The sequence below is a fragment of the Camelus bactrianus genome, chromosome 12 (assembly GCF_048773025.1).
Source record: "Camelus bactrianus isolate YW-2024 breed Bactrian camel chromosome 12, ASM4877302v1, whole genome shotgun sequence".
NCBI lineage: Eukaryota > Metazoa > Chordata > Mammalia > Artiodactyla > Camelidae > Camelus > Camelus bactrianus.
The window spans coordinates 67,210,686-67,267,199 of NC_133550.1; the positions used below are offsets into that span (position 1 = coordinate 67,210,686).

Below are 56,514 nucleotides of genomic sequence, written 5' to 3' on the forward strand. Positions count from 1 at the left end.
CGAGCAAGGCCGCCTGTGTCCAGCTCCTGGAGGGCAGCCCAGCCCTGGCCGCCCTGCCGGCCACCGGCCTCTGCCTGCAGGTGGAGTAAGAGGACTCCTGATCCTGGGCCGGCCTTGCCCGCATCTGGGCGGCTTCCTTGTGAGGCTGCGAGGGCTTTCCATTCTCCAGTGTCCCAGGTGGCCAAGGACGGCAGCTGTGCTCAGAGGGGCATGGAGTCCAGACCAGAAGAGGACAAGCCAGCCAGGGGAACAGGCCACGCCGTTCTGGCCTGAGCACAGCTCACCCCTGACACCCTAGAAGCAGTGTTCCCCCTGGGCAAGCTGCAGGCGGGCCCTGAACCCCCCCTCACCAGGGACTTCGGTGGATCAGCTGCCCACCTCTCAGGCCTCTGCTGGGCACCGCCATGGGTGCCAGGCCTGCGACACCCCAAGACCTATGAGTCCCGGATGCCCAGGCAGGCAGCTCTGAGTCCCCAGGTCCTGCAAGCCCAGGGGCCTGCTGAGCAGGGAGGTGGCATCACAGAGAAGGAAGGTGGGCACAAGGTCAGAGGGAGAGGAGGGAAGGACAGTGCCGGTGGCGGGGGGAGACCCAAGCTGACGTCCAGCTGAGCGTCCTGGCTCCTGGGGGTCTTGCCCCAGGGCTGCCTCCCACGAACGGCACTGGCTGTTCTGCTCAGGGGACCACTTTCCCCGTTTGCCTGGGGGCCAGGAGCGCTAGCACTCACTCGCCTCTCCTCCCCGTCCTGGGCCCCTCAGGCCCCCTGAACCACAGCTCCAGCCGCCCCAGGCCTGATCAAACCAGATCACCGTCCCCTCTTCCCTTCACCAGGCCCACAACCCCGTCCTCCTGACCCCCTCCCCACCTTCGAGCACTGGGAGTCATGAAATTCAGCCAGGTGTCTAACCCAGATCCACCTGCCGATGTTTAACCCCGTCTTCCCTGTTCTGCCTTTGGTAGAAGGTAAGTGTTGCTATCACCCCTCCCCAAGATCCACCTTGGTGGCCTCTGCCCACTCATCTTTGTGCAGCCTCGGACAGACCCCTGGGGCCGTCGTTTCCCCTCGTGGGAGGAGGGCTCTGACTTGGGTAGAAGGAAGACACCAGAAGGCCTGAATTCAAATCCTGGTTCTGCTTCTCACCAGCTGCATGACCTTAAACAGAATCTTTTCTTCTCTGTGCCTGGGTTTTCCCATCTATAAAATAGTGTTAGCACTGACCTATCTGGGGAAGGGGTGTTGTGCAGGTTGTGGGTGCCCGTGGACCGGACCCGGTGAGTGGCGTGGTGGGGGGTGGTGCTCCCTGCTCACCTCCAGGGGCCCTCAGCCTGCTGGAGGCAGGGGCAGGGCAGTCACTGCAGTGGGACCTCTGCACGTGAGGATGAGAGCCAGGACAGAGGGTGAGGGAGGGCAGGAGCCCCGGTGAGCTTGCTGGGGAAGGTGGGCATTAGGGGAAAGAGGGGGGAGGACAGGGCGTCCCAGGCAGAAGGCGCAGCAGGAGCAGAGGCTGGGGGGGGGGGTGTGTGAGATGGGCTGCTCGGGGGAGGGGAGGCTTGCCGACAGGGCTGGGGGCTGAGCGTGGGGGCTCGGTAGAGGTTGGCTGTAGGAGATGAGGCAGAGGGTCAGGAAGAACTTTGAAGGCCACAGCAAGGAGAGAGCATCTGCCCACCACAGCCACAGGGCCACCTGTGAGCTCTGGCCACCAGACAGCAGCTGAGTGGACAGCCTGGGTAGCCCTGTGTGGGGACAGGGTGGGAGCCCCCCGATGCAAAAGCTCAGCCTGAGAGCAGAGTGTGGCCAGATGGAGAAAGAGGGAACCTGGGCCTGGCCGGACAGAGCTTACTCCCCTGTGCCCATTATACAGAGGGGAAGTTGAGGCTCAGAGATGCGGAAGAGCAGGTCCAAAGCATTCTCTTGTCTCCCAGGCTGCCTCAGTCAGCAGCTGCACCCCCAGAAGGGGCTGCCTGCATAGGGCAGGAGTGGGAAGGAGATCTGGAGCCTCTGGAGGGGCCATGAACACCCCCTGTCCCCAGAGGCCAGACCAGGGCCTGGCCTCCAGCGAGGCTGAATGAGTGAATGAACAAGTGAATGAATGAATGGGCTCTCCATGCTAGCATCCCCACATCCTACCAGGGAAGCCTGCGTGACCCCCTCCTGCCTTGGGGATCCTATGCTCTCTTGGAGCGCGGTGGGAAGGCGAGTCTGGAGAAGGTGCATCCTGGGCAAATTCAGAGAGGCAGGAAGGCACCTGGCGTGCCTGGGGCCAGCTGGGAGCCGAGGGGCCCAGGTGACACTCTGGGGGAATGAGCCACCATGTTAGGGGTGCAGGGCCGCCTGGGGAAATGCTTCTGAAATATTAGCCTCAGAGGGCTGGGGGGTCAGGTGGGCCCCCAGGACGGGCCAGGCAGTGTAGACGCAACGTCTCGGGCTGGGCCCCTTGGTGGATGTGCTAGGCAGCCCCAGGAGGCCGGGGCTGGAGTTGAACCGTGGCCAAGAAATAAGTGCAGTCTGGGCACTGGGGCCGGGGCATTCTCGGAGCTCTTTCCTCATTCCTGGCCCTGTGGGAGTAGCCGGACCCTGGCGTTCCGCTGCAGCCACCACCGCGGATTTGCTTACCGTCTCGCGGGGAACAGGGGCCTCCTGCCAAACTACCGCCCCCCGCCTGGCTCAGGCCCCACCAACCCTGTCGACCACCGAGTCCTGGCCCCAGCCACCTCCTGCTCCCAAAAACTGAGGCCACACGTGGGGAGGGCCGCAGCAGAGGCTGTGGTGCCTGGGTGTCAGGGACGGGCAGGACCTGGCCTCCAAGCCCTGGGCTCTCGTCCATCTCCCCCACACCACAGCCTGGAAGGGTGCGTCTTCCTCCAAAAGCCCGCCTGGTGGCCCCTCTGCCGAGACCTGGGTTTGGGGCCAGGCTCCGTGGGTGCCCAGGCAGACAGGGGCTGTTTGATCAGCGGTTCCGCCCGATGCCAGGCAGCCGGGACAGTGGGCAGTGGCCAAACCGGCCCCGCCGCATGCCTTCCGGCCCTCGGCAGGAATGCCATTCATCCTCCCTGCTCACACAGTTACCACAGGCGTAGGCCTGGCCTCTGGGGAGAAGCAGCGAGGCCTGGTGGCCAGTCAGGGGCCTCTGAGCTCCCAGGAGCCTCAGGCTGCCTTCCCATACCTGGAGAGGGCAAGGAGCGCCCCGGGGGGGCACTTGAGTCTAAACCCACCAGCCACACTGGGACAGACCCACAGGGACCCTGAGGCCAGAGCCCAGCTGGGGTCAGAAGGGGAAGGGAGGCACAGAGGGAGACAGCTGGGGCTGGGGCCTCCAGGCTGCGGTTCGCCTACCCCTGGGCTCCCCCTTCTCCTGAGAGCAGCCCCCACTCAGCCCCATGGCACCAGGCCAAGGCCCTCCTGTCCCTGCATCTTGACACAGGCTGTCTAAGGAGGCCTCAGAATCTGGACCCAGCCCCCACGAGTAGCTGGGGGCAGGTGGGACAAGATTCCCCTGTGCCCCCTCCCCCCCACCCATGGGACCTGGGAAAGGGGGGGGGCGGGGTAGAAGGGACCATCAGCACGGCCCAGCCCAGCCCACAGAGAGGGGAGAGGAAGTCGGAAGGGTGGGAGCCACATGAGGGCTGAGGAGGGTGGGGGGCTGTCCTGGAGGGGTAGCTCCTGTGTCCCCCCTCCCAGGGGCAAGCGCTGCAGGGAAATCGCGGGGGCTCCACACACACTCACTCCTCTGGTTCCAGCTTTATTGGAGCTGAGCGCTCCCCTCCCGGGGAGGCCAGACACAGCCCGTCAGAAACCCGCCAGGTCTCCTGGAGTGGGACACTGCAGGGACACTGCAGGGACACGCAGCGCCTCGGCCACCACCATCCCACCTGGGCCACAGTGCCACCCTCACCCCCACCCAAAGGAAGGGCTGCTGCTGGCACACTCTGCAGGGAGGGTGGGGTATTGGCAGGGGCACCTGGTGGCCGAGGGACAGTGGGATGACTTGGTGGCATCAGGGGCCACCAAGGGTCCAAGGGTCTGTTTCAAGCAGAAGGAGGGACCTGGCTCGGGAACAGCTCGGCCATTCCCCCCCGCCCCCAGTACCCAGTGTAGGTCACAATAATTTAAAAGACACTATAGACATTTCGACGCTATATAACAATATAAGTTAACCAGTTTCCTTGGCAGAGGATGCTAGGCAGGGGTGTCCTAGGACCCAAGGTTGGGGGAAAGGGGACCGGGGGGCATTCACAGTGGCCTGGAAGCTCCCAGGACAGCAGCTTGTGGAGTGTCCTGGCATCATCAATGCAGGCAGGATGGACGCCAGGTCCAGGGCCCAGTGTCAGTCACCCAGGCTAACGTCCAGCCCACTTGACTGATCACTAGCTTGAGGACACATTTCCATGGGCTTCTGTGAGAAAATACCCTAAATTCAGGGCGGGGACGAGTGTGTGGGCAGTGCAGGGTGCACCATAAGCCGGCTGCACACCATCGTTTCTGGCCCTGGACATGTCACTCTCTCTGCGCCTCAGTCACCCCAAGGAGAGTGGGAGCATTGGCAGAGACGTCCAGCCCGGAGTTTCCAGGCTCCCAAGCTCTCCCAACCCACACACGGTCTAGAACCAAGCAGGACCTCTTTCCAAGCCTGTCCCCCAGGTTGTGGGGTGATTCAGACTCCAAGGGAGGGTCTGCATGGTATGCGGGCTGTGGTGGTGGGGAAGTCTGGAGGGCAGGTATCTGCTGGGACAGCAAGTGGGACCCCGGCAGAGCAGACACCCTGGATCTGAGTCTCCTCAGCATCTGGATCAGGACGAGAGGACCAGGACTGGGTAAGGAGACCACCAGAGAAACCCTCAAAGGCACCTCGAGGGGGCGTGGACCCCAGTGAGGCTGGCAGCAGAGGGGGCGTGGCCAGATCTTTCAAGGCCTGGGGGCTGCCTCTCACCTGGGCATCCCCAGAGCACATCCTTCAAGATCAGGAGCCCTGGGATAGGGGTCAGTAAGCCTGAGCCAAGGCAGGAGCCTCCACTCACGGCCTTGGGGATCTCTGGCTCGTGCTTGAGCCATTCTGGGCCTCACTGTCTGCATTTGTCAAATAAGGCAAACACCCTGAACTATCCCCCATTCCACCAGCTTGCCTCGGCACAGCACTGTCCTGGGGGTCCGACTGGCTCCAGGGTGGGAGGGGGCTCGTAAACTAGGGGGTGCCAGGCCAGTGAGGGGTTTGGAAGGGCAACAGCATTAGGGAGGGGATGCAGGACCCCTGAAACCTGACGTGGGTGACATTTTGATTTGTTAGATATGAATTTCAAAAAGAAGGGAAGAGAGGGCCAGAGATCCCTGTCCATGGTGCTCCTCAGAGGCTGTCTTGGGTCATGTCGGCCACCAAGCCCCTGCCCAGCTCACCTGGGGACCACATGCACTGCCACCTCCCCCTGGGACAGAGTCATACACAGAGATGCTTCCACGGGTACCCAGAGGCCAGAACAGGAAGCAGAGGGTGGCCAGGGGATGAGCCAACAGAGTACGGAATTAGGACCGGCTACGCCTTAATGCTAAAATCCTCTTCTGATACTAAGAAAACATAAATAATTTTTGTCAACATCTGCCCAGACCACCCCAGAGCCCAGCGACTGATGCAGCCTGGGAAGCAGTTTTTCTGTGTCCATACCACCAGGTGGGGGAGGAGAACACTCAGAGTCTTGTCGCTTTGCTTTCCGGGGTATGTGTGTGTCCTTGAGGTTCACTTTCCCCGAGAAAAGAAAAAAATTCACTGGGCGGGTCCCGGGACACCCATGCCCCCTCTCGGCCAGGTGATGGGCACTGTTCCGCCATGGCAAGGGACAGGAATGGCAGGAGGGAGGCCCTAGAGGGCAGAGAGAGGGTGATCGGCCCGTGGGAGCCCTCCAGCGCTGGGGGCTCCCACCTTCTCCACCCACCTCTGCCCACAGCCCAGTGGCCGGGAGCAGATGTGCAAAGCGCCGCGGGGCGGGGCCGCGGGGGGAGTGGGCGGGGCCGCGGGGCGGGGCGGGGCGGAGGCGCTCACTTGCAGGTGAAGACCTCGGTGCGCTCGCTGCACGTGTTGCACTTGACGAAGCAGCACCAGTGGAACTTGCAGTTGCACTGCCAGACCTTGGTGTACTGGTGGGTGTTGTAGCCGCGGCCGCAGCACATGGTGTCGCAGCCGTCGGCGCCGGGGGAGGTGCGGTTGCAGAGGCGGCCCTGCGTGCCCACGCTGCCGGTGGCCGCGTCCTCCTCGCAGTAGTTGGGCGACTTCTCGATGTACACCAGGTCCGTCTCCATGGGCTTCTGGTAGCTGCGCAGCTGTTTGATGCGCAGGAAGGTGGGCTGCCGCAGGCGGCTGGCCCGCACCACCTCCACCTGCACCGCCACGTTGTACTTCTCCTTCAGCAGGTGGCCCACCTCGCGGAACTTGGGCAGCGTGGTCCAGCAGGTCTTGGTGGTGCAGGAGCCCGACACACCGTGGCACTTACACTCCAGCTTCATGCGCTCCTCCAGGACCTGCGGGCCGCAGGGCAGGCTCAGTCTGGGTGGGGGGCCTGGGGCCTCCCAGCTCCCTCCCGCCCCCATCTCCACCTGACCTGGAGCCCACTCCCCTCTTCCCACTGTGTGACTAGGCATCAGTGTTTCCTCCCCCCTGAGCCTGTATCCTTACCCGTTCAATGGGGCTGCTGACCATAGGTCCCTACACAGAGGGCTTCGTGAGGGTCAGTGAGAAGCCAGTACTTGGCAGAGCATGGTGTACATTTCTCAAATGTGTTTCGCTACATTCCCATCACCCTTCAGGGAGCTGCGGGTCGATGGCCTAATGAGGAAACTGAGGCTCAGAGGGCAGTGGGACTTGCTGCAGCTCACAGAGCAGCAGGTGGCGAAGTCAGTGTGTGCACCCATCCTGGCTCAGGGAGGCACCTCTCCGTGGTACCCAGCCCAGCAACAGCAGGCGCTTAATACGTGCACATCCCCCACCCCCGTCTCTCCCACTCCCCACCCTCATGCCTGGTGTAGGCCCTGGCACGCAGTCGGCACTTAATAAGTGGCCGTTCAGCGGAAGTCCAGCATGCACATGGAGCTCTGTGCACCTTTGCTGAAGGACAGAGAGGGGGCGGGCGGGAGGTGAGGGCATGGGTCAGTGAGGCCCGGGCGTGCCGTCTGCCGGGAAGCCGCCCTCCGACCAGTGTTGTTCTTTCTCCCCGGCTCCCCAAGGGCCAGGGATGGGTGCAGCCGTGTGTTTTCCTTGGGCCTCCCTCCTTGGCCCCGGAAGGCCAATTCCCAGAGCCAGCCCTGACCCCAGGCACTCATTTACCCGGATCGAAAAGGCCCTGCCAGCCAGGGCTGATTAAAGATGGGGAATCATTAGCTGCTGCCCCACGGCTGCACAAGGGCCATTTGTCAGCTGTCGAGGCTCCCGCTGGCCTCACTTTGACAGCCAGCTCTACAGGGGCTTGGACACCCTCTGCCCCTGTGCCCAGAACCCCAGCCCTAACCCTCGGTGAATGAATGAATGAATGAATGAACGAATGAAAGAAAAAGAGAGAGAAACATCCCAGGGGGTCAACTACTCCCCCAATCAATTTCCCAGCCCTGACTGCATGGGCCCCTGGACCAAGGAGAGGATGTCTGGAGCTTACAGTCCAAGTGGGAAACAGAGAAGGAAACTGCCCAAAGTGCAGGGGTTGTGGGAACCCGGGAGAGCCTGATCCTGCCCAGGGGGAGGCTGCCTGGAGGAGGTGGTGCCTGCACTACGTGTTGATGGAGGAGTAGGAGCTCATTAGAGAAAGAGGGGGGGTGTGCCAGAAGGGGTACAGCATGAGCAAGGTCCAGAGAGCTGTCACCATCATCACGAAGGGAAGATTTGGCTCAAATGAGCGTGATGTGGGTGCTGGGCGGGCCCTGAGGCTGGCAGCCTGGAGTTCTGGGGGGGAGGTTCTCTGCACCTGGATGATGTCCTGGGGTGGAGTCTGGAGAAGCTGGGGAGGAGGGAGGACAGAGGAGAGGAAAGGCTGAGGCTTCACCAGTGGAGAGCCAAGGTGTGGTGGGCCCCAATGTCCGGAGGAGGGAAAGGGGGCCAGGTTTGGGGAATATTCAGGGCTTGGTGACTGTGCTGCAGGGTATTTGGGTCGAGGGCCCTGGCCAAGAGCCTGGTCTGTGGGTCAGGGTGAAGGGTAGGACCTCCCACCCTAGAAAAGCATATCTGGGCCCCTTCTCTGCCTCCTGCCCCCGTCCCCATTCCTGTTCATCCCAGTTAGATGTCGCTCTTCTCCCTCAACCCTGTCCCATATTCATCTTTGCTAGGACCATCCTCTCCCCCGAAAGCCCCTCCCTCCCTGAATCTGCCCTTCAAGGCTTGGAAGCTTCCTCTGTTCTGGCCACATCACCTGTCATGGATGTTCCTGGCCAGGAGCTGGCTAGATGGATAACCCTCTCCAAGCCCCTAGCCTGGGGAGCAGTTCACCCCACCCATACCGCTGGCTTAGAAGGTTCCTCCTCAGATGGGCGGTGATGGCCAGAGACCTGGCAGGAGTGTTGTGTTCAGGCTGGCGTCTGTGCAGGCCACGTGGTCCAGGCTTAACTGACATTGGTGTGCGCACTTGGGCCGCCTGAACAGCTGCCCCCACCCCGCTCTGCTCCTGCCCTGAACCCCTTTCCTCCACCCCTTCCCTGCACAGTCAGATCTGTGTGGCCAGGCCAGTGACAGTCAGCAGATGAAGCCAACTGGGCAGCCATTTGCAGAGCAAGGGACTGAATCCTCGCTTGGCTGGGTCCCCCAGGTCTGAGCCTCTCCTGGGAAGTGATCACACGATTCAAGAATGCACTGTTTCCATCTCCGGCCCCCTCATGATCAGAGCAACAGCGCCGGTGGCGCCAGTCCTGCTGCTCCAGGAGACCACCTGGGCGGGTGCAGAGTGACCCACCCTGCCCAGAGGAACTGGTGCCTGAGCAGGGCCCTCCCCTGGGCCTCGCCCCTGCCCCATCGCCCTAGGAAGTGGTGGAGGGGTAGGTGGGGGAGCCCTAGAAAGGGCCGACTGGGGTTCTTTCCAGGATAAGAAATGCCCCCACTCTGGGAACAGTGTTCAGTTATGACCAAGTTAGGGGGAGTCACCAGGTTGCTGGACCACAGTCCCACGGGAGCCCAGAGCTGAGCAGCTCTCCACGCTCAGACTGTCTGCCCCTGGCCCACCAGGTAGGCCGTGTGCCAGTCTGGGGTGGGCTGAAGAGCATTCCCCTGAAAACTCCTGTCCACTCAGAAGCTCAGAACGTGACCTTATTGGGAAGTAGGGACTTTGCAGATGTGATTAAGGTAAGACTCGAGATGAGATCCCCTTGGGTCAGGGTGGGTCCCATATCCAAGGACACATGTCCTTATAAGAGACAGAAGAGGAGGGAACACAGACACAGAGGAGGAGGCCACATGAAGACAGAGATGATGCAGCCACAAGCCAAGGAGTGCCTGCTGTCCCCAGGAGCTAGAAGGGACAAGGAAAGATCCTCCCGCTGAAGCCTTCGGAGGGAGCTCAGCCCTGCTGACACCTTAACTTAGGACTTCCGGCTCTAGGAAAGAATGAATCTATTCCTAGTCTTTTGAGGAATCTCCACACTGTTTTCCATAGTGGCTGCACCAAACTGCATTCCCACCAGCAGTGTAGGAGGGTTCCCCCTAGGAATAGACTTACCATATGACCCAGGAATCCCACTCCTGGGCTTGTATCCAGAAGGAAGTCTACTTCAGGATGACACCTGCACACCAATGTTCATAGCAGCACTATTTACAATAGCCAAAACATGGAAACAGCCTAAGTGTCCATCAACAGGTGACTGGATAAAGAAGATGTGGTATATTTATACAATGGAATACTACTCAGCCATAAAAACCGACAACATAACGCCATTTGCAGCAACATGGATGCTCCCGGAGAATGTCATTCTAAGTGAAGTAAGCCAGAAAGAGAAAGAAAATACCATATGAGATCGCTCATATGTGGAATCTAAAAAAAAAAAAACAAAAACAAAAACAAACAAACAAACAAAAACAAAGAGTAAATACAGGACAGAAATAGACTCACAGACAGAGAATACAGACTTGTGGTTGCCAGGGGGGTGGAGGGTGGGAAGGGATAGACTGGGATTTCAAAATTGTAGAATAGATAAACAAGATTACACTGTATAGCACAGGGAAATATACACAAAATGTTATGATAACTCACGGAGAAAAAAATGTGACAATGAGTGTGTACATGTCCATGAATGACTGAAAAATTGTGCTGAGCACTGGAATTTGACACAACATTGTAAAATGATTATAAATCAATAAAAAATGTTAAAAAAAAAAGAATGAATTTTTCCTGCTTTAAGCCACCTGGTTTGTGGGACTTCATCGTGGCAACATCGGCTTCCTCTCCACCTGACTTGGTAAACTCCGTGGCCCTGAGGATGTGGTGGGGGCGGGGGCAGGCCTGGCCGCGCTGTCACGGGGCCAGGGTGCCCTGGTACTCACTTCTCTAGGAAACCTCAAAAGTCACACCCACCCCATGTCCACCGCCATGACAAAATAAGCACCGTGATTCTGGGAGGACCCTGGCCCCCAGGGTCACTGTGTGGCCACCACCATTGGCATTTTCCAAAAACTCAGACCACACGTGTGCTCCGCAGCTCCATGGGTTTGGGGCTGTCGGAGGGACACTGGGAGAAGGGGCATTACAGCCGCTGTGCAGGTGAGGAGACTGACTCAGGAGAAGGACAGGGCCAGCCAGGGCCCCCCACGGACAGTCGGGGACAGCACTGGCTGCTGTCCACTTTATAGGCCTTTCCTGTGGCTGCCCTGTCCCTGCAGGCCCTCGCACTGCCCAGCGGCTCCCCCACTGCCCCCCGACAGTCTGCTTCTCCTCAGCTCATGGCTTCGCCCCAGTCCAAAACCCCCAACGCGTTGACGCTCCTCCATCCTCGTCCCCCTGAACAGGCCCGGGCCCCAGCACCAGCTGCCTTGTTCTCATGCCTCCTGTCTCCCCAGGGCCCGACCCTGCTTGTCTCCATTTCCCTGTGCCTTTTTACCACCTGTCAACTGCCAGACACTCCCCCCGACCGAGTCCCCACATGTAAAATGGGGTCCGAGAGACCATCCTCCCGGGGCTGTGGGAAAGCCCCTGCTCAGGACCTAAGCCACTGCACAGACTCAAAGCTCCACGGTTGAGCTGAGAGTTTAGACGCACCTCCTCCTCCTCCTCCAGGGAGCCCTCCTGGCGCCTCTGTGTAAGTGAATTTCTCCTTCCTCTGCCCTCTCAGACACAGATGACTATTCGCCTGTGTCTAGAGAAGGAGGCCTACATGCTGTCTGTGAGCTCCTTGCAAGCAAAGACGGTCACCCATTTCTTCATTTGACAATAATTTAATAACCACCTGCTGCAAGGCAAACTCCATATCTATAAGATGAAGCCAAATCCTTGGCCTGGTGTTCAAGGCCCATTCTGGACCGGCCCCTGCTTGCTTCTCAAACCTTGTCACACCCACCCCTCGTGCCCCCCCCACCCCCCACCTCGCAAGTGTCAGCTCTCTCTGCCTCTGCCCTTCACAGCTCTGGTATGTCCTTCACCTGGACATTCACTGCCTCCAGGAAGCTGCTGTTACCCCTCCCTCAGGTCCCTGGGCTCTTGCCGTCCCTGGGTGTGGCCCTGCTCCCCTCATGTGGACCCAGTCGGTGCTGGAGAGCTCCCACGGCCAGGGCTATGTCTTACTCCTCCCTGTCCCCGGTGCCCAGCATAACGCCTGGCACGCAGAAAGAGTAGGGAGCGTTGGCTGAGTAAATGAGCTCAGCTGTGGGCCTGGGGACAGAGGGCACCTTCACCTCCTCTTTGCTCAGAAAGGCAAGTCTGCCCCGTGCCTGCAGGGCCCCTCAGGCCCTGGAGCCCCGGTGCAGCCCCTCAGGCTGGAAAATCAGACCCAGAGGCGTTCCGCTCAGCTGGCTGCCCTATCTCTGGCCATCTTGCCGCCTTGGCGGCCTCTCCTCCCAGCCCAGTATCTGGGGCTCTCATCTCCCTGAGGCGGAGCTGGGCTCGCCCCGACTTCTTCCCCAGTGTGTCTCGGCTTGAATGTCCTCCATTATCATGGCACCACACTGCATCCCACCTCATGCATGAAGCCGGATGCTCCCTAAGACCCCCATTCAGTTTCCACCATTCCTCAGGCTGCTCCTGTTTCCTGGGAACACCCCTTCTTCCAGTCTCATGGCAATTCGAGCCAAAGGCCGCCTCCTCCGGGAAGCCCTTCCCGGTGTATTGTCACGGCACCTCTAGAACCAAAGCAGAGACATGGACTGTGGTCCAGGGGCCTCCCCCAACTCTTTGTCCCCGGCCAGGTCCTGCTCCCATTCTGTGTGTAAATAGGGTCCCTATCTCATCTCTGCTGCCCACCAGCTGGGGGCCGCAGGCATACTATTTCATCACTCCCAGCCTTCGTTTTCGAATCTTTGTAATGGGAACAGTAAGGCCCCCCTCTTAGAGCTGCTGGGACAGACAGAGGTGAAGGACTGTGCTCAGCATCACCCATTCCGCACCTTCTGGGTTCAGTTCACCAATTCCCTCTGCTAGGAGAGGTGCCCAAATCTCAGAGAGGTCAAGACCCTCCCTGGGTGATGCTGCAGTCACACCTGACACAGGCCTGCCCCTCCGAGTCCCGCCCCGCCCCGCCCCGCCCCGCCCAGCATTGCCACGCCCCGCCCAGCACCTCCACGCCCCGCCCAGCGCCCGCCATGCCCCGCCCCGCCCCGCCCAGCACCTCCACGCCACGCCCAGCGCCTGCCCTACCTTCCTGCCGGCCTCGTTGTTGTGCAGGTTCATCAGGCGCCTGGCGTTTTTCTTGATCTCGCGGGCGTCCACGAAGCGGCGGGAGAAGTCGATGCCGTAGCGCACGTCGGCGGAGCAGCCGCCCCACTTCCAGCCCTCGGCCTGGTTGTAGTAGCCCTGCTTCTCGCGATCGCACCCGCAGTTGCTCAGGTTGCCCTGGCTGCAGGCGGCGGTGACGGCGTGGGCCACGCCGGCTGCGGTGATGGCGTACGTGAAGGCCGCCTCACGGCTCCCTGTGGGGAGGGGACGGTGCAGACGGTGAAGCCCCGCAGTCTCTACCCGGTGGGCTCAGAGGACCCAGTGCTGGGCCCTGGTCCTGCTGCCGGCCCGCTGTGTGACCCTGGGCTCAGCACGTGCCCTCTCTGAGCTTCTGACTCAGCAAAATGAGGCTAATGGAACCCACCTTGCAGGGCTGTGGTGAGGACAGTGTACAGTGGGCACTCAATGAATGCCACGGCCCTGCCACCGGCACATAAGACACTTCTCTTCCTGTCCCAGGAGCCTGGGCTGGAGGGGCCCAGTTTCCTCCTGGGAGACAGCAGCGGGGGGCCCTGGGAGGGGATGTTTGGTGCCCGCACCTCTGCCAGCCTCCCAGTGCTGCTCTTCACGCACCAGCCACTTGTGCTGACCCCTTTGGGGGCTCCGCACCCACTAGCCAGGAGCCAGGCAGGATCCCCGCCACTCAGAGCAAACCACGGGCTCTTTGTAGCTGTCTCTCTCTTTCTAACCAATCACTCCATCACCCGGCTGGGCCTCCTGAATCTCCCTTCTCCCACACCCCTGCCTGCTTCAGGGGCCTCTGAACTGCCAGGCTTAGGAGCCATTCTTCCCTGCCTCCCTCACCCCCCAGCCACCATCCAGGTGGCTTCAGACTGCAGTTCTAATCCCTGGCCAGCCCCCTCCCCCCAACTTTCCCTCGCTCTCCTCCACCTGAGGTGGAAAGGGAAAGTCTGCAGTCCAAGCCTGAAGTCCATGCCTGGCTGGAACCCCCAGCCCTCTCTCCCCATCCTCCACCCAAAACAACTCAAATTCCAGTGCTGCTCGCATGTTCCTGGAAGCTTCCTGATCTTTTTGGTGGAATTTTCTTCCCCTCCATGCCCAAATTTGAACAGCCTTCCAAGGCCAATGCCAATGCCTCCTCCTCCAGGCAGCCTTCCCCGCCCACCAGCCAGATGAAAGACGGGCTACCTGGCCTGCCTCCGTGGCAGACCTAGCTCTCCCACTGCTCTTGACGCTGTGCGCCTGCTAAGCCCTTCCCCTGGTACTTCCTGGCTCCACGTGGGCCAGGGGCCCCTTGGACGGACGGGTCCAGCTCTCATTCTTTATTTTCCACAGCCCCCAGCCTACGCATCCTGCCATCCTGGCCCCTGTCTCTCGGGCCCCTCTTGCCTTGCCCACGAGCACAGAGGCTTCCTGCAGACCACGGCCAGGTCTGTGTGGTTCCCAGCACCTGCCACTGTGGGTACGGAGCTCAGAGATGGCAGCTGGACCAAAGCCAAGCTCTGCTGAGGGAATCCCACCGCCCTCAGCAATAGCAGGACATGGCCCAGTCGGTCTCGGGAGGGGCCGTTGGAAACCCAAGACCCTAGCCTTGCACAAGCTCTGTGCTTGTGCCCCACAAATGCCAACAGGCCCTTCTGTGTGCTTGGCTGTTGTTCCCTGTTATTGGGGACCAGCGTGATTCCCCCAGATTGAGAGATGGTTGAGGGTCATTCCACAAATATCCACTGAGCACCAACTGCATGCCCAGCCCGGTGCTGGGCTCTGACTGTGTCCTAAGGTCCCCCTCCTCACCCACCAATTGGCTGAAGGGGGCTCACCTTGATGGAGTCCCCATTCCCCAGGGTTGGGGGCTCACCCTCAGGGAGGTCCTTATTCCCCAGGGTGGGAGCCTCACCCTCAGTGGGGTCCTTGTTCCCTGGGGGGTCATTTATCTGGGGTCCCTGTTCTCGATGTCTCTCCCATTTAGGGTGAGACCCACTGGTCTCTGGGGCCCAGGGCAGAGGACGCTTTGGCTGGCCTCTGCTGTCACAGAGGGGGCTGTGGTTTCCTGGAAACTTCCATCCTCTGGAAAGAGCTGGGGGGGGGGTTGGTGTTGGGCATTCCTTCCTCCCCAGAAAGACCAGGGTCTGCAAAGGGCACAGGGCGGCACTGCCTTCTCAGGGCCTGGCTGCACGTCCAGTCTCCCCTCCCCGATGGGCCCTTCAGCCCACACTCCCGCCTCCCGGCCTGGGGACCTGCCCACAGCATGGGACCCACTCCGCGGGCACCACCCGGTAAGAAGCCGTCTCTTAGTGCAGTGGGTGGCTCTTGGAGGAGCACAGAGGAGTCCTGGTCCCTGGGCTGTTGAGGCCACCAGCTGGGAGCACCAGCCAGACACAGGGACAGGGAGAGTATGGTGGGAAGTGGGTTATTGAACTCCAAGCCCAGCAGGGCCAGCCGACAAGCTTACACACGGGCATGCATGAGCAGGGAGGCGGTGGTGTCGAGGAAAGGAGGTGACCACAGAGCTCTGCAAGAAGGGGCACGGAGAACCATGGAACCTCAAAGGATGCCTGGACCTCCCTCTCTGGGGGGGTAGAGTCAAGGAAGGCTTCCTGTAGGAGGTGACACCTTCAAGTAAGTCTTTTTTTTTTCTTCAAGTAAGTCTTAATGAGAAGTGTGAGTTAACTCCCTGTGAGTGTGTGACTTAGCATGTGAGTGTGTACAGTGCGTGTATACGTATATGTATATGGTATGTGTGTGGTGGTGCTTGCTCCTGGGGCACATGAGGCAGGAGCAATGGTGCAGCGGTGTGAAACAGTTTGGTGTTGCTGGTGCTGGAAGTATGAGATCACGGGATAGGAAAAGAGGTGGCTGAAGTCCAAGGGCACCAGATTGTGGGTGGCCAGAGATGTCCTGTGAAGCAGATGGCACTTTCTGTGTGGGTGCTGGGGCAAGAGGCTATGGGATTTGGACCTAAGTCTGGCTGCATGAGGGATGGGGACCCTGGGACTATCTAGAAAGCAGACCGGCAAAGCCATGCCTATAGTGTCATCACCGCTGCCAGCCCCCTGCTCTCACAGTGCCAGCAGCTCTCTGACCCTTAACACCTGTTCTCACTGAACTGTCCCGACAATCATGCAATACAAGTTTCATTCTCAGTCCCCTCTTTCAGATGAGGACACTGAGGCACACAGAAAGTATGAAACTAGGTGTTAGTGGCTGAAGCAGGATTTGAACCCAGGCAGTGGAATCAAAGCCCAGCGAGGCAGAGGGAGGGGCTTGGGGCCTGGGGTGCAGGTCATCGGAGGCCTCCCTGACCCCCGGTTTGGCCCCTTTGCAGCTAAGTGACCTTGGGCAGGAGGAGACAGGAGAAGAGGTGTGCACGGCCCCCTCGGGAAGGAGATGCTGCATTTGGACCATCCATGGACCTGAGGTGTGCAGTGGCGGGGCGCTAACCGGCAGGTGAAGGCTGGTTGGGAGCCCTGGAGAGGCGGAGCTAGCCTCCGAGTGGGCGTGTCACAAGCTAGGCCCCCAGAAGGGGTTAGAAATCTCCACCAGTTGTGAATTCACACCAAGGGGCCAGGCGGATGGAGCTAAAAGTCCCAAACCAAGCCCTGCCTCAGCCAGGGCGATGGGGGTGTGCCCTCAGAGGCCCGGGACCCACCACCACCTGCGACCCTCTTCTCCCCCGAATGCCCGTCCTCCCCAGCGGCAGCCAGATGGGGGACTCCCACGCCCTTCATCCTCCAGCCCCGCAGGCAGGCCAGCAGGCACAGGGTCAGGCCGGGAGTTTGGAGGGCACTTCACAAAGCCCTCCCTCCCATCCTTTCTGCTCCCACAGGGTTTCTGCCCATGCCCAGCTCAGACCCAGTTACTCATGAGTCACTCACTGGGCTGCCACTCCCGCTAATTCCCTTTTTATTTGGCTTTAATAAGCCACACCCTCTCGTCTCACCATGGAGACGAGGAGGAGGCGAGCAGTGAGAGTCGTAGTTTGGGGAGAATCAGTGAGGACAGCGTTGGGTCCTGGATCCAGGGGTTCCCGGGGCCCCGTTTCATAGAACTGAATGCTGGCTCAGAGGGCTTCCCCACTTCGCCGGGTCACAGTGCGCCCGGGCATGGAGGGAGGAGACGGTCCCCTGCCAAAATCACCACTGGGGCTGTCTTGCAGCCCCCACAAGTCACCTACATGTCCTCCGGGGCGAGAATGAGTGAGTGTTTAGATTTAGAAAGAAGCCCCTTGAACCCGTGGGCCTTGCCCAGCAAACGTCGATGGCTCCCCGGGCCTCCGAGATGCCCTCCAGCCCCAGAGGCCTGACCCCACCCATCCCACCCGCCACTCACTCCCTGAGCCTGGCTCTGCCAGGTCCAGTAGCTGGTCCGCCTGTAGGCAGGTGCCGCCACCTCCTGCACACACTGCTCTTCTGGAATAGAGGGCAGCCTGGTTCCCACCGCCTGCCCTGATGGGCGCTGGCCCGCTCTCTGCCTGGACCGCCTGCCTGCATTCCCACGTGTCTGCAGCTCACCGAGGCTCTGAATGCAGCAGGGAAGCTCCCTGCTCCCAGAAGCCCCACTGAGGTGAAGCGCCCTCCTCTGGGCTCTTGCCAGGTGCCCGGTGGGCTGCAGGGGTGGTGGGTAGGCTCCATGTCTGATTCTTTGTGTACCCCTGCCCCGCAGCATCATTCCTTGAGCCCACACAAGAGCAGGGCTGGGGCTGGACACACTACATGCATCACCTTCTCTTATCTCCCTGAGCACTCCATGGAATAGTTCCTCTAAATGAGACCCATCTCACAGGTGGGAACACAGAGCCTCAGAGGCAGGAAGTGGTTTGCTCCAGGCGGTAACGGCCACTTGAGCTCGGCACTGCTCCAGATGTGTCTGGTGATGGGGCTGGGGAGTTGGGTGAAGGCAGCAGGGATGGTCTGTGCGGGGCCAGCAGCGCTCTGGGGGCACACGTTGGTCTGGGAGGCCTAGGGGCCCCTCTGGGAACCAGAGCCCCTCCCAGCAGGGACATGCACCCTCAGACAGCAGACCCAGCAGCAGTGCCCCGCGTGTCCCTGGAAAATGTCACAGACAGACGGGCAGGCCACACAATGGCCTCCCCAGTCCACGGCCCTCCTAAGCCCTGAGCGGGTCCCTGGGTGCACTGGCCCTGACTGAGGCCCCGCTGCTTCTAGGGCAGTCTGTGTCTGGCGCCCGGCAGGTCAAGATGGGCTCCATTAGCCACAGAGGCCCCCTGGCCCGAGGTTTTGGGAAGGCCCCGGACTTGTAGTCTCACAGCTGCTGTGTGGCCCCAAGCAAGTTACAGACCCTCTCTGAGCCTGTGTCCCCATTTGCCCCATGGCCCCAGGAGCAACTCTAAGAGCAAACAGGACAAACAGGCATCACCCTCACTGTCACCAAATGTCAAGTGGGCCTGGCTGGCCAGGGATGACCGGGCACCATGCAGGGCTCTTAGGACAGGCCCGGGCATCTCTCCGTGCCATCCGAAGCGTCCTCCCAGGCAGCCTGTCCAGCTGCACCCCGTCATGCATATTCTGGACAAATCTGGAGCAGCAGAGCCCTCCAAGACCACTGCCCCATGGGTAAACCGAGGCACTGGCCACTCAGTGACCATCTAGCTCTGATCTCTTTTCTATTACGTATTCAAACTTAAGCCCCCACTGAGGACAGCCCCCTGCCCTGCTCTGTGCCCACCTGACCCGAGACCCAGGGACAGGGGTCCTGCCTGGGACAGCAGGGTCTAGCCCACCCTGCCATCCCCTCACTCTGACCTCGAGGGGATGCTGGGGACCAGGCAGATCTTTGTGAGCAGTTCTTAGAGGGGACAAATGTGGCCCCCGATCAACACAGGGGCCTGAGCAGAACAGGGCTCCCCTCACCCTCCCAGGGAAGAACAGGGGGCTGTGCCCACCCTTCCCAGGCCCCAGGCACCAACCCCCACTGTCCACTCAAAGCTACTTACCACTTCCTAGCATCCACAGCAGCTGGCGCACTATTTTTAGAAAGCCACAAAAAGACCTAATTGTGCTCATAGCGACCTGATTAACTGCAGACCTGGGGAGGCAAGGTGAGAAAGGCACTTGGTTCCCTCTGAGTAGGAGAACTGGGAATCTGGAATCTCAGTGCTGGAGAGGGTCTCAGGGACCATCCTGTGCTACCCTACAAGGAGTCTGAGGTCCAGAGAGGGACAGCATGCTGCCTAAGATCACACAGCAGCCCAGGAAGTGGGGGAGCCCAGGCCTGACATTCTGAAATGATTGAGGTGAGATCATAGGTCTCGGCGCTACACACAGTCCCAGAGATGGGGCTCAGAGACTGAGACCTCAAGTTCAAGTCCAGTCCCTAAAATTGGGGTGGGGTGGGGTGGGGTGGAGTGGAGTGGGGTAGGGTGACCTTGGACCAGCTAAGGAGACTTTCCGTGTCTCAACGTCCCCACTTTGCAAAGTGAGGATAATTGCTCCGATACGGCCGCGGTCCTGGGAGGCAGGCCTGGCCCCAGCACACAGGGTTGCTGAACTGAGCTTCATGTCCACACATGTGACACACACCACACATGGGCTCTTTGCGGGTGTACACAGGTTTGGTCATCCATGCGTCGCTATGCATGTGTCCCTGGGCATGTACCTGGACTTGCGTAGAAATGCAGCTCCCATGAGTTGAGCAAGTGTGTGCCCCTGTGTGCGTGCACCTGTGTGTGTGCACCTGTGTGTGTGCCCCTGTGTGCGTGCACCTGTGTGCGTGCACCTGTGTGCGTGCCCCTGTGTGCGTGCACCTGTGTGTGTGCACCTGTGTGTGTGCCCCTGTGTGTGTGCACCTGTGTGTGTGCCCCTGTGTGCGTGCACCTGTGTGTGTGCACCTGTGTGTGTGCCCCTGTGTGTGTGCAACTGTGTGTGTGCCCCTGTGTGCGTGCACCTGTGTGTGTGCCCCTGTGTGTGTGCACCTGTGTGTGCCCCTGTCTGTGGTGTGCACCTGTGTGTGTGCACCTGTGTGTGTGCACCTGTGTGTGCGCCCCTGTGTGTGTGCACCTGTGTGTGTGCCCGGGCTTGTGGCCAACACAGCTCATGCTGTCAAACCTGCCTCTCTGCCAACGTGGACTTGTCCCTCTTTAAAAAAAAAAGCAGACTTTTCTACAATTCACCAGTAAAAAGGCAAATAACCAAACTAAAAATGGGTGGAGGATCTGAATAGACGTTTCTCCAAAGAAGGTATAAAAATGGCCCCTGAGCCCACCAAAAGATGCTCAACATTGTTGACCCCCGAGGAAATGCAGATCAAAACCACGATGAGCTAGCACCTCATTCCCACTAAAACGGTGGCTAAACTGAAAAGAGGGACAGTAGCAAGTGTTGACAAGGACATGGAGCACCAGAACCCTCACACACTGCTGGTGGGATGTCAGTCATGCAGCCACTACGGAAACAGTTTGGCAGTTCCTCAAAACATTAAATACAGAGTTACTATTTAAGCCGGCAATCCCCCTTCTAGGTATATACCCAACAGACGTGAACACGTGCCCACACAGCAACCTGTACGTGAATACTCACAGCATCATCAGTCACAAGAGCCACAAGGTGGAAACAACCCAAATGCCCATCAGCGGGTGAATGAATGGATAAAGACAGCATGGTGTCTCTACACAATGAAACACTATTCAGCCATGCAAAGGAACGGAGTCCTGACACTGGCTACGTACGACACGGACGAACCTTGAAAATGTGCTCAGTGAAAGATGCTAAACACAAAAGGCTACGTATTGTATGATTCCACTGATGTGAAATGTCCAGAATAGATAAATCCACAGAGACAGAAAACAAATGAGTATTGCCAAGGACAAGGGGGACTGGAGGAAGATAGCCACGGGGCAGAGGACTTTGGGGGGTGATGAGAATATTGTGAAACTGACTACGGGGATGGTCGCACAACCTGTGACTACACTAACAATCTCTGAACTGTGCACTTAAATGGATCAGTTGTATGGTATGTGAACTATCTCTCAATAAAAGCAGTTATAAAAACACAGCATCTCATGGTTTTAGGGAATTCCATACAACTTGTCCTACTCTATTTAGACCCTCATGGGGCCCCACAGCACAGTGAGAACGCTTGGCTCAGAGGAAGCAAGTGACTGGCCTGAGGTCACATGGCAGGCTAACCACAGAGCTGGGGTCTGACCCAGGACCCCAGAGCCTATGCTTGGGCCACCCACCCACCCACCAGAACAGGGAAACTGCATGGTCTGTGTCCCACCTCACTGACCAGGCCTGGGACCCAGGCAACCTGCTCACCTCCTCTTCCTTCCCTCACTCCCCTGTTACCATCCACGTCTCCCCAGCACCATGCATAGCACCATGCATAGCCCTCCTGGCCAACCCCAGAGTCCCAGGGGTGAGGCCCTGGCACCTATCCATCCTCAAGCCCAAGGCCAAGCACACAGCAGGGCAAGACTGACATATCACAGCCCAGGGGACTAATGGACTGGGAGAAGGCTCACAGGGAGTGCAGGCAGAGGGCCTCAGTCAGAACCATGGAGGGGTCAGCAGGACAGGGAGGCTGTAGGGAGGGACTTGGGTGGAGGGAGACCAGTGCAGGCCCTTCATAAGAAGGATGCTGAAGGCAGGTCCTGAATGACAAAAGTGAGCCATGTAAGGGTGCAGGGAACAGTGTTCAGGCAGAGGGAACAGCAATGCTAAGGCCCTGAGGAGGGAATGAGCTGGCCATGTGTGGTTTGATGCAGGAGAGTCACACTGGGTTGTCTTTGGGAGCCTATGGGGAGGATTTTAGATTTTATTCTACAAAGATGAAGAGCCCCTGGAGGGTGCTGCTTTGGCTGACATTGGAAAGGACCCTCTGGCTGACAGTAGGGGGTGGTGGAAGCAGGGGGACCCACAGGGAGGCTGTTGAAGAGGCTGGGTGAGAAATGCTGATGGCCTCCCAGGGGAGGAGGTGAGTGGCCAGGCTTGGGACACAGTCTGAGGGTGGAACCAATGAGACTAGCAGGTGGACTGGGTGAGGAGGTTTAGGGAAAGACAAGCCCAAAAGTATGCCTTAAGTGGGGCCTGGGCAGCTGGTGGGGGTGTCACCAAGAGAGGAGGGAGAGGGTCAGGTTGGGGGGACCCAGGAACTCCCTTGGCCATGGTAGTTTGGGGTGCCCAGGGGGCAACAGAAGGGAGGCAGGGACAGCAGGGGCAGATGGAGCTGGGGCTCCAGGGGGACTGGGCCCCATCCTTCACTCTCCCAAGTCTCGGTTTCCCCACATAACATGGGAGTGAGCCCAGCGTAGTGGGTTCCAAACCTTTTTAATGGGAGCTTTTGCCAGAAGGCTCTCCCCAAGGAGCAGATCAGAATGGGACTGCTGGGGCTGAAGTGGGGTAGGGACATGAGACAGGCCTGAGGCCCAGCCAGTGGGACGCTGCCGGCTAGTGGGCTCCTTGAGCCCCCCACCCCCACCCCACCCGGCCCTCAGGCCCCCACAGCTTAGAAGGGGGTGGGAGAGTGCTGCGCACCCCTCAACCACTTATAGGTGGAGAGATGGAGGCCAGGAAGGCCAAGAGACACCCCAGGCCACACCAGGGGCCCCTGGTGTCACTCAGTGGAGTGGGTACAGTGCCCATGTCCTCCTTGGAGCTGCCCACGCCCCACCCGTGGCTCTGCAACAGGGCCTGGGCAAGTACCCTCTGCCTGAGCTGCCTCCCAGCACACACGGGGCTCAGGCTGGGGAGCCCTGGGCGAGGGGGTAGGCAGGAGCAGGGGAAGCCAGCAAGCCCAGAGATGCATCAGATCCCTGTCTGTGCACTGGAAAGATCGGAAGCCCAGAGGCCCCGCCCCGCCTCACCCCCTGCCAGCCTGACCCAGGGCTCTGGGTGGGGGCCTGGCCTGGACCACCTGGGTCCCATCCAGGCTCTGCTGAGTGACGGCTGGACAGGCTACCTTGCACCCCTGTGCCTGTTTGTGTACCTGCCGAAGGGAGGTAAGCACATGGCCCACCTGGCCGGGGCCAGGGCGGCGAGGGGGAGGCTCAGAGGGGCTGGCACGCAGGAAACACTCAGTGCGCGGGCGCTGCTTTTATTACCCATCCCAGAGAGGCCCGGACCCTGGGCTGGGCGGGCCAGTGGTGGGCGGAGGCCTGTGTGTGCGCCGTGTGTGTGTGTGTGTGTGTGTGTGTGTGTGTGCGCGCGCGCACGTGTGTGTGTGTGCCGTGTGCCATGTGCATGTGTGTGTGCTGCGCTCCCTCCACCCCTCTTTCTGCATGTCTCTGTCCTTCCCTCTCAATTCCTGCCTCTCTTCGTCCCTCTGTCCCTCTCTGTCCCGCTGGCTCTCTCCCACCCCACCCCAGCCCCTACCCCAGCTGGGCCCCGGCTGAGTCAGTGTCTCCATGCTAAGCTCTTCCCTGCCGTTGTCATAAACAGAGCATCGGAAACAGTCACGCCAGGTCCAAACACGCCGGCACACCCGCACCCGCAGCCTTTGTTCTGACCCAGCGGGGCCCTCACACGCTGCCCAGCAGCCCTCCAGTGGGTCGTGGTCCTGCTGGGCTCGGGGGCCCTGGTCTGGAGTGGGCAGAGCCTAGCCGAGGTCCACGCATCAAGGGGCAGCATGGCCGGAGCCCAGGGGTCTGCGTCCCAAGCTGGACTGTCCTTCTAGAAGCTTCCAGCACTGCCCTGTGGCTCTGGGGAGGCTGGGAAGGCCTCTCCTTCGGCCCTGGCTTCCAGCAGCCTCTCATGAGGGAGGGCAGCCCCAAGCAGCCGGCCCTCGGAACGCTCCCTCCCTCGTCAGGGCTGGTGGCAAAACCAACAACTGTCTGTGAGGAGGGACACAGTGGACCCAGAGCCCCGCCCCCCCAGTGGCTGCCCCTACCTGGCACCTGGACCCCTGCCAGCGCACAGGGCTGAACTGCGGGTTTGAATCTCTAGTCCTTACTCATGTGTGACCTTGGGCCAGTCAGCCTTCTGTGAGCCTCAGTCTCCCCATAAATGATGGGTGGACACTGGGACCTGGAATAAGGATGTTTGTGACAGGCCTGGCCACAGCAGCCTTGGGAGAAACGGTGCTCCCAAAATTGGTCGCAGGAGGGGTTCCCCATGGAAACAGGCTCAGGTCCCAGCCAGGCTTTGCCCTTGGAGGTGAAGGTGGAGCCCGCCCACCGTGTGATCTGTGTCCTGTTCCATGGACCAGAGCCCAGAGTCCTGGACCCCTTGTCCATGGAGCCCAGGGCAGAACCCCAGTGCGAGGGCTGAGGAAGCAGAGGGCCTTCCTACTGCTATTCTGAGGACAGACCCCAAGTCCCGGTGGAGCCCGGCCCAGCCTCAGCCCTGCTAGAATGTGCGGCTGCGCCCAAGGTCACACCGGGGGCCTCAGGCAGCTGGCCCAGTGGGGTCTGCTCCCCCAGCAGTGCCCTCGCCCCTCCCAGGCCCCGTCCCCACCCCACAGTCTGTCCTGTCTGTCCCGGCCCTGCCCGGGAGGGTGGAAAATTCCCATCCTGGACGAGTTCCAGGCAGCCTCCAAGGGGCCGTGTGGAAGAATCAACCGCCCAGCCCAAGCCCCTAGCGGGCCCCCCGGGAGGGCCAGAGCCTGATCCCCTCCTGAACGGGCGCTCCGGGAGCAAGCTGGCCTTCTGGTGCAGGGGCCAGTGCCCACCTGGGGTGACCAGGGCCTCGTCGCACCCAAACCAGGGGTGGGCTTGGGTGGCCCTGCTCAGGAAAGTCCTTCCCACCCTGACATTCGAGGCCCCTGTCCCTCATGTCCTAGCTGCCTGGACACCAAGCTTCGAGCCTGGAAATGTTGTCCTGCTGCCTCAGGCTGGGCCTCGGGGCTGGGGTGGGGGTCGGGAGTGACCAAGACAGACAGCAGCCCCCAAAGCCAGGGCCCAGCCCGGCCTCCCAGGCCAGTGCCGTCAGCTCACCCAGGACATCCTGGGGACAAGGCTCCAAGAGCAGGGTTTGGTGGCCTTCTCCCCACCCGCCGCACCAGGCCTGCCCATACAGCCTGGTGAACAGTAACAGGGTCCGCCAAAGGGAGCCACCCTCACACTCCGCACTGACTTCGCCAGTGACCCTCTGCCCTCAGCTGAGCCAGAGGACAGTGTCCTGGGAGGAGACAGTTGGATCTGGGTTCCAACATCCACTCAGCCTCTGAGCAAGGTGACTCCGGGCAGCTCCTGACCCCTTTGAGAACAGTGCCACCAATGGACGTCTTACACGAGTCACATAGGTCATTTCAAATTTTCTAGTAGCCACATAAAGATGGGTGATAATTTTGGTAACATTTTCTTTAGCCAAGATACCCAAATATTACCATTTCAGCATCTCAGTGTAAAAATCATTAAAGAGATCTTTGACTTGCTTTTTTCCTTCCAAGTTGCCGAAAACTGTTGTGTGTCTTACACTCATGGCTCCTCTCAGCCTACACGCACCATATTTTAAGTGCCCCCAGCTGTGTTTCCAAAGGGGACAGAGCCCTTGTCCCTCCTGGGGAGTAATGCTGCACCTCCCTGTGCCTGGTCTGCAAAGCTGGGCAGGGGCTGGGCACACAGCAGGTGCACAGGGCCCGGGAGCTGCCTTTTCTCCTCCAAGAACCCACCAGTGGCCGGTCTGGAAGCCTCCAGACCCTCCCCTCTCAGACTGCTCCCTCAGATTGTCCAGAAACTGGTGCCCTCTGCGGAGCTCCTGCTGCTCAGGGATCGCTCCCAATGCAAATCTCACCCCCAAAGCAGATGGGAGCAGAGACAGTGGTGCCGCCGCCAGCCCAGGCAGCCATGTGAGGCTGGATTAGGCGCGGCCCCTATGCCTGGTCATGTCCAAGTGGCACATGATGGGCAGGACTCAGCGTTCCATGTCAGCTCGGGTTGGGGGCAGGGGCCCAAGCGCACACGGCCGTGGTCCCCATGCCCGGTGCCTGGGAGCTGGGCTCGGGCGGGGGTGGGGCAGCAAGCGGAAGGAAGCCCCTCTCCTGCTCAGAGCCATCTGTGCCTTCCAGGCCTTCTCAGCGCTCACAGCCTTCCAGCCCTGACCCCTTCTCCAGCTTCATGTCTCCCCTCCCTATGGTTTGCTCTGGACACTCCCCTCCCGTTCCTGGAAAATCCCGTCCGTTTTCTGGCCTCTGGGCTTTGGCACATGCTGTTCCCTCCACCTGGAGCCCCCTTCCTTGCTCTCAGCCTGGTCTGGGTTACTCTGATCCTCCCTAGGGTCTCAGCTTACACATCACACCATCACGAAACCCTCGACAAGAGTCCTGACTCTGTTACGGTGACTGTTAGAAAGTCCTGCCTTGCTCGGGGTCCCCGGGGGCCCTGAGTTGTCCTTGGAATATGAGGTTCACCCCCGACTCTCCTGTCTCCCCTGCCTCCTCCCCCACCCCATGGAAGAAGACAGCTGAGTCAGGGACACATCCATGCACCCCCTCCCCACAAACTCAGTTCCAGGTTACAGAAGAGACAGGTAGGAGGGGCCCGGGTGGCCCAGCCTTGCTCTGTAGATGAGGAAATAGGCCTGGGGTGGGCTCGGGTGGCCAGAGGGTGGAGGCTGCCAAGCGTGAGGGGGGACAATGATGGTGGAGAGGGGACCTAGGGTGGGCCTCAACTCCCCGAAAGAAACAGAGCACCAGCGCCAGAGCAAAGCTAGCGCAGGGTCGTCACGAGAAAGGTCTGTCTTACATGGAGTAGTAAGCTCCCCATCCCTGGAGGCATGCAAGCAACAGCACAGGTGCAGGAAAAGGAGCTGGAACCATGCACAGGGACTGATTTGAGCCTTTATAGCATTTCCCTTCAGCTCTCAAGATTTAGGCATGGTCCAAGGTCACAGGCAAGGCCTGAAGGGGGCCTGTCCCACACACCCAGGCCATCCCCCCTCTCAGGGCCAATCATTAATTGGCACCGCTCGAGTGGCTGCTCCCACGAGTGCCCCCGGCTGCCTGCCAGCTCATGGCCCAGCTCCTATCCCGTGCCCGGGGCACCCGCATGCCTCTGACGTGGGCCGGCCTCACAGCTCGGCCCCACTTCCTGCTTGTGACTCCCAGCAGCTGAGCCCAGGGAGGGCAAGGTGCACGCTCAGACCACCATCACAGCACCCAGCGGGACTCCTGCTGCCTACAGGACCCAGCCCAGCTCAGCCTGCAGCCAGGGCCCTCCTAGCGGAGAGCGGGGCCCTCCTCAGATGGTAGTGAGGAGCCAGGGAGGGCTTCATGCCGGTCGGGAGACCCCGGGGGGCAGAGCGCAGGGGGGGCCTTTGGCAGGTGCAGAGCTGGTGTGGGGCTGAGAGACCCCGGGAGGATGAGGCACCAGGATGTGACTTCAGCCTGGTTGTGGACAAGAAAAAGCCAGGAGGGCTGAAAAAGGCATTCCCCTGCCTGCCCAGAGGGGAACTCAGATGTGAATAAGCAGAGCAGAGGGGAAGGGCCTCCCGGGGTGAGAAGCAACAGGAGCAAAGTCCCCAGGAGGGAATGAGCCGGCAAGCTCAGGGAAGGGGAAGGTTGGCTGTGACTGAAGCTCTAGCTTTGAAAGGGATGGCGGGAGGCAGGGGTGAGGTATGGCAGGAGCTACTCAGACTTCAAGCTAAAAACTTTATCCTGGGCAATAGGGAGCTACTGCAGGTTTTGGAGGAAGGGAGTGACACAGCATGGTCGGGACTGGGAAGGAGTCGGAGGAAGGAATTGATAGCTGCCAGAGGAGGGCCAGTGAGGCAGGCCCTGCGGTGGCCAGGAGAGAGAGTGGAAGGATGGACAGGAGGAGCAACATCAGGTTTCTGCTGAGACGACTGGGTGGTCAGGCCAGTGGGGAAGGCTGAGGATGGAGATTTAAGCAGTAAGATGCTGAGCATGTCAAGCCAGAGGCTCCCATGGGTGAGCTTGACAAGTGGTCCACAGGGGGTGGCCGCGCTGGCCTCGGCCCCAGGGGAGAGCTGACTGGGGCGGGGCTGGGAGGAGCAACCAGAGAGGAGGCCCAGGCCGGCTGGGGCCCAGCCAAGGAGGAGGGCTTAGTGGGCCACACGAAGGTCACGAACAGCCTGAACGAGGGTGGTGGGAGGAAGAAAATGAAGGACGGGGACAGTGGGTGTGGCCATCTCTGTGGAAAAGTTTGCCCCTGAAATGCTCATGCAAGTGAGAGGGGGTGTCTTGGGTGAAGCAGAGCCTGAGATGCCCGACCCCGCGGGGAGCCCGCGAGGAGCATCACAGTGCAGCCCCGCCTTCCTGCACAAGGGGGCTTTATACCTCCGCAACCCTGTGGGCAGAGGGCTGGTCTCCAAGAAGGAACAGCGGTGAGACGGGAGCCGAGATCCTTATAGCACCAAGGGATGCTCAGAAAAAGTGACCTGTGTTCGCTATCGGGGGGCCGGTCGCTGGCAGTAGGGCCAACGCTGCTCCTCTGGTTTTTGGAGGGTTCATAGGAGCCTGGCATTTACTGAGGCGCTGTTGGTGAACCTCCCTGCCTGGGGCCTGACCCTGAGGAGAGGCTCAGAGCAGCCAGGTCTCCCTCACCGCCTAGGTCTCAAGGTCCTGCATGAAGGGCGATCTCACACCTCTCTTCAGGCCACGGGACCGTTTCCCCTGCCCGCCCTCCTTTGCACAGTGAGGCAGTGAGGGCTACCCAAAACGGGGAGGAGACTGGATATGAACCCAGCTCCACCGTGGGGCCACGGGCAACCACACAACTTCCCTGGCCTCAGCGTCCACAGCCGCGCAGTGGGGATGCTCACAGCTGCCTCGGAGCCCCGGAGTCTTGCAGGGGGGGTGGGCACCATGCAGGCAAGTGGGCACCTGGCATGGAGCGGGCACAGGTGCCGACACCCTCCCAACTGCGGTGGAGGGGGCAGGCAGCCCCACCCTCTCCCGCTGGCACCTGGAGGGAGGAAGCTGCACTTGGGTGGTGGGGCCCCAGGGAGGGGGCGGTGCCACTGTCCTGGCTGTGCCAGGTGCCACCCACAGGCTGCTCACCGCAAAGGGGCCCCTGGGGGCTTCCCCCTGTGCCTCCCCCAGCCCCACGCAGGCGTTCCAAGCCCTGAGGAGCTCAGCCCTGGCCTGCGTCCCGGCAGCTGTGGCTCTGCTCGGCAGGCAGGCTCCCTGGCCCTCTGGGAACGGAAGGACACATTGTACCCACACGTTTGGAGGCCCACCTGTGCCCGCAGGTTGGTGTCGGGGTAACAGGGCACCCCCTGCACGCCCGGTGCTGGGCCCTGTCACCACTCTCCACCCTCTGACCCTCACAGCGGCCTGGAGGGGCAGGATCTTTCACCCGCCCCGCTCTCACTCTCGCAACAGCCGTTGACTAGGCACCTACTGCATACAGGCCCTGGGGACCCAGATGGAGGCCTGCTGGAGCAGAACTCCTGTTACAAATGAGGAAACTGAGGCCCTGAAGGCCACACAGTGGCTTCCACGCAGGTCAGACTCAGTAAGTCCCAATTTCCCTCTAAGTCCTCAGTCTCCTTCCCTGGAAAATGGGCGCTATGAAGCCTTCCCCAGGGCCGTGAGGACAGGGAATGGGGCGTGTGGCCCAGGCGCTGTGCAAAGCCCAGCGGGGCACAGCCAGCAGAAATCTTGCCGCCCTGTTGATGTGTTCTGGTGGCTGCCTCTGCCCATGGAAATGGAGGCCCACCCACTTCCCTGGTCCCGACTCCCTCTGTGCACCCCACCCACCCCGCCCGCAGCCAGCCAGACTCCTCGCTGCCCCGAGGCGTCCCACCACAGCGTCGCTCGTGCCTTTGCTCACACCGTTCCCTCTGCCCAGAATCCTTTCCACTTTCGGAGCCGCAGCCACACTTATGCAGCACTCCCTGGGGACCGGGCACCAGTCACCCTGCAGGAGCTGTTACTCTTACCCCATTTCCAGACACAGACACAGAGACACAGAGAGACAAAGCCTGACGCCGAGGTGCTCTAACGCCGCCCCGCCCTGCCCACTGCTACCCTGCCCGCTCACGTCCACACCGGGACGGTGTCCCCCAGCCCGACAGTCCAGAGCAAGGGCCCTTGTCCATTCACACAGACTGGCTCCTGTCGACACCTCCCTTGTCCCAGACGTGACGGGGTCCCAGAGGGCCAGGCCAGGTCGGGGTTTCCCTGGGGTCCTGGGAGTCCAGCAGGCCAGGCCCAGAGAAGTGCTACGACAGCAAAGACATCGTCCAGCGGTTGCAGAAAAGGGAGTGTGGGCAGCCTGGCCTGGCCCTCCGTGGGCAGATGGGTGGCCCGGCCCCCAGCACCCAGAGCCCCGACGGCAGGGTCCCCGCGAGCCCAGAGGCTCCCTTACCTACTCGGAGCTCTTGCCCAAAGACGGTCTTCTCGCCGAGGGCAGAGCAGTTCCAGCGTCCGAAGCGGAACTGGTACTGGCACTCGTTGATGCCCATCTGGGCCCCCTCCCCGATCACGATGATGGCATCGGGCCGGCTCTGGCAGATGGCGCGCTGCCGTGGGGCCAAGCCGGGGATCTTGTTGCAGATGATGTTGGCTCCCAAGGCCACGACGGACGACAGCGCTCTGCAGGGAGGAGGGCACGGAGGAGGTGAGACGGCTGGGCAGGACCCCTCCTCCCCTAGTTGGTCTCCGTCTGCAAACGTGTTCCAGGAGCCCACCACGTGCCAAGCTCTGCCCTCCAGGGAACACAGCGCAGATCCCTGCCCTCCAGGGGCCACGTTCCACTGACCCACATGCATGATTCTGGCTTGAAAAGGCACACACACCTGCCCTCTCTCAGCCTCAAAATCACAAGAACACGATTGCAAGAACCATGAATCAACAAACAGTCCCATGGAATGCAAGAACCATGGCTCTCCACGCTTCGGAATCAGATACACAGACCCTTCCGGGATTTGACAACCATTAACCTGGAACTGTCCACAGCTGCCCCCCCCCAAGTAGCACATCCCAACTCCCAGACAACTGAGGCTTTTCCATCACTTGGCAACCCCTGGGTCTCCGCTCCCCAGGGCTGCCTGGGCCAGACTGGGAGCCATGCCCACCAGGTCCTGACTCCAGCCACAGCCCATGTGTGACCTTGGGAAGACACTCTGCCTCTCTGAGCCTCAGTTTTCACACCTGTGACGTGGGGTACAAACACTGGTTCCCACCACCATCGCCGCACAGTCTCAGACCAGAGAGCCGCAGGGAGAAAGCGATACGCGTGCGGATGACTCTTAATACTCACTAGTTTCTGGATGACTGGGTGCCCTCAGGGGAGGAAGCAGGGCTGACGCAAACTGAGCACCTACTGTGTGCTGGACTCAGCAGGATGCTTTATTGCAACATCACATCCTCATGCGGTCCCCTGAGGGTGCCCTGTGATTAACCTCCTGGTAACCTCCGGGAGCTGAGGCCCCAGGCAGGAGGGCACAGGCTGGGCTCACTCCCTCTTTACCTGGGTGTTATCGGCGTGGTTCTTTGTTTGTTTAAGGAGGTGAAATCCACATAGCAGAATGGTAACCACTGTGAAGTTCTACAGCACCGGGTACATTCACAGTGTTGTTCAAACACCACTTCTGCCAAGTTCCGAGGCGCTGTCACTTCCCCAGGAGGAAACCCCATACCCCTTAGCAGTCACTTCCCTCTCCTCCTCCCCCAGCCCCTGGCGACCACTAATCTGCCTTCTGTGCCTGTGGGTTTGCCTGTTCTGGACATTTTTTATAAATGGAATCATACAACATGTGACCTTTTGTGCCTGGCTCTTTTCACTTAGTATGGTGCGCTCAAGGTTCACCCATGTTGTTTCATGAATCAACACTTCCTTCTTTTTTATGGCCAAGTAATATTCCATTGTCTGGAGAGACCACATTCTCTGTGTCCATTCATCACTGATGGACATTTGGGTTGGTTCCACCTTTTGGCTTTTGTGAATGATGTTGCCCTGAACACATGCACACAAGTTTTTGAGCCCCTGTTTTAAGTTCTTCGGGGCAGGTATCTAGGAGTGGAATTGCTGGGTCCCATGGTGGTTGTGCTTTTTGAGGAACTGCCAGACGGTTTCCCACAGAAGCTGCACCAATTGGTTTTAAGCACCAGAGGAGATGGGGCAGTAAGCTAAGAGGTGGGGGGTGCTGGTTCCTGAAGAGCTACGGGTATGAGGTGGGTTTCAAGATAGCGTCTGGCTTCAAACAACAGACCAGGGGGCAAAAGGTGGGAGTGGGGAGGCCACGAGGGGCTCCCCAAAGCTGATGCCCAGGCCCCAGCCTCCTGGCTCAGTGAGCTCCCTCCTTCTGCCCACGGCCTGCCAACCCTTTTCTTGAGAGAAACGAGTCAGTGTTTTTCCAGGGCAGCCGAGCACCCACAGCCAGATGGGAAAGTCCCCGTGTGGCATGAGCCCACAGCACGTGCTGCGACCAGAACGCCGCGGTGACACTCAATCCCCGTGGCCCGCCCGCCCCGCCCACTAATCTGGCCAAGACCCCCCTGGGTCTCCCGCGGGCACAATGGGCAGAAATGCCCAAGGCTGGCGTGGAGGAAGAGCATCTGGCCGGGTGGGGCTGGGAGCGGGCTGGAATCTGGGGAATTCAGCCCCAAGTAATTGTAGATGCTCAGAAAACCAACCCGGGGAAATGAGATGGATGGGAACCCTGCCGGGCACCAGCCTCCAGGCCTCGGGCGGGAGCCCCGAGGCTAAAAGCACGTTCCCAGATTCTTCCAGCAGGCTCTAGGCTGCAAAGCCCTGGTGCCAGCGTAAGAGCCCCTGCTCCTGGGGGCAAGAGTTCAGACAAACTGGGCCATGGGGGAGCCCCAGTGGGATTTGGGACGGACCTAGGGGCAGAAACAGATTATTGCAGCTCTGGTCTCCCTCCTCCAGGCAGGCCCCCTCCCATCCCGCTCAGAGCCCGCCCGTAGCCCCCCCAGCTCCTTTCCTCAACCTGGAGGCCTCTTGGGACTGGCCTGACAAGCCGCGCCTCTGCTTATGCTTGTCCCTCTGCCTGGGAGGCCTCCCTCCCTCCCTTTTTCTGTCTGACAAACTCTCCTTCCCTTCCAGGGCCAAGTTCAAGCCTCCAGGCACTGAGGACATGCACAGTGGACACTTGTCACCCCTGGTCTCACTGTCATTGTTCCACACCCAGCTCCCCCACCAGCCCACAGAAACCTCAAGGGCAGTGCCAGCTCTGAGCTGACCCTGGGGCCTCGGGCTGCCTCGTGCAGCCAACTATGAGTGTGTGTGGACAGGATGGATGAATGAACGAATGAGTAAACACTCAGGGATTATGTCTAAAAGAGCTTCTGCAACTCAGTCATAAGAAGACAGTCCAATTTAAAAATAGGTGAAGGCCTTAGATATTTCTTCAAAGGGACAAATGGCCAGTGATCACGGAAAAGATTCTAAACATCACTCATTAGGGAAACACAAATCAGAAACACAGAGAGGTGCCACCGCAGAGCCACTAGGACGGCTGTGATCAAAACAACAGAAAATAGCACACGTTGTCAAGGATGTGGGGAAACTGGAACCCTTGTGCATTGCTGGTGGAATTGTAAAATGGTCCAGCCGCTGTGGGCAAGAGTTGGAAAAGTCCAACTCAAAAAGGTAAACACAGAATGACCATAGGACCCAGGAATCCCATTTCTAGGTGTATATCCGAAAGAACGAAGGCAGGTGTTCAAACAAAAACCTGTACACAAATGTTCATAGCAGCACTAATCACAATAGCCCAAAAGAGGAAATAACCCAGATGTCCCTCAACGGATGAGTGGCTAAACAGAATGTGGTCTACCCAGATAATGGAATATTACTTGGTCATAAAAAGGAATGAAGTCCAAAGATATGCTACATGGATGAACCCCAGAAACATTATGTTCAGTGAAAGAAGCCAGACACAAAAGGCCACATCTTGTCTGATTCCTCATATATGAAATGCCCAGCAAAGGTGAATCTGCAGAGACAGGGACAGACTAGTGGTTGCCAGGGGTTGGGGGAGGGGGAGTGGGGAGTCACTGCTTAATAGGTGTGGAATTTCCAACTGGTGTGACGGAAAAGCTACAGAATCAGGGAGAGGTGATGGTCACACAACATTGTGAATGTACTTAACACCACAAAATTATATCCTTGAACGTGGTTAAAGTGGCGAATTTTGTGTTAAATGAATTTGAAACACAGATTTTAAAAATTCTGTCTATATACAGGACTTCCATACTCTCAGGCATAGGTGGTATGGGTGGAAGGGGACAAGAGGGGCCTTGCCCACAGACACCCTGCTTTTACTCACTTAATGCTTCCCCAGGGCGAGGGTGCCGATGGAGTAGGGGCCTGGAGCCCCCAGCCCGGCTCCAGCATGCTAGCACATGGATTAGAGGTGAAGCAAAGGCTTCAGAGAAGACAGTCAGGAGCATAAACAAGCAGGTATGGTTGATAATTCAGAAATGACTTCAAACTTGTCTCCCTTAGAACCTGAGGATTTTCCCCCTAAAGGTACCAGATACTCCCCTTCTGAGCACCGGTCTTGGACGACACGCTCCTCTGCTGTGTCTCAGGCCTCTCCAGGCAAGATGAGCCTGGCCATTTCCATGTTGCAAGTGCGCAGACTGGAGCTCAGAAAGGCTAGTGGACCTGCCCCAGGCCACACAGCCAGGTCCCTGCTTCCAGAACCCCGGTGGAAGCAGCCCCGTGGCTCAGGGCACAGCACAAAACACAGCTCAAAACACAAGCTGACATGGTTCCCTTGATCAGAATCCTCCAGATCACTTGCTCCTTCGTCCAGGTTTATGGACAGCTTCCAGTGCTGGCTTCTGAGGTCTGACAACCAATCTTAGCGCCGTGTCCATCCCCCCTGACAGCCCCACACATGCCCGGCTAGTCTGCCCTCTGCCCTCCCTGTGCGGGCCTGGCCCTGCCACCGCCTGGGACCTGCCCACGCTGTTCCTCCTGTCTGGAGGAGAGGGGGCTGCAGATGCCAGGGCCCGCGGCTGGCCGGCATTAGGGAACATCAGTGTAGGAAAGGGGTAACACAGTATGACTACATCACTGCTGCTCTGGAGGGCAGAGGAGGGCGGACCAGGCGGTGTTCCGGGGTAACCGGCAGTTTGGGGGTGAGGACATGCTAGGGGTGCTCTCCGCGAGCTGTCTCACGCGGTGGGCCCAGCTCTCACCCCAGGTGCCCCAGGAGAGGCCGGCAGCGAGGCCCTGCATGTCCCCAAGCACAGGGAAGCCAAGCGGGGAGCTCGTGTTTCTGTCACTGACTTTCTCCATGGAAAATTCTGCTGCGGCTCATCCCCCCGCGCTATTCAGGGGCCTCAGGACACAGGCAAGATGCCAGGAGGTGTGGGCAAAGCTGAAAGTCTGGAACTTTCCTCACCGCTGGCCTGGGCCAGTCCCACAAAGGGAGCTTGGAGGACGAGGGTTTCAGGTGCTGCAGACAAGCTGCTGCCTCGTCCCCACCCGCAGGGCTGAGGACCGGACCCTCCCGTCTCAGACCAGAGGCCCAGCAAGGAGCGCTTCACGGCCATGTTGCACGCACCGGGTCTGAGCCGGCATGGTGCGAGGAGGCAGGTGCCTCTGAGCAATGGGAAGATCTTTCCACCTGCCAGAGGGGTCCAGTGGATGAGGCTGCCTCCAGGACAAGGGGGTTCCAGTGAGGGTAAGGGGCAGGTGACCACTGCCAGGCAACAGATGGGCAGAGACGTGGCCAAGGGATCGGGGCCTTTGCTGCAGCATCAGCCGGGTACAAGCCCCCACTGGCAGCCCTGCAGGGGGGTTAGGAACCGGAGTGTCGGTGCGGGCCGGCTGAGCTGGGACCCCGGCTCTGCCTTTTCCTGGCTCTGAGACCTCAGGCAAGTTTCTTAACCTCTCTGTGCCTCAGTTTCCGCATCTATAAAGTGGGAGTAATAATAGCCATGATGGGGGAGGTTATAGTTCAGTGGTAGAGTGAGTGCTTAGCATGCATGAGGTCCTGGGTTCAATCCCCAGTACCTCCATTAAAATAAGTAACATGCATACATACACACATACACCAAATTACCTACCCCCTGGCCCCACAAAAAAAAGAAAAAAATAATAACCATGATGCATCACAGAGCTGCCAGGAGGAATGCATGATTCCAAGTACAGGGCACTTCGTAGCTGGCCTGTGGGGAGAGCTCATCGATGGTGGCCACTGGTAACCCTCATGGCCTGAGACTGGAGACCCATCACTGACTCTCATTCACTGAGCCCCTGGGATCCAGCCTCCTTGTGGGGATCGGGGACCAGCTATGTCTATCTGGGGCACGAGCGCTTCAACAGGCAGTTCTGAAGCCAGTGGGGGTCCCCATCACCACCAGGGGCTTCATCCCTGGGCCAGCTCTTTCTTCCCTCCGAGCCAGCAATTTCACTCTGGGGTCTATACATCCAGCAGAAGCAAGCGCTTACATTTGCCAAAGGACATGCATGCGTGTCTCCAGCTCAACCCGAAAACAAGAACCTCGGTTCCATCACCGGGAGAATGACAGAAAAACTGTGGTACATTCCCACAGCGGGACGCAAACCGCTTACACACATGACTCTCCCAGACCCTGTGTTGAGCAAAAGACAGGAAAACATGGATGTTACCACGTAGAAGAAGCTCCAGATCAAGCAGAACTCAGCTAGATAAAAACCAGAATGGAGTTACCCTTGGGTGGGAGGCACTGATGGAGAGAGGGCACCAGGGAGCCTGCTGGGTGCCAGAATGTTCCCTCTCCCTAGCTGGGTAGTCGTGACATGGGTGCCCACGTATGTAAACATGCGTCAGGGCCCACTTGAGATTCCTGCGCGTGATGCAAGTTATTCCTCGACAAAATGTAAACTGTTTCAATACAGAACTTTACAGGGCTGGCAGGACAAGGCAAGAACGAAAACTCCAAGCTTCCGTACAAAAAGTAAAATAAAGAAAGCACACTGAAGAAATGCAACGTGAACACTAAAAATCACTCCTGTGTGCTTTGTGTGCCCGGCCTCGAGGGGTGCTGACCCCTTCTGCAGCATGGGTGGGTGGGGTCCGCTGTGGCTGCGGAAGGCGGGGGAAGGGGGGCGCCCCCTGCAGGCAGAACTGGGCTGGGCCAGAGCACAGCCTGGATCTGCTGAGAGCTGTCCCCTGCCTGTCTGCCGCCCTCCAGCCCTAGCTGGACTCTGTCCACAGATGTTGGCAGCCCAGCCAGAGGACCACACCTTGGTCCTCTGGGAATGCCATATGGCAGAGACAGGCTGCCTCGGCAGCTCCCAGGCAGTGAGGGGGGTGCGCACAGGAGACCCTGAGGACTGTGGGGGTGGAGGGAGCCCTTCATGGGTGGCACTGTGCCAGGCAGTGCCATCCTGGTCTTAGCCTGCCCCCAGCCCAGCACTTGAGCCAGTGGGCAAAACTGCCCACCTGCTCGCTGTCCTCTGTCCAGAAGAGCTGGGCCCCCCGGTGGGGCCAGGCCCTATCAGGTGGCCTCCTCCCAGTTGGGCCTGAGCCTGGGAGGGGTCAGAGCTCTGGCCTGTGGCCACTCTAGCTTGGACTCCTGTCTAGGCCAAGCCCCACTCCTACTGAGACCCAGGCTGGGGGCTCCTGGGGCAGCCTCCCCCTCCCAGCACCCGTGGGGAACTTTTGGGGCACCCGAGAGTCAGGGACCCTGAGGACCTGAGACAGTCAGTTGGAGGAACTATGCTCAGGATTAGAGCCATCCTGTCCTCCTCTGTCTCTGCGTGGGACACCCTGCTTTGTTCAGGAGCTAACCCCCCGCCAAAACCTGCCCCTACAGCTAGGAATCTAACCTAAATCCCTCATGCTGTTAAACTCAAGGCGGAGTGAGCACCTACTGTATGCTAGATCCTGGGCTCAGGGGTCCCGTCAGTGGGAAGGCAGATGTTACAACAATAATTATTCTTATTGTTGTTATTCCTTAGAATAAGAACTGAAAAGGTCCAAAAGGTCCAGCTATCTGCCAAGCAGCTCATGGAGGGAGGGAGCAGAGACCAGGACCCGCACCTCCTGGACCCAGACTGGTCAGTGCCCTGGCCTGGCCCGGCTGACCCTCAGTGGTCACCATGGAACAGCCAGACAAGTGACAGATGGACAGGTGAGCCAGTGGGACGCATGGAGACATGGCTTCGACACAACTGCTGGGGCCTCCCAGGGGCGGTGACCCCAGCTCATGCAGGACATCCTCTGTGGGGCTGGGGCCACACGTGCACCCCATTTGCTCTTAGACTGGTACAGGTCAATAAAAATCAGCTTTCATTCACACTGTAATATTGCTGAGAAAATGCCAGCTTCTTACGAGAGCCTAGCACTTCAGGTCCCAGGAGGCAGGCAAGGGGCTGGGATTATGGGGGTGTAGCCACCCAAAGTACCCTCGAGAGGGTTTTGATCCACAGGCACCACCAGTGACAAGACAAACTGTGTCTTTCTGCTTAGAACGCCAGAGAGAAATGGCGTCATTGCCAGCCCAGGTCCACGTGGCGGAACAGCCTCTTAGACCCGGAGGAAGCCTCGGGCCATCTGATCTGTCCACGGAGCCTTCAAGTATAGCCACGGATGCGGCCGCGGGAGCCAGCACCTCCACCTCAGCATGTCCTCTCTCCTACGAATTCCCCAGCAATCCACCCCACAAACCACAGCCGGGGACAGAGATGCCCAGCAGAGGGCGAACGGCCCACCCTGGCAGGGACCACAGCCTTGCTCCCCAGCCTGGCCCAGAGCTCCCTCTCACTGGACCGAGCACCAGCTCTCATGCAGCCCACCCCACTCCCAGTGCTGGGCTGGAGCAGCCCCTGCCCCTAACCAACCGCAGAATCCTGGAAACGTTCCCGAGGCTAGGACCAGGGCAGCACTCCATGGGGGAGACTAGGATCCAAGTACTTTCCGGAACCCAGGCCTTGTGACCCAGCCTGCTGGGCCTCAACACCCCAGACCCCTCCCAGAGCCGCAGGAGCCAGGAGAGGGTCACTGGGGGACATCTGACCCCTGCCTTCCTCCTGGGGCAGAAGCTTGCACCACTCTTGGGAAGGTGAGCAGTGATGAGAGAGGACTTCCCCAGAGGCAGCCCACCCCGACCCCTGCCTCTGGGGCCACCCCCACCCCCAGCCTGCCCCTTGGCCCCGCCCCAACACCAGCAGGGTGTGGCCTCGCCGCCTGAGTCAGGCCTGCCAGGCTGCTCCTCATTGGTCCTGGGTTGGTGTCAGTCATGAGGCTGGCCCCAGGCACGCCCCTTATTACTCACTCTGACACTCCCTACATCACTCACTCTGTGTTCTCTCCAGGTCCTCCTCCCAGGCCTGCTGGTCTCCCTCCCCAGGGCAGAGACCCTCCTCAGGGAGGCCTTCCCACCCACTGGCCCCCCAGGGAGCCGGGACTCTGTGCTTGGCCCCCTCAGGCTTTTCCTGATGCCATCTGGGTCCGGGTCTGTCTACCACCACCAGCCGTAGGCTCCCCAGAGTCGGGGTCCCCAACATTGCCCAGTAGCCAGAGGGCCCTGAGCCAACCTTGGACATAGCCTCCCACCCCAGCCCCAGCTCCCTGGGAGGTGGGGACAGGTGGCTGAACTGGGCCAGATCTCCAGCCTCCCTCCAGGCCGCCATCCCTGGCTTGGCCCCGGCTGCCCAGCTGCCCAGAGCTCCTCCAGCCCACGCTCCTGGCCCCGGGCACTTCGCAGTTCTTCCTTCTCGGGCATCCTCGGGCAAAATATTTGAAGAATGTTCTAATTATCTGTGATCAGCCAGGGAGGCAAGCCTGGGTCCACTTGTCCAGGAAGTAACTCGACAAATACCTGGGAGGCAGCACCTGGCCCCTACGCCCACCCAAGGCTCTGTCCCTGCCAGCCTCTCCCTCTGGTGGGCAGGAGTTGGCCCAGAACTTTCCAGCCACAGACGGGCCAGAGGAGGCTCTTCGGCTCTGAAGCCCCGCAGGGTCCCGTGGGGCAGGGTAGGGGCAGGGGTTAATGGCGGCCCCAGTGCTCCTGCTTGTCAGATGGGGCTAAGAACGTCCTCCAGGTCTGGGGCCACTGCAGACCCCTGGGGCGATCGCAGTGCCAGGGCTTGGGTCCCCACAGCCCCCTCCTGTCAGACAGATCAGGACAGAATGGAACAGAAGGGCTGATGCAGCCGACGTAGGGCCTCCTGGCACACAGGCCACCTGTCCCTGCTCTGCTTTCTTGAATCTGCTCATCTTCTTCCCCTGCTGGGGTTCCAGGCCAGCCTGGGGGCGGGGAGTGTGCAGCTTGGGGACATCCCCAGACTCAGGAAGGCCACTCCAAGGCTGTTCTGAGACTCAGTTTTCTCATCTGAAAATAGGACACAATCAGCCCTTGGTTGGCAAATGGCCAGGAGGTACCTGAACCTCATGGGACAACGGGGTGGGGAGAGTGTGCAGAGGGCAAGCCTGATCGCAGACTGCCCTGGCCGTCTGAACTGTCCCTCCCCTGCCCAGTCACAGGGCCCGCACTTGAGGGGGACAACAAGCCAAAAAGACCACCCTTCCTAGCCGCATCCCCGACCCTGTCCCACCTCATCTCCACGGGGCCTCTTCAGGATGGGCCTTTCCAGCCCCCTTTACAGATGAGGAAACTGAGGCCTTGAGCAGAGATCCAGAAGGGAGCTTCATGGCAGTAGGCAGGGAGGAGGGTGTCCCAAGTGGCCTGGAGAAAGGCCTGGAGGCAGGAAGGGGCCCAGCTGGGAAATGAGGCCACCTCGCAGGCCCTCCTGCCCCGCCAGGGCCTCAGGTTCCCACCTCCACAGCGAGGGGCGGAGGAGACAATCTAGGTACCTGGAGCTGTATCCTAAAGAGGGTCTCTGGGTTTGGGGTCCTGTGTTCGGGTTCTGCTCAGCCGTTGACTCCCACTGGCTTCAGGAGCCTCAGTTTGCCCATCTATCAGGTGCGCCCTGCTGGGGTGGCGGCTCCTGCGGGCTGGCTCCCCGCACTGTGGTCCCGCCCGCTGCAATCTTTCCAGGCCACTGCTCTGCTCTGCTGGCCCCGCAGTGTTCCCAGGAAGAGAGCGGAGAGTCAGCCTGCTCCCTGGGCCCGGGGCGGGCGGCTGTCCACCCGCCCGCCCGCCCTCCCCACATAGCTGGCATTCCTGGCCTGGCATCCCAGGACCCCACCCTGAAGAGAAACCGGGCAGCCTGGGAGAAAGCAGGTGGTGGGCAGGGGGTTTGGGCAGGGCTGAGGCCACGCAAGGTGGATGAGCACTGGTGCAGGGAGCTCATGGCTGAGGGAGCACAGGGGGCCGGGGGATCCATCCAGCCCCCACCTCTGCCAAATCTGTGAAATTGGAAACTCACCCAGTCATTGTGACCCTCAAACCTCAGGACATTGACCTCTGACCCTCAGAAACTTCCAGACCTCTGCTGGGCATTTAGGGTCCATCATCTTACTCCTGGGTTCTGGCCACACTGGACCAGCAATTCCCCCTCCAGGGGCGCACTGCCCCACCCCCAGGAGCCAGGCAAGATTCAAGGCCCAGCTTGGTGTCTCCTCCTCCAAGAAGCCCACCCAGGTCTCTCCTCTTTTTTCCCCTCCTCCCACTCAGCATGGTCACGTCTATGCCGGGCTTCTGAGGCGGCTTTTAGGGGCTGAGACTGAGCAACACCTGTCTGGCCAGGCCACGACCACACTTTTGCATCTTCTGCTGCACCCTGACCTTCCCTAGACCTCACCCCTGAGTTTTCTCCTCACTCCCCACAGTACAGGTGGGGACACCAATGCCCAGAGGGGCCATGGCACCTACAGCCACGTGGTGAGCTGAGGTCCAAGCAAGGAGCAGACCCCCAGCCCCGGCCTTGGCCTCCACCCCAAAGCCCCAGATCTGTTGGAATATGGGGGCATCTTACAGGCTTGGATGACCAGGATGCCAGTCTGAAACCTCAGGACAGACGGATGGACAGACAGGCGGGCGGAGCAGGTGGGAGGAAGCTGGCAGGCCCTGCTGGCCCGTGGCCAGGCTGGGAGTCCGGGCGCCTAGTGGCTTTGCCAGTGCCTCGGCCTTCCTGGCCACTCTGGACATGTGTGAGGCATGGGGCCAAGCCCCTGTGGACAGTGGACACTGAGCCACCAGCTCTGTGGAGACTGCAGGGCCAAGCTCCTGGCCCCAGCACTGAGCCTCAGGCGTACATGCTGGAGGGTCCCTCTTCAGGAACAGACGAGGACAGGGGCCTGCCTCCGCCACTCAGCACCTCAGAGCGAAGTGTGAGCTGGAGCAGAGCCCAGCCCCACGCAGGCTCTCCCCAGTTCTGCGGCCCCACCCTCTGCTCTCACCGAAGCGGGGGACCCCCCTGGGCCAGATCCCCTGGGCGCAGTGCCCTCACCACCCACCTCCTTTTTAAGCGTCCCATTGCTCTGGGCTGCTCCCTCCAAGAATTCCTGGGCCACCACGGCTTCCCAAACCAACTGCCTCAGCTTGGATGCCTTGCAGGACAGGGTGTTCACTCTCCCCGGGAGCAACCCACTCCATCCCCCCACCCCACCCCACCCAGCCCCGTTAGCCTGGCTGTGATGACCCATCCAAGGTGAGTGCTTCCTGGGGCCAGTATCTTCAGAATACCCCCCTGGGCGCAGGGGTCCCCAGGGCTTGCCCAAGGTGGCCCAGGCCTGAGCACCATCCTTGCTTTCCGAGGCCAGCCCGCCCCGTTAGACAGGAGCAGTGCCTTGTCCACAGCCAGACAGCCACCTGGCAGGGACGCGCTGCCAGAGCCAAGAGCAGGCCCGGGCTCTGAGGCCTTTCTCCCACTTCCGGCTCTGCCCCAGGCTGGTCAGTTTCCTCACTCTTCCACTGCCCACTGCCGTCCTCCCACCTCCCCCTCTTCCTCCCTGCAGGAGTCTCCACCACAGAAGGCAGGCCAGGGGCAGCTCTAGGCTCACACTCAGACTTGACTGCAATCCCTTGGTCTCTGGGATGGGCTGGGAAAGCAACCTGCGGTGGCCCGGGGGCCAGCTAGAGCCTCCCCTCCACAGCCCACTTCTCGGGATGGAAGCTAGACATCGAGGGGGACTTCCCCAAGCAATGGCGTCATCAGACTCATAGCCTGCCTTGCTGCAGGAAATAAAGGAGCTGGGCTGGCTTGGGGAGGCAGGTGACCAGCCCCTACATAGTCCCCCGAGCTGCGGCCTGGAGTGAGGTCCTGCCTAACCGCACAGCCAGCCAGGCGGGGTCTGAGACAGAGAACAGGTGGGAGGCCCTGGGCAGCGCTCAGCCCTGAGCCAAGCACCCCTCCCCAGACACTGTCCAACACAGCCCTGATGTAGCACGTCCAGGCCGGTGTCCCTGGGGTTCCCCCTGCCCTGTGTGCTCTGAACTAGTGGGAACAGGGTGAGTGACCAGAGTCCAAGGCTGCCAATTCCCTGTCCAGTGCACCACGACACCAGGCTGCACCGCCAGCCCAGGGCTCCCCATGCACACTCGGCCGCCTGGCATCCTAGCCTATTTCATGGACCTGAGGCTCAGCAGGCTCACCCTGGGACCCTGGGCATGCTACACACCATGCTCCACCCTGGGGCAGGGCCACCATGAAGGGTGACAGCCCTGTCAGGGAAGTGCCAGGGGCGTGGTCCATGGGGGCGGCCAAGCCAGCACTTCAGCCCACTGCAGGGCCCAATCTGAGGCACGGAGGACACAGGACTGGCCCGGGAAGACGGGTGACAGATCTAGTTGCTTCTGGAGGGGGCGTGTCAGAAGCACCTGGAAACTCCCAGCACTCCCGGCCAGTCACCCTGGAAAGACTAGGGAGCCAGGAGAGCCTGGCAGTCATCCAGCCCCCGAGACCACCCCCTGTGCCCACCTGCACCAACACACCTGGGGCCTGGCGGCCTCTGCCACCACTGGGCGGTGGGCCCTGGACAAGTCAGTGGGCCTCACTGGGCCCCAGACACACGAGCAGCCGTCTGACCATCCGACATGCTTTGCTGGGAAGCAGCTGAGAGCGGAGGGCTATGCTGGATGCCGGGGCTGGAGGAGTGCAGGGGGGCAGCGGTCAATCTCACAACCACAGGCCTGGCCTCTTGGAGCTTGGGTGCTGACAGGGCTCCCCTCCCACACTCTGCCTCCCATCAGTCTTGCAGATCCTGCCTTGGAAAGTCCGTCCCCTCCCCTCTGCAACCCCTCCATCTGAGGCCGGCAGGACCAGCCTCCTCCCCTCATCCCATTGTCCTCCCTGCACCCAGGGTCTTTCCTTAGCTCTGGATGGAGCTGCTCATCCCTGCCCTGCTCAACCCACCCCCAGGGCTCCCCAGACCTGGGGCAGCTGCCCCCACCACCACTCCGACCTCACCTCCCACCGCCCCGCCCAACTCTAACCAGCTCTACCCACTCCCAGTTCCCCCAGCCCCCCCTCCATCCTCCCCGTCATCCCTCTGCCAGGAATGCCTTCCCTCCAGCACATTCTTTAGGACCCAGGTCAGAGGTCATCTTCTGAGGGAGGACTTCCCTGGTCCACCTTCACTGCAGATGGATTAGGGTTCCTGCCATAGGTACCACAGGGCTTTGCATAAGAATGAGAAAGGAAAGTTTACCAATTACACCTGCGCACACAACTGGCCTTGTTCACCTCGCACAAGGGCTGCAGGGGATGCAAGCTCAGGCCGCTGCGGACAGCGCAGGGGAGAGAAGGAGGGCCCCTGAGCCTCTAGGCCCATCACCCAGATGGAGAAACTGAGGTCCAGAGAAGGGGAGGATTGCTCACAAGGTTGCCTCAAATCCATGGCATATGGCACCATACTCATGCTGACCTGACAGAGGTCACAGTCTGCCCAGCTGGGGCCGCCTCCTCTCTGCTCAAGCTGGTCTCAGAGGAGACAGGTCAGGGCCCAGGGCAGGAAGGGACCCGTGGCAGGAGTCTGAGGGCCTCTTGGTATGCCCCACACCCACTGGGAAATTTGCCTCTCTGACCCCAAATCTAAATGTGGAGGCAGCCCCTGAGTTTGAGAAAGCCCTTACTTGGAGCCTCATGACTCCTGGTCAACACAACCCTAACCAGCTGGGTTAGCTGGTTTCTCCATCCCTGTGAGGTTACAGGCAGCGGATTCAAGGGTGTTGGAGTTGGCTGGAGGGAGGAATGGGCGTCAGCAGGACGGCCTGAGAGGCAGCGGGGATGGAAGAGTCAGGCAGACCCAGGTCCGGGTCTGGGCTCAGCCCCCTTGAGCGTGCCCTGGGGAGTTATCCGGTGCCCTGGCCCTCATGCTTCTTGCTCCCCCACCTCCCAGGTGGGTGGCCTTTGCTTAGCTCCTCTTTGCTGGCAGCCCAGGGGGAAGGAGATGCAAAGCTGACCCCGGATGTAGGCACGTAACCACCCCGCAAGAGAAACCCTTTCCAGGAGGACCTGGTCCCACAGATGCGGAAGGCAAAGTCCCCAGTCAGGATCCCAGGGGCAGGCGGTACTTTCTGGAAGAATTACCATCTGAAAGGGTCTCACCTGTCTTGTGACTTGGGACAGTGAGGGCCGGACCCCTCAGCACCCTGGCAGCAAGCCGCATGCCACCCAGAGGGTGAGCCCAGACACCGGCCACCCTTTCCCGAGGCTCCTGCCCTCCAGGGGCCTGGCTGCTTCACAGCTCCAGCTGGGCCCAGCAGCAGGACTTTCCTGCACAAGGAATACCTCTGGTCTGGGAGGCACGTGGAGAAGCGTTGGTAGCAGGGATGGCCATGCGGCTGGTTCGGGAAAGCGATGGAGGCCCATAGGGGTTACTGGGAAGGGATTGCCAGGGGCTCATGACTTGGGCTCATCCAGACCACAGCTGATGCCAGGGAGCTGCTTGCTAGGCAGGGTGGTGTCCCCCTCCATCCTGGGTCCCTCTCCGGGCAGCTGGCAGGTTTTAGAGTCTACGGAAGGAGTGACTACTTGGAGGCTGCAGAATTTCAGTGTCTTCCATTTACAGACAGCCCTTCTGGCATCCCCAGTGCCTCAGAGGCCACCTGCTCCAGCCTGAGGCTAGGAGAGGCATCAGTGGGCAGGGTTCCAAGCCCTGCTCTGTGCTCAGCTGCTGAGGCTGTGGGATGACCTGCTCGGGACCTCAGCATCCTCATCCATGGAGCAGGCCAACCATACCACATGGCTGCCTTGCACCGAGGACCACGAGTGCTGGCTTCCTTCTAGGTGAGGCTTTTCCCCATCATCTCTGGCCTTCACCCCTGCATCTGCTTGTATGCCTCCAGGGCCGGAGAGCTCACTGCCTCCCTGCCAACAGCAGGGCTGGCCCAGGCCTCGGGCTCCCTACTCAGAGGGACAGGATGCCCTGGGTGGGAGGCAGGATGGGGAGGGGGCCTAGGCCAGTGGAACAGCTCTGTGATGGAGACAGGGAAGATGGAGAAAGGGATGAGGGAGCGCACCTGTGCCCACCCCCACCCCGCCGACCAGCCAGAGGGGAGGCCCCAGCCCCGAGCCAGAGAAGGAGGACAAATGGTGGTTTTGTCCTTGGCCAGCGGGCGGCCCGAGCCACACAATGACCCTTTCATCAGGCTCAGGGAGCCCTGGGCCGGGGTTTCATCTGACAAGGGAGGGCGCCCGGCCTCCTGTCCCCTTGCTGGGGGAGGGGGGTGAGCCCTATCTGAGCCGGACCCCGGGCCACACAAAATGGAGGTTTCAGAGGAGCCAGCTGAAGCCCCTCCATCTGCCCCAGGAGGAGAGAAGCCCCAAGAGGTTAGAGGATTGGCCGCAGGCTGCACAGAGGGGCCGGGTTCTGGGTACCCCCAGCCCTGAGCTGACAGAGGGTCTGCGTCTCCCCAGTCAAGACCTCCATCCCACCTCATCCCCTCTCCTGCCTCTACCCTCAGGGTCTACCCAGGGTAGTCGGATGACAGCATTGGTCCAGATCCCCAGCAGGGGTCTGGGCTTCCCGCAGGCTGAGCAACCCTGGCCCCCTGACCCCCTAGGCTGGCACAGAGTTCTGGGGGACACAGTGGGGTGGGGGAGAGGCAGGGAGAGTGACCTTCTAGGCCTGTATCCACAGTGTCCGCCAGAGAAGCCAAAGGAAATAATGTGCAGCCAGGGCCTCAAAACTCACCTCCCTTCGTGGTGACCTCCCCTGTCCAGAGCCCCTCCAGCAGCTGCCTGTACCGGCCCTGAGGCCCCAGGGCCCCGGGGTGCCTCTCCCTATCAGGCCACCACAGGCAGTGGAGGTGGTCCCAGAGCCAGGAGATCTGCTACCCTGGGCTCTGGGTGACCTGAGGAGATGGCCTCTCCACTGGACCCCAGCATTCCTGTCTGCCTGCCTCAGCAAGATGCTGTGAATCTCCCTGGGTGAATGTGTTTGATGGTGAGTATTGTTCCTTCTTCGGTGAGTCTCTCTCTCAAGCCCCTGTTGAGTCTGGGCATCTCCTACCCATCCTTCAAAACCCTGTTTAGGTGTCACCTCCTCCAGGAAGCCCTTCAAGATACCCTAGAGAGTTCATCATTCTCTCCTGAAAAAGCACAGCCACAGGACCTCCCTCCATCACTGGTGGCCAGCCTCCCTGTTCCTAATAGCTGACAGTGACCCCACCTTCTGAGCGCTTCCTGTATGTGAAGCACCCGCTGGGCCCACCTCAGCGCCTACTTGTTGAATTCTCACACCCCCGCCGCCCAGAAGGCGCATGTTCCCATGGCACCCACCCTACAGAGGACACAGCCGAGGTTACAGGACGCACCCAGGCAGTAAAAGGAGGACAGGGACATGAGCCTAGGATCTGGGTCACCATCAGTCCCCTCGCTTGGCCTCACAAGGACGGAGGGGAAACCTGGTTGGGAAACCGGTCCTCCTCCTGCGGGCCTCAGTGTATAGCTGCAGACAGAGAACGAGGTTCAATTTCTTGTAATAAGCTACAATGGAAAAGAATCTGAAAACATGTGTGCATATATATACACATATATATACATATATATATATACACACACATATAACCGAACTGCTTTGCCATGGGCCTGAAACTAACATTGTAAAGCAACTACACTTCAATAAAATATAAAATAAAAAATGTATATATCTATATCACTGCAGAGTCTACTGCAACCCTAGGAGGAAGGATGCGGGGCCCCACCTTCCCATCCCCACCCCAGCCCGCCTGCCCCACACACAGAGGGTTGAGAGAATCATATCCAAAATACAGCCTTTCCCCCTCTAACCAGCGGTTGACGAGTCTCACTCACAGAGCAACGATTCCTTGGAGGCCGCTGTGATTAGCGCAGCTCTGTCCGTACATCTTGAGCTAGGGGTCCCTTGAGGGGTTGAGATTTTGCCAGGTTCCCCAGCTCTGACCACCCGTGTGCACACCACTCTACAGAGCCACACGTGCCTTTGAATCCCAACGGTGTGTGGGCCTGACCTGAGCCCGCGGTGGAAGGCTCTTCATCCCCAAGTGACCAAAGAGGAGACAGAGGCCCAGAGAGGCCCAGGGACCTTTCCGAGACCACACAGCAGAATTTCTCCCACACTTGGGCAGTCACAGTCTCCTAGGCTGGGAACTGCTCCTCCCAAGGGTGACCTGTCCACGCCTGAGCCAGTGGCCCCCTTCTGCACCCACACGGGCTGTGATGCCATGGGAGTGGGCCTGATTCAGCACCCCCCCACCAAGGTCATGCCCACAGGGCTTCTGGGACTGCGGTTGGCACCACCAATAAAGCCACAGCGGCAGAGCCGGGAAGAGGCCCAGCCTTGGCAAGGCAGTGGTGAGCGCCCCTCACCCACCACAGCCAGGTGGTCGGTGAGTAACTGCCCCGTCACCATGACTCACTCAGCTCCCCAGAGCGGGCGGTCACCATGAGAAACTCGTACCGGAAGATCTGGGGGGATCATTGCAGCCAACCCCCACATCTGGGAGAGGGGGGCCAGGACCGGAAGGGACCTGCCCAGGACAGTAGGTCGGGCTTGTCCTGGCACAAGACCTCCGCCAGGCCCCCATACCAGCTGACCCCACACCACAGGCCCTCTTCCTGGCCTGCGGTCCCCCACCTGCCCTCCCTTCAGCCCTGGCTGACCCCCACTGGCCCTAAGATCTCCTGCTCTGACAACAGAGCAGCACTGGCCAGAGCTGCCCCAAATGGCCTGCCGGGCCAAGCTCAGAGTCCGGCAGGAGCTCAGGGCTCTTCCAGGCCAGCACACCCGTCCGACCCGATCAGTGGCAGGGGCCCAGGCATGCATCTGGGATTCGCTGTGCACGGACCACAGCCCAGGACAGGGAGCTGGGAGAGCAGCCCAGATGAAAGGGGCAGGATCAATTGTCCGCCCGTGTTTGTGATCCCAGCAATGGATGCCTTCTGGAAAGTTCTCTGGAGCAGAAAGAAGCCTCCGCCCAGGGCCCCTCCTGCCCCAGCATCCTCAGATTCCACAGGGCCCACCCTCTGGAGCATTATTGCCTTCCTAGGGGGTGCTTACCGGGGATCCCCAACAGTGAGCAAAGCACACTGCACTGGCTGCCTCACCTGCACTCAGGCCTCAGTAGGATCTTCTTACCACGCTCCCTTTCACCGGCATCGCTGGGGCCCTGCTCCCACCCGTGGCATCTTACACACTTTGTTAGCCCCGTGCCCACCAGCAAGCAGGGAAACCCCAGAGAGTCTGGGGGCCTCCCTTGCTCACTCTCAGAACATCAGAGTTCGTTTCTGCTCAGGAAAAGCTGGAATCAGCACTTTCCTCCCCTGGGGCTGAAGGTCAGGCTGGACTGGCACTGGGGCAGGGGTTGCTGAAGGCAAGGCAGGGGGCAGAGTCTGTCTTCCCCCTCCACCACCCACTCCAGACCCCCACACTGGCCCAGCAACGTTTGGGAAAGCGATTGCCTTTGGAGAATTTCTGCCAACAAAGCTGGCGGCGCACACTGGAGGAGTGAGCTTATGTGGGCTCAGATGGTAGTCCCTGCAGGCCTGAATTTGGGGTGCCAACCCCTAAGGAAAACTTGGGGGCCCTTGGAGGTATATTGCCCGCCACCTGCCCCAGAGCCCCTCACTGCTGCCCTGGTATCCCCTCTCAGCGGCTCCTGAGCCCGGTGCCCACCTCCTCTGTGATTCTTGCTCCAACCACCCCAGGAGAACTCCTGGTTTCCCACCCTTGGACCACCACCCCCCACACACACACACACCATGAATGCCAAACCTCAGCCAGCTGGCTCCCAGAGTGGTTTCTTAAGCAGAGGAGCTGCTGATTCTCTAGCAAAGATTCAGGTTGAGAACCTGGGGATTCTGGGGAGGGGGAGGCTTCCCGACCTCAGCCTCCGACCTCTGAGAACCAGTTTGAGGTCTCAAGACCTCCTGGGTTGAGCCGTTTCCCTCCAGGAGGGACGCCAGAAGCAGGACTCTGGCCTGGCACTTTCCTAGCCTGCGTCCCCAATGATCAGGCGGTCCCCGCCCGGCTCCGCGCCCTGCCCCGGCGGCCTGCCCCCCGCCCCTACCCCAGGCGATGCCTCCGCAGCCAGCCGGGGCTGCCCGCCGGGCCTGGAGCGCTCTCTGCGCCCGGACCTTGTAATTATGTCCCACAGCCCGGGAAACCGCGGGCCTCGCAGCATCTGGCTGCGGTTGCGAACTTTTGTTTCAAGATGCGCGACTATTTATAGAAGGAAAACTGGTAGGATAGTAATTTCCTAGGAGCTGGAGGAGAAATTGGCTGCGTCTCTATTAAAAGGGGGTGGGGGCGCGACGATTTATTAGGACTGCGGCCGCGCAGGGGGGAGGGGATGGCACAGGGAGCGGGAAGGCAGCGGCTGCCCCCTCTGGCCGCGTTAGGCGACCCCGGACGTGGCCCGCGTGTAAAGGAAGGGGAGGGGGAGGGGAGAGAAGGGGAGGAAGAACTGGTTCTGAGGTTTAATCAGTAGCATCCAGCTTAAATTCCCCCAAACGGCGGTTCCATAAATCAAACTTCTTTTTAAATCGGAGGCCAGAGCATATGAGTCCCATTAGGAATCGGGCGAAGCCACCGCTGCGCCGACGCGCCCCTCGGCTCTCTGGGCCCGGTCGGGCCCTGCCCGGAGCTTCCCCGAGCCCCCCGGGCACGGCCCGAGCCGACGCACACGCGCGCCCGCGCTCCTCGCGCTGCCTTAGCTGGGACACCTGGGCGCACCTCGGCCGGCCGCCCGCGCGAGCTTGTGCGCCCCCCTCGCCCCAGGTGAGGAGCCTGCCGGGGCGAGAGGCAGGCCGCTCAGCTCGGCGGGAAGGCGCGCAAAGCCGCAGCAACCTCGGAAGGCAGCTGGGGCTCTGACTGGTGGAAGGCAGCGGGCACGTGTGTGCCAGTGTGTACGCGGGAGAGCCGGCGTGCGCGTTTAGCTCTCTCGAATGCGGGCCGCGTTTATTTATACAGGGAGGGGGATCCCGTGGGTCTAGGACTCGGCTGGAACGCGCAGGGAATCTCCGCGCTGCCCGCGCGCCCTCGGGCCCTCGCGCTCGGTGCGCACAGCCAGGTCTATGGGGACTGTCAGGCCTCTAGCGGGACACCCTTTTTCTGAGCTCAAAGCCAGAACTTCTCACTGCCTCGGCCAATCCCCTAATTCCTCAACAGTGGCCGCTTAGGCCGGCGAGGAGACCCAAAGTACCCCCTCTCCCGTGCCCGCCGGACACCCAGCGCCCCGCCCAGGGATCTCACTACCCCGCGTTCCCTGCTCGCCCAGTTCCAGAGCTGGAGGCCGGGGAGGGTGCCCCCCACCGCCCGCCCCCCACGCGTGTGGTCCGCGGCACTCACAGGTAGCTGCCGCTGGACAGGATGAGAAAGATCTGCGGGCAATAGATGGAGAGGAGCGCGCTGCGCGGTGACAGCAGGAGCATGGTGGGCCGACGCTCCTAGCGGGGCTGGGCAGGCCCCTTGGGCAGAGCACCTGGGCCAGCTGAGGCTGGGGTCTCCGTGTCCCTCCCCAAGGTAGGGCGGCGGCACGAGGCGCTAGGGACCCGGACGCGCGGGCTCCGGCGCGGTGGTCACCCGTGCCCAACAACCAAGGCCGTGCATCTCGCTGGGGATGGGGCTGGGGCTGGGGCTGCGGTGGGCGCTGGGACTGGAGTGCCGGGCGGGAGAGTGGGCAGTGGGTAGCTGGTGCGCCTCGGCCGCCGTCTGGCCCCTCGTCCGTCGGTCGGTCGGAACCGGCTCTGTCGCTCACTCTGGCTCACGTCTTCAAGTCTCCTGAGGCGCGCAGCTGCCATTGGACGGGCCACCCCTACATCCGCCTCCTCCGCGGGCGGGTTTTTTAAAGGGGAGGCTGACCGAAGCGTGCGGCGGCGGGAGCCGCCTCCAGGGCTTGCCCAAACTGCCTTGGCTGAGACAACAGCCCCCACCCCAACCAACTTCAGCGAGCCACACCGATCTGGCCTGCTTCGGAGGGTGCACCTTGGGGGAGGCACTGCGGAGGAACCGCACGGGGGCGTGCACTGCTCCTGGGGAATATGCTCCCCATGTGTGCTCCCGTGTGCATGCGCGTGCCTGCATGTGCCTGTGTGTGCCTGTGGGAGCGTGGGCGCGTCTGTGAGGGGTCAGGTGTGTGCGCACAAATGCAATGTGTTTTCTGCGCCTCTGCGCGCGCCCCTGGGTGAGACTGGCTGTGTGTCACATGCACTCACTGCCATAACCAACCAGACCCAGCAAGGTACGGCTCACCTGTGCACAAGACCACTGGTGTCTCTGCAGGGTCCTGCCTCTGAGTCTCTTCGGAGAGGCTGACAGTGGGAAGGCACCTCCAACAAGGGCACAGAGGCCCCCAACTCTGGCTTCCCCTTCACTTCTTTTGCTCTCCTTTGAGGGATTGTTTGGGATAGATGTGGGGAGGAGTGGATCCACAAGAACACACTTTCTCCAAACAAGCCTCCTTCCAGTGACTTTTTTAGGCCCAAAACACAGATTTTGAGTCCCACCTCTTACTGTCTGCCGAGCCTGGCTGCACATGAATGTCCCTCGGGTGCAGTGTAGACAGACCCTTAGTCAGGAGTTAAGGCACAAATAGAGTAGATGATACAAGAAAAGAGGTCTGTGCAGTACGGCCAGTGGTCCCAGAGAGAGTAGATTTCCAGGCTTCTAGACCTGACGTGAAGACTTCTCCCCAGTGGCCAGGAGGAGGGGGCCTCTTAGGCCCCTATGGGCCCTTCTGCCTTTCCTGGCCCCAAGAGCAGGAGGCAGGCATGGAGCAAGGCTGGTCCTGGGGCTTTATGACCCCAGTTCCACTGGGCAGAGGGTGCTCAGACTCCAGTTGGCTCCTCCCAGCCCTGGCTTGGCCTCCTCCAGGGCTGCGGCTTGGAGGCTGCTCAGTTCCAAAGCGAGGAACTGTGACTCCTCACAGCCATTTGTTTTGAAATTGCCCCAAATCAGAGGCGCATCCACTCTTGAAGCCCGCATCCGCCAAAGGATTTCAAGGGCTGAGTTCTCCGTTCCTGCCCACCCAGGAGCTCACCCCTGGGCTGCACATCTGCACTGGCGCCCGGGCTGAGGGGCACGTGCATGTGTGGTGGCTGCATGTGCAGAGGTGAGGAGGGGGGAGCACCTCCCTATGTTCATAAACAGAGGGGTGTGGGTGTGGACTGGGGGGGGAGGGCTGTGATCACAGAATATTCCCCCAACACATATATCTCAGATATTTGCTTTGAACTTTTATGTCCCCCAAATCCCAGCTCCTGGGGTTCGTGGTACACTGTCTGGAGGAGTCCCCAGGTGCCTGCAGTCGCTGTGATATCATTAACAACAGAGAGACTTAACTTTACTGGGACAGCCTCCACCCCCAGAGCAAAGGCCCCGAACTAACAACCTGCCCAGTACCCAGTGAAGGAAGTGTAATTACCCCATTTTCCAGATGAGGGAAGGTGGGCTGGGAGGTTATAGAGCTCCCCCAAGGCCACCCAGTGAGGAGCCAGGGGAGGCTGGACCCCCCAAAACTTGTCCTTGATGCACTGGGCTTCTAGGTCACTTAACCTCTTGAGTCACGTTTGGGCTCCTCTGCCCCTCCTCCCTACCTTGTGCAGCCAAGATGACTTGCAAAGAAAGCAGGCCCCTTCACTGCCAAACGGGAACCAGCAATGTGGTCCTGGCAGGGGCTGAGCCCCTCCCTCCTCTCCCCTCCTCTTAGCAGATCAGAACGGCTCTCTGGCTTTCCGGGATGTGGTTCCACAGGGGGGTTTGGAGATCACGTCTTCTCTCCTCCTAGGCATGGGAGAGTATGTGTTTTAGGAGGCAGGACAGGGAGAGGACTCCCCCCTCAGGGCTCCTTGGTGGGGACAGAGATAGAGCCAGGGCCACTGTCAGGCTGTCTCACACACTCCCAGAGAGGCTGGCACAGGTGCCCAGGGGCACAGGCTGAGTCGCACCCACTGGGCTCCTCTCTACTCAGACACTGGCCACCCTCCTGTTTAGGGTGGCCAGAGCTGCGGTCACATTTGCAGAGGAGAATGGGAGGCTCAGGAAGGGGTGGAGAGGGGGAACCTGCCTGTGGTCACCTGGACCTCGAGCCCTGGTCCCAGCCTTTGGAGTCCGGGCTGGGCCCCAGCCTTCAGCTCCTTCTGCTACTTGGGGCTGGGGAGGCAGGAGCTGATTCATAGAGCACTTCCCACAGGAAGAGGGGTCCGTGGTGGAAGTCTCAGCTCTGCCACTTACTCTTGTGGACAACTGACTTGTCCACATCTTTGCTCCATCTTTCCTAATACTTAAAATGGAAAGAGTAAAAGCACTTACCTCCAGGGCTGCCAGAAGACAGCAAGGCCCAGTCAGCAGAGAGCAAACCTCATTAGGTGTTGCCTACTGCTTTAGGGAGCCCAGGCAGAGTACCCGCAGGGGCTACTGGAGAGTCTGGAAAACAGTGCCTCCTTCCCCAACCCCACCCCCCCCCCCAGCCGACTCAACGCACTGCACCCTCACCTCCCATAAACAAACACCCAGGGACACAGCCTACACACAGACCCACAATAAACAGAGCCACCAGCAGCCACAGACACGCCCGCCCAGGCCTGCAGAGTTGAGGCTAGGACAGGGAGCTTCCAGCCCTGTCTCTGAGGCCACTGGCCTCAGTCCCTGACTGCCCTGGGCCTCAGTTTCTCCATCTGTAAAATGGCGGAGGAGGCGATGGGTGGAGTGGCGATGGATGAAATTATTCTCAGGTTGGCTTCTACCTCTCAGCCTGGGAGGCCCGTCTCCAGCGGCACTGGTGCGGCCAGCCCTCGGGGCTGTTCGCCGGCGTTGCTCCCAGGCCGGGACCCGCCTGCCTTCCCGCCGCTGGCAGTTCATAGCAGGCGCGCAGGGTGCATCGGAGCCCCAGAGCCGAGGGCGCCCCGGGCGGGGTGCACCAAACCCCCCCACGGTCACACTGCTCCCCCCCATCCCACTTCGAGCGAGGCCGAGACAGATTCCGTCTAAAGGAGATCGCAGCTCAACAGGTAAGGACTCGGCTGGGTTCAGGAATGTGGAAATACGACTCGGAGCAGCTACAGCAGCGAGCAGCGAGCGCGGCCCGCCGGGCGCCCGCCCGCCCGCCGGGCCGCGCAAAGGGGGAGCGCGGCGAGAGGGGGCCGGGCCGAGGGCCCCGGGCGGGCGGGGGCGCGGGGCCCGGACGGAGCCCGAAGCAGCCCGGCCGGCCGCGCGGCCCATCCCGAGCCAGCCGGACGAGTTGTCAAGATAATTTCAACACGTCCGGGTGATGGATAGAGACGAAGGGCCATGGCGAGTGCCCAGGCCTGCGCGTTCGCTGCCCGGGTGCGCGCCCCCCGCCCCCGCCCCAGGCCCTCGGCCGCCCCAAGCCCCCCGCCCCCCGCCCCGGCGCGCCCTCCAGGCGGCGAGCGCTCGGCCCGGGCTCAGCGCCCAGCGCAGCCCGGGGGAGGGAAGGCGCGTCCCACCCCCGGGGCCTGGAGCCCAAACAGGTGAAAGTACGCGCCGGGCACGCTCGCCGCTACCCGCGAGCCTGACCGCCCGCGCGTCCTGCTCTCCCTCCTCCAGCCGTGGGCCGCGTGCCCCTGCGGAGTACCCGCGGCTCAAAGAGCTCAGCCGCGTCTCTGCCGGACCGGGACGAGGGTCCAACACACAGGCCAGTCCCGGATCCCAGAGATCCACCTATGTCCCCCTCCCGTCCCCATGTCCCCTGGAGGCGACTCCTGCCGGCTGCTCTGATCCCGGGCAGCGGCCTCTGCCCACGAGGCTACTCACCCGAGCTTCACGTAAAGAACGCCAAAGCAGAGAAACACGTAGAAAATCCACTTGCGAAAGTTTCTGTGCATGATCCAGGGAGGGGGTCTGCGCCATAGACAGCAGCGGCCGGAAGGGACGCGTGGGCCTAGCGGGGAACGGGCAGGAGAGGGGGGCTTCCGTGGACAGCTCTCAGCCAGCGTTGCGGCTCCGGCGGCCGGCGACGCGCGGGCACTCGGCGCGCGCTGCCACCATGGTGAGCCCTGGCCGCCGCCGCCGCCGCCGCCGCGTGCGCCTGGGGGAGTGACCTGGGCCCGGGGCCGCAACCTCGGAGCCGGGCTGAGTAACCGCGGGGCCCCACCAGCGCTGGCGGGGGCCGAGGCGCGAGCGCGGCGGGCGCGCGGGCACTGCCTCCACTGGGCGCAGCCGCCTGGGGCCGTGCGCGCCTCGCCGAGCGCTGCAGCGGCCAATGTGTCCGCACTTGTCGGACTCCCCAGGTGACTCGCGGCCCCGGCAAGCGAGCTGCGAGCGAGCGAGCGCGCCCCAGGTAGGAGGATCCGCCTCCCGCCCGCCCTCCTCGCTCGCCGCACGCTCTCTCTCCCTCGCTCCCGGGCTCTCCCCTCCCTTTTCTCCTCCCTCCCCCGTGACACACAAACGCATCTATCCCCCGGGACCCCCCTCCCCAGGCCAACTCCCTTCCGTTCGCCTCCCTTGGACTGGGAGGAGGGAGGGAGTTGGGTTCTTGTGGGAGGGGGCGCCGGGGAGGGGGTGGCACGG

The 56,514-nt window shown here is 60.7% G+C and overlaps 1 protein-coding gene across 5 annotated transcripts; it reads right to left on the minus strand.

Moving 5' to 3' along the window:
• Positions 1–3,722: 3,722 nt before the first annotated feature.
• On the minus strand, positions 3,723–56,288 carry WNT7B (Wnt family member 7B). 5 transcript variants are annotated; one of them, XM_074375719.1, is made up of 4 exons: positions 55,759–56,288; positions 30,067–30,289; positions 12,797–13,068; positions 3,723–6,503 (listed from the first exon to the last, which is right to left on the minus strand). In XM_074375719.1, the coding sequence occupies exons 1-4, from the start codon at positions 55,852–55,854 to the stop codon at positions 6,024–6,026; spliced, it is 1,071 nt and encodes a 356-aa protein (XP_074231820.1). In that variant the 5' UTR covers positions 55,855–56,288; the 3' UTR covers positions 3,723–6,023. The 5 variants fall into 5 exon arrangements, with proteins under 5 accessions (XP_074231820.1, XP_074231822.1, XP_074231821.1 ...); XM_074375721.1 differs by having other exon boundaries at positions 30,063–30,289; positions 55,759–56,279; XM_074375720.1 differs by lacking the exon at positions 55,759–56,288 and adding an exon at positions 51,337–51,720 and having other exon boundaries at positions 30,063–30,289.
• Positions 56,289–56,514: the final 226 nt, after the last annotated feature.

Coding starts and splice junctions, on each gene's coding strand:
- WNT7B (XM_074375719.1), bottom strand. CDS start 55,854: ATGGCGCAGACCCCCTCCCTGGATCATGCACAGAAACTTTCGCAAGTG. Junction 30,290..55,758: donor GTTCTTTACGTGAAGCTCGG/GTGAGTAGCCTC, acceptor TCCTCCCTGCAG/AGCGCTGTCGTCCGTCGTGG. Junction 6,504..12,796: donor ACAACGAGGCCGGCAGGAAG/GTAGGGCAGGCG, acceptor TGCGGCCCGCAG/GTCCTGGAGGAGCGCATGAA.